The following is a 72089-nucleotide window of genomic DNA, read 5'->3' on the forward strand; positions in this document are numbered from 1 at the left end:
TTTTAACCCAATCATGGGTTAAAAATGGGAGCAGAATCATTACTCAAGCAAATACCCCCATCTGCTCACACTCGGAGTATCACAATGACTGACTCATTGGTCCTCCTGACTCCACCCCACCTGCTCCAAGCCACCTCGAGTCCTTCATAAAAAGCAATGCCCTAAGTGAGACTTAAAGGATGAATAGGAATTAGCTAGGCAAAGATGTTGGGGAGGATGGTTTCAGCAGAGAGAACAGCATGTGTAAACCATCTAACGCAGTCACGGAAGCAGTCAAAGATCAGGATGGCTGGGGCAGAGAGGAGGTGTGGAGGAGTATCGAGAACTTTATTGGAGGTAAGCAATGGCCTAGCCCTGAGCCTTGTGTTCATTTTGTCAATGAATACTTTTTAAGTATTAGATTCTCTGGGATAGCTTTCCCTGTAAGAAACAAGACCAGCAATAGAGACTTTTCATTTTCTCATACAATATGAAATCCAGAGATAGGTGATTCCAGGGTTGATTCATTCAACAGTTCAATCATGTTAGGGCTTTGAGTCATGTCTCTAAGATTCCTTTGGTTCTCCCTTCATGGTCACAAGATGACATCCAAAGCTTCAAACAGCATGGCAGAAAGATAGAGAGGGTGGAAAATTGTTAAGGTCTCTTCCACATCCCTTTTTTATATCATGTGGGAAAATCTTTCCCAGACTCCTCCCTGAAGTCTTCACACTAATATTAGTGTGGACTGGATCACAGGCATACTATTAAACCAATCACTGGCAAAGAGAAATCAGATTTCCATGATTAGTTTAAACCAAACATAATTCATCTTCTGAAACTGGAGGAAGGTCCTATCTTCCCTAAAGGCATTGTCACATAATACTTGACCGATGTTGGAGTTTTTTAGCAAGGAAGAAGAAGTGATTACTGTTGGGGAGACAACCAACAGTGTCTGCCATAGAGCATCTTCTGAATATACTGACTCAAACCCCTATACCAAAGGCCTAGCAGAGGGAAAGGTATGCTCATTTCCAGGCATAAAAAATATTTGCATCAATTTTTACTGTCACATACAAGATGTCTGGCTTTCAACAAAAAATTATAAAACATACAAAACAGCAAGGAAAAAACACACTGTCGAGAGACAAAGCCATCAGCAGAATTTAAAATAGCTATGGTTAAATAAATAAATAAATAAATAAATAAATAAATAAAATAGCTATGGTTTATATGTTGAAGGTTCTAATGGAAAAGATGTACAATGCATAATAGCAGATAGTTTGGGTAATTTCAGTAGAGAGATGGAAATGATAAGAAAGAATCAAATGGAAATGCTACACATGAAAGACACAGTAACAGATGAAGAATGCTTTCAATAGGCTCATTAGTAAACTTGTTACAGCCAAAGAAAGAATCATTGAACATGAAGATCTATCTTCATGAAATTGCCCAAACTGAAGCACATGAGTGAAAAAAGAAAGCACAACAGAACAGAGAATGCAAAATCTGTGGGAAAATATCAAATAGTCTAACATACATGTAAATTACAATTCCAGAAAGAGAAGAGAGGTAAAAGGCAGAAGAAATACTTAAAGAAATAATGGCTGAGAATTTTCCAAAGTTAATTATAAACACTACTCATGGATCTAAAAAGCTCAGAGAACACTAAACAGAATAAATACAAAACAAAACAAAATAACCTAGGCATGTCATATACAAATTGTTGAATGCCAAGGATAAAGAGAAAAGCTTGAAAGCAATGAAAAAAAAAAAAAGACATTATATGCTGAGGAACAAAGATAAACTATTACAGCAAACTTCTTGTCAGAAACTATGAGAAGATGATGGAGTGACATCTCTAAAGTGCTATGGGTGGGGGTGCTACCCTGGTGGCACAGTGGTTAAGAATCCACCTGCCAGTGCAGGGGACACGGGTTCGATCCCTGGTCTGGGAAGATCCCACATGCCATGGAGCAACTAAGCCCACGCTCCACAACTACTGAGCCTGTGCTCTAGAGCCCACAAACCACAGCTACTGAGCCTGCGTGCCCCAACTACTGAAGCCTGCGTGCCACAACTACTGAAGCCTGCGCGCCTAGAGCCCGAGCTCCGCAATAAGAGAAGCCACCACAATGAGAAGCCTGCGCACTGCACCGAAGAGTAGCCCCTGCTCACGGCAGCTAGAGAAAGCCCACGCACAGCAACAAAGACCCAATGCAGCCAAAATAAAGTGCTATGGGTGGGAAAAAGCCTCTGTCAATCAGAATTTTATACCCAGTGAAAGTATCTTGCAAAAATGAAGGAAAAATAAAGACTTTCTCTGTATACAAACAAAAAGCATTGTCAACCACAAGTAAAAAATGGAAGTGGTATCGCACTACTGTTTAATCTATTCCTGGTGAGCAGAGAAGCTGATCGTTTTACTTTTTTTTTGTTATGTTAATATTGACTTGTAGTTTGTCTTATATGAATTGCTGATTAATATCTTTCACCCATTTTCTCTTGGGCTATTTGTCTTTGTGTGAATTCCTTATAGTTTGAATACCAATCCTATGTTATATGTGTAGCTAATATCTTTTTGTAATCTGTTACTTTCCTTTTAGTATGTTTACGGTGACTTCTGTGGCCAGAACTTTAAAATTTGACAAAATTAAATTTAATCACTTTTTCCTCCATATTTTTGCATAGGCTTTCCCTATGTCACATTCTCTAAGATTTTCTTCTAAGGTTTTATAGTTTTGTATAGTGTTTAGGTCTTTAATCCTTCTGGAATTTATATTTTTGAATAGTGAAAAGTAGTGATGTAAATGAATTTCTCCCAATGGTCAGAAAGTTGCTCCAATATCATTCTTTGAATAGCCAATCTATCCTTTCCCTATTGATTTAAAATGTCACATTTATCACGTAATACATGTATCATATAAGATATATATATAAAACCATATATTCATGGCTCAGTTTTCCCTTTATGTCCTATTGAGCTATTTTAAACCAATGTCACAATGTTTTACTTCCCATAGCTTTACATTATGTTTTGATATTGTGACAGGCAATGGCCAGGCTTGACCTGCCCAGCTCCTCCTAGTAGATAAATCACATGCCTGCCTGAAATTCTGAGAAAGGAGTTCTAGAAGGGAGCCCATGCTCTTCTACATTTTTGAAGCAGTTCACCAAAAAATGGGCTTTAGGATGAGTAGTGATAATAACCAGACATCACACATGGCCTGTTGTATTGTCTTAGGTCAACCAGACGTCTGTGATGCCTAGTTATTATCATTTAATCTGTGCTTGGTGCAGCAATATGGCATTATAGCAATAAAGCAAGAAATTGAACCTGATAATAGGTCTGGATAATGTGCCTTCCCAACCTTATCCAGTGGTTTTGTAAAACCATTCTAGAGTTTTGAGATTTGTGGCTGGGAATCTATGGGCTCCAGAAAACACAGGTTGGGACTTCTCAGTACCTGGCAGTTTCCCCCTGGCAGGCTGACCATGGGCAGCACTCAAGCCTGTATCTTATGGGGGAATTAAGGTAAATCCAAGAAACTGTCCTCCCTAAGCTCTGTTGCTTGATATGATCTCTTATCCTTTAAGGTCAGTTGCAATGACATGCAAGTCGTGTACTCTCTATGCGCCTAAGTGTTCCTTCTTTTTTTTTTTTTTTTGTATTATCTTGATTACTGTAGCTTTATTATATTGAGATTTATTCACATTGTTGGATATATCAATAGTTCATTCTTTTTTTTAAAATTTATTTATTATTTATTTATTATTATTTTTATTTTTGGCTGTTTTGGGTCTTCATTTCTGTGCGAGGGCTTTCTCCAGTTGCAGCGAGCGGGGGCCACTCTTCATCGCGATGCGCGGGCCTCTCACTATCGCAGCCTCTCTCGTTGCGGAGCACAGGCTCCAGACGCGCAGGCTCAGTAGCTGTGGCTCACGGGCATAGTTGCTCCGCGGCATGTGGGATCTTCCCGGACCAGGGCTCGAACCCGTGTCCCCTGCACTGGCAGGCGGATTCTTAACCACTGTGCCACCAGGGAAGCCCTAAGTGTTCCTTCTTACTTATCTTCAAGCCCAGCCTCTGTTGGGCTACTTCAGAAATTTAGAACAGCATGCTCTCTCTTTTAGAACTTCTTTTTCAAATTTGCCTTGGATATTCTTTCACATTTTCTCTTCTAGAAGAATTTTAGAATCAGTTTGTGAGTTCTTTGAAAAATCCCACTGGGAATTTGATTGTGATTTCGCTGAATGTATAGATTAATTTGAGGGGAACGACCATCTTTACGATGCCAAGTCTTTCCAACCAGATACATGAACATTTTCTCCATTTATGTGGTTTTTCTTTTATGTCCTTTAGTAAAATTTTATCATTTAGATCTTGAATATTTTTAGTTTATTCTTAGGTATTTTGCAGTTTTGTGGTTTTGTGGCTTTTGTGAATAAGATCTTTTTTCATGACATTTTGTCATAGTTATTGTGAAACAGAGGCAATCTATTGCTTGCATATGTTAATATGGTACTTGGCCTCCTAACTGAACTCTGTGAATTGTGATAGCTTGCTTCATACTCTCTTAGACTTTCATGCTGTTTGCAAATACTGATGGTTTCTTCTTTTCAAATCCTTATGTCTTATTTCTTTTCCTTGTCAGTTAATTGGCTGGGACTTCTAAGTCAACGTGAAATACTTGTGAGCATCCTTATCTCTAATATTAATAGAAATAATTCTGTTTTATCATTAGAATGATATTTGCTCTAGGCTTCTGGTTGACATTCTTTTTCAAGAAAAGAAAATTTTCTTCTATTTCCAAGTTGCTAAGAGTTTCTTGGGAATGAGTGCTAAATCTCATGAAATAATTTTTCTGCTTCTGTTGAGATAATCATATAATTTTTCTCTTCTCGTCTATTAATTGAACCATATTTTGAAATGTTGGACCAACATTGCACTTGAGGGATTAAACACTATTTGATTTTTCCCATTTGTGGTAATAATGCCTTTAGTTTGCTTGTAAGAACTTAAATAGGACAGGCAATCTTTGGTTTGCCTGAAAACTGACTGCTTCAAAGTTCTCCTCGATTACATTGTTCCAACATTTTTGTCTCTAGTGATTGAGTTTGTCGTTATCCTCTTTTTAAAAAGTTTTACTGCAGATTATTTAGTTTTACTGCAGATTATTTACTGCAGATTATTTTAAAAGTTTTACTGCAGATTATTTAGGATATTATTTCTAATATCCTTAGAAACTAAGGATATTTGGGACATGTGCTTAACCTTTAAAAGTTGGCATCATAGAGGACAGCCAGGGCATACCAACTGATGATTGGTGTCAGTCAGAAACACAACGTTACATCTGAGGTGGGCTGAGGGGTTGGTAAAGGGGTGACCCAGGACCCATGATAGCATTGTATATACTTCATCTTCATGTAATAAAACACAGAAAGGTACAAATGATTACATAAGAGTAGAGAGAATATACCTCCTTGGAGACAGTCAATCCAAAATCCAGGACCCAGACGGGAGGCTAATGTTCTTTTGGTTTCCATGACAACCAGAGGCAGATTTATCATGATGTTAATGAAATTTAAGCTTCAGGACCTCTAACTTAAGAGGGCCCCTTCCAAGGCCCTGCTCCTAATTTTGCTTTGGTAATTTTGTATTCTTTTCCTTAAGGAGAGATCCCAACTTGTATAAGCCTTAGACCCCACAAAAAACCTGGGTCCATCCCTAATGACAATCCCAGGCATTGCTCCGCATACCAGTCACCCAGCCTGGACTTAGGGCCCTGAAATCGCTTTCTGGCAACCCTGATAATTCTCTCAGTTTACGATTAGAGTGGATGGCAGATAAAATTACCCTGTTGCTTCCCAGTTGGGCTAGGAGAACTGTGGCCTGACATAGAAGCCAGTGGGTATCCCATGCAAGGAGAGTTCAGCTATCTCACACTTTTCTCTCTGTGGAGGCATGTGATCAAATTCATTATTAACGCTGAAGTGATCTGGTTACCTTGATTGACACTAAGTGATTTCAGCCTGGGCTATATATTTTTCTTCGTGGGGAAAATGACTGCCGCAGAGCTGAAAGGTTATTTCCCTCTTCAAATACATTTGGGCCTGTCACTGTGGAGTTACGCACCCTGACATCAAAATCAGACCCACAGGCTTTGGAAGACAGCAAATGACATCATGGGCAAAAAATTGTGTCAGCTTCATTTTGTTTTTTCTTTCTCTTTCTGAACTCTGACAGAGAGGTAGATTGTCTAGAATTTGCAAGGCTTTCAGGTAAGCAGAAGGAAGAATTAATGGTGGTTGTACTTATTCCACACACACAAATAAATAGTTTCCAGGACATGTTTCTCTGTCCTCCTGGTCCCTCTCTGTTACTATTAAGCTTAATTTAAAATGTTAGGGCTTTGGCATCTCATTAATAAGACTAATAAATCATTAACCTGGTACTGAATAAAATTCTAACCTCTTAGTAAAATAAAATATTCCTTAACACAACACTTACTTGTGTTTGTAGAACCAAAAAGGAAGATATTACCTACAAGAAACTCCATCCTTAACTCTGATATCCTTTCCCAGGATGCTAAGCATATAAGACAAGTCTATGAATGACCTAGTATTATGTTTACAATGTTAAGCCACGTGAATTCTAAACGCGTGTAAGAAATACATCAAACCAAGTAACACAGGTAAAAATCAGATACTGCTAGCGCATAAACTTCAGTGAGGAAATTTAAGTTAGTTTGAAGGGGAAATTTTAACCTACAGATGATATCAAATAGAGTTACAGTGGTGTAAAACGAACTATTGCCCTATCTCATAAGATTTCGTTATCTTGGATGAAGTAAAAGTTAATAAATTTAACAAGTTGTTTTGTTGATGGATGGATCCTCTGGAATTGGGTATAAAAAAGGACTGTTTAAAAAAAAAAGAAACTCTACCTTTTGTCACTGTTCTTGTTATAATACATACAACTGACTATTGCTGGTGCAGAAAGAAGGGACCTCTTGCAGGGTCCACCACAGGTGGGTTTGGTGGCAGAGAAGTGATGAAGCTCATTGCAGCAATGACCCACCTGTAGAAATAGTTCTTATACCAGACTGAGTCGGGGAGTGGGGAGGCAGAGCTATTGTTTATCTTCAAATCACAAAGTCATCACTACTGAATGTGCTCCTCCCCTCTTGGATCTCTGCCTCATCTCCAGGGGTGATGACAACGAGATGGGCTGGCTTCCCATTAGACAGAGAAATAGGAGGGAGGGTCCACTCATCTAAGGAAAATATCTCATGAAAACATGGTTTCTTTTATATCGGGAGCCATACAAAAATGCATGTAAATAAGCATTTTTTATTTGAACATTAAATTTTATTGGTACAGAGCATGTGTTTTGTTATACTGGTGACTAATGGCTTTTTACAATGAGATTTTGAAATGTCATTCTGCTCGTGTCACGAGATAAAGAGCTTTTGGAACATTATTCTGGTGTGAACCCCTGTAATAAGAGCTGATTAACAACAAGACAACCTGAGGTGCCAAAAATATTTTCTGCAGAGCCCTCTATGAAGTGAAAAACAGTTTTGGAGTTTTTTTCTTTAATGTTATCTAAATGGTTTTTATCTGAGAAACCACGATAACTAGACCTCGAAAGTCATCAGTTTGCTAATATTACTGTGCAAAGATATTTATTTGTGTGTAGATACCCTGGTTGGTTCCTATTTCCCTGTCTAATGGGATCAGTAGGAGAATGATTTATTCAAAATCACCTAGTTAAAAAAAAATTATGAGAAATAGAAGAGGAAAAATCCAGGCACAAAAGTTAATAAACACACCAAAAGTTGCTTATTCCCAAAGAAAAAAATTATCTCAGCACTGTCTGTCTTAGGAAGTCTTGGTTATGGCCCATGATTGTGATTTGCATTTGTAGGAAAGTGCTTTTTAGACTGCAAATGAATTCCTGGATGTTGACTGTCTTGATGATAATTATCACATTTATGGGAAATACACTTGGTCACGTAAACAATAGAAAATGCCAAAGAGATAAAGTAAAACAAAGATATTTTGAACTAAAAAATAATTGGAATAATAAATGTGGTTGAAAACTGAATATTTTCCCAGGTTGCTAATTTCCTTGCACCGTGAAGTGTATGGGCAAATGAGTCCTTGGTCACAGTCATCTGGAGTCACAGGGGTCAGCCTTCTTGGGCTCTGCTGGGCCTCAGAACCTGGCATCTTGTGGAAGTGTGTGTATAGCATCTCCCCAGCCTCTGGAAGATTTGGACTTGGGCTGTCATGGAAAATCTTTCATATTTTCAGATTTTACAAGGATCTTAAGGTCTGCAAAGCATGTACATTGATAAAGAAAAGTGATTCATTCTCATGATCATGAAACAAACCCAGCACTGGTTCCATGGGAAATAGTGGGGCTTGGACTCATCCCCCAACTTTAAAGTTGATGTCTTTCAGGGCAACCCTGGTCTCCCCTGATTTTCCATTATTTCTGAGCTGAAGTGATCACAGGTCTGATCTGTGTTCTGTCCTGAAACAAAACGAATTTATTGTACAGTGGGAAGCTCATGTGCTCCGAAAACTGACAGCCTCAGTTTGAATCTGGGTTCTTTATTTTACCAGCTGTTTACTTTTGGGCACGTTTGCCTCAAGTTTCCTCACTTGTCATTGGGGAAAATCATACTTTCTTTTCCCCATATTGTGAAGATTAAATGAGATAATATATGGAAATCACCCGGCACATAGCAGATACCCAGTAAATGTTCATCCTCATCCTTCCCAACCCCTTTCCCGCTTGGATAAATGTAGACTTTCTGGAGGCTGAAGGTGCTTGGCAGTTTTCATTCACTGACTCTCAAGATTTTCCAGGATATTTCTGTGTTTCAGTGTTGTCAGATCATACAGGTGGCGTTTTGATTTTGAAACGGCCCTTAAGGTCTCTGCAGTTCCTCACAGTCTGAACATCACCACTGAGGGAGGCAGAGCCCAGGTCGGGAAGTCTGTGTGTATGATGCACTGTAGTCCATGTGCCGAGCCCACGGCTAAGAGGAAGAGAAGCTCTACACATCTGTTCTTAACCCCTGGGCTCTTCTGGAAGGACGAAAGGACTTCAGTAACCTCTTGACTCCGACCACTTGCTTCAAAGGGATGATGTGTTAATGGTTGTGTCAGTGGTGGAGTTTCAGACACGATGTGGCCAAAGGAAGATTGTTGGGGGAAGATACGTTTGAGAGGTGAGGCATTCCCTGAACCCACATGCCACCGTGCAGAGGCCGCCTGTTCTACCTGAACACCGGGTGGGCTCTGGCTAAGACTTCATGCTGGCTCTACCAGACAGTACAAGAAATAATTAGTGATCAGTGAACACAAGTGGGGATCTTGGCCTGCTTAAATTCAAGGTCATCATTAATTCAACAAACGTTTACTGAGCAAATTTTCCCCCAGGGAGTATAGGTTTTGCCCATTGTTCCACAGCAACCACGCTAAAGGACTCATTGTTTTCACCAAGATACTGATCCAGGGATTCGTGGATAGATTTCTGAGAGTAGGTGAATCCCCTGAAATTATGTGCCAAATAGTGGGTGCATGAGTCTGTGCACTTCTGGAAGGAACATCCAGAACTTTCATTAGCTTCTCAGAACATTAAAAAACCACCTGTTGGATGTGAACTGAATGTTCTCCCTGTACTCAGCTGGGGTGCATAGGAATCTTGGCTTCAGACTCCCTCCTGGGCCTCCACATAGAGAAAATATGATGACCAAGGGTATTCTCACCATTTCCCGGAAGCCCATGCCCTGAACGCTGAGCAATATTTGCTGGACCTCCTTCCAACCACTGCTCCCTGGACCCTAACCCAGTCACAGGCTGTTCTGCATTCGGCTAAAGATAAACCATCTTCCAACGACCTGGAACTAAGCCACACTCTGGGCCGAAGTTATAGAACAAGCGTTGACCCTGTCCAGGAAGGGCGGTGCCCGGGCTGTGCTTGGCCTCTGCTCTCCTATTGGGATGGGAATGCCTGGCTGCAGAACCGTATCTCCCACCCTCATTAGTGCACCCTGCTCAGTGCCTGGCACCCAGGAAGTGCTCAGCTCATGTCTGTGGATTTGAAGTGAACAGGGACTGATAATTCTAGCCCCGGGCTGGAAGGGGAAACCAGACCATTTAAATTACCATAGTGCAAGGTAGAAAGGGATCCATTTCATGAGAGAATTGCAAGATGGGGGCTCAGGGGCTGCAGTGCAGAAGATGACAGGCAATCATCAGCTAAAGGGCTGGGTGGGTTGATGGGAACACAGAGAAGCCTTTCCAGAGGAGGAGCCTTAGGAACGGCAGGAGGTTGACATGGGGATACAAGAATAAAGGACATATAAAGGAGGGAAGTGGCTTAGGCAGGAGAACACAGGGCAGGGAGGTGTGGGGCAAGAGCAAACAGCTTTGTTATCCTGGAGCCAAGAGTGCCTGGAAGAGAGTGGCCATATTGGGTTGGAAAGTTGGTAGGTACCCACTGCTCTGTGTCCTCCTCTCCCAAGACTATCCCCCTTGGCCATTCCCCTGAGCTGCAGCGGGGCACAGCTCCTATGGGTTTATTGACCAAGGCCCCAGGCCAGGGCAACCCAACAAGTCTCAGAGCTGTGCTGGGCTATGCTCTTTACAACTAAAACCTCATGGACCTCAGTGGAAGGGGATACTGCCCGTTAGTTCTTGGAGCTCTCTGCAGGCAGGGAGCAGATCTATAATTACTGAGGTAGCTGATACTCTTTCCCAGGGGATCACATTTCAACTTATAATGTCATCTGTAATCTTCGTTCATCTCTGGTAATGAAGTGAAGCAGGGCAATGTTATTGGATTTGAAATAGGATTGTTTCCTTTTGTTTTTCTCTCCTCCCACTCCACCCTCCCTCACCCCTTTCTTCCAAAATTCGCCTAATCTGTCTTTAGCTGATCTCTGGCATTTTCAATGTTATAACTCCTCACCACAGAGAGAACATTCCAGGAGGCAATTAATAATGGAATTGTTGCTTAGACTCAAATCTCCTTTAAAAACTAGTTCAAATATCTCACTTCCTCCAGGCAGCCTTCCCAGATTGCCTTTCCCAAAGAGTTTGATGCCCTTGCTATTATATAGGTAGTTATCTTCTGTTGTTGCTGGTCCTAAAGGTACATTGTGACTATTTCAGGCCCTGGACCCTTTAAATCATCAATTATATTGAATTATGAGCATAAAGAAAAAAATTAAGAGCATAAAGTCCCTCTTTTAGGCTGAGGACAAGGGGGCAGGGATTCTGATGTCCCCTCTCCACCTCTGTGTAGAGACTGTCTCCTCCATCAGCCTGGGTGCTCAGTCCTCCCTCTCTGTCTCCAGAGTGCTTACGCAGGGCTTGCTGGGAGGAGGCATAAGCTGTACAGTGGATGGTGGATGGCTGGTATGGAGCCCAGGCCCCTCAGCCCACTTCCCCATAGGAAGCCAAGCATCACTGATTAGGGCAGAGGACAATGGAGGGGTTTGTGCCCTGAAAATCCTGGGGACCCTTTATTTGTGTGAGCAGGGCCTGTTGCTATCCTCAGCTCAGAGGGCATAATCCCTAAGGTAAACTGTGTGATGTGCCTCTGCTTGGCTCTTGGAGAATGGTGGGTTCAGGACAGCCCTGGAAAGCTGCGACGCAGACAGTGCGGCCTGAGGCACCCCACCCGCACTGTGTGCGCCTGTCCTAGGCCCTCCGTACCCATGCAGTCCTGGCTAGGAAGGAAAGAATGTTCCAGATAAGGGGAAGAGCTAAGCCACGTCTGAGCGGCAGCATGAGCGCATTGACAACTAAATATTTTCATCACAAATTTAAAAAGTAATCGCAAAAGGGTGCAATTTCTGGCATACTGGAAATGTGACAGTTATAAAACTGAAACATTACTCTTTTTAGGTGTATCCAAAGAAATATAAATACCATAGCAGTTTGATATTCACCATCACTTGTTTTAAAAGTACATGAACAAGCTTTTTGTTACCATCAGAAATCTTATATTGTTTCTATTTCTTTTTGAATCTGCAGTTTTATTCCATTTCTCCCATAGAATTTTTTTCTAATATCTTTTTATGCTTATCATACTCTCTGCAATAAAAATGTGTGCATAAAAAAAATTAAAATGTGTGTATATATTAAAGTTAACATTAAAAAATCTCCTGTGACTAAAACCTCTAAATGTTAAAAAAACTTTTCTAGATTATGCATTAAAATAATTTTATTATACAATTAATCAAAATACCATAAATGTAATACAAATTTTAATAAATAACAAAAATACATTGTTATTGTAAATGTATCTCTTCATGACATGGGAAGGCTTTCTTTTTTGTTTGCTCCTCTATCCATGGATAAGTGTTATTTATTGTTAGAATAAGACAGTGTTTAGCTTCAGTTCTATTCCCATTTTCCTTTCTTGTAGATATACATGCTGAGAAAATGTGTTCACAAAAATATGGTGGGAATAGAAAGAGTTTTATTATAGCAATTCTTTGAACTCTTTCCCAGTTGTATACCAAAATCACATGGTGACCTATCATCAAAATTTATTTTTAATGATCTATCAGCTGACAGTTCAATTAGGTCCTCCATCTATTTAGCTGAATGCAAAGAATGGAGAATCAACTAACTGGGAAAACTTACTTTGAATAAATGTCATTGCACTTATTCATTTTCTCGGGTTTCTAGAAATTATATGAAAAAGGCTCTACTTAGACTTACAGAATGATTATTAATTATATCCTTCACTTTAGATAAGGGTGTGAATACCAGGAAGCAACGATCACTGGGAACCAACCATAGCATGGCACTTCGTACTTCCTCGGCCTTAGTGTTGAGTCCTGGTTGCTTTCTGGGGTAAGAGGGGAAGTCTCACTCCATATCCTTGGACAGAAATAATACAAGTTTTGAAGCTAAAACATGTATAAAGATGTTCACTACTGTGTTACTGATAATAACCAAAAATTGGAAACAGCACAACACAAAGGGCTGGGAAGTATCTTCATAGTGTGTACCTCTCCCCGCCCCCAACCCCAGCTCAGCTCAATTTAGGCCGTGATGTCGGAGAGGGCAAAGTATCCAGAGCAAGAGCCGCATCATCCACTGTCCACTTCTCTCCTCCTATACCTCCCCCCTTCCCCTTTGCCCTCGAGAATGTACAAAGCTGGATATGAAGGCACGTGAAACCAGAAATGGAGGCCTGCAGGGCTAGGGAAATGTGAAAGAACTGAGATAACTGTGGGGACAAAGGACAGATTCTTTAGAAGTGACCTCATGGGGGAAATGGGAAGATGGTGGTCACGTGGCAGTTTCAGTTATGCAACATAACTTCTGGGGATCTAATGTACAGCATGGTGACGATAGTTAATAACACTGTGCATACTCTATACTTGAAATTTGCTAAGAGGGCAGATCCTAAGTGTTCTCACCACACACACACACACACACACACACACACACACACACACACACAGAAAAAGAAAGAAAAGAAAATGGTAACTACGTGAGGTGATGGATATGTTAATTAGCTTTAACGTAGTAATTATTTCACAATGTATACATATATCAAATCATCAGTTGTACACCTTAAATATATATACTTTTTATCTGTCAGTTATACCTCAGTAAAGCTAAGGGGAAAAATGACCTCCTATCAAATTAAAGAGAAGGGAACTAGCTGCTCTCTCTTGTGTGTGCTTTCTCTCTCCCTCTCTCTCTCTCTCTCACATACACACACACACACACACCACAGATTGTTTTGTCAATTATAAAAACTATCAGTAAACGTGCTTGAATCCATATTTCTTCTAAATACCAGTGCTAAGAATAAAAAAATGCTAAATAGCCATGTGTAACACGAAGACATTTTCATTCTTTGACTTCCTTCTATCCTTTCTTATGCACATCTTCTGTATGTGTGTTGTGTGATCTGGGATATGGGGAAACAATGTAATACTATTAAATTATTAACATTTTACATTATACTCTCTTTCAAAAATTAATTGATATTTACCTTACGTGCTTTGAAATGATATTTACAATAATTATTTAAACTCGATTGTATGCTTAAATCTCTTTGTCTTTTTCCCCTCATTCTGGGAGAGCTTCTTGAGTGTCAGGAAAAATTTTGAAAGACCGAAATGGGCAAAAGGACACTGGGAGTCCTTTCAGTGGAATGTGGGGTATTGTATAAAGGACTCTTCAGGGTTAGTGGATCTAATAACGTCCTGAGTCTTTCATTATTTCTTTTTTCTAGGCTATGTTACAACCCTGTAATATGAAGAAAACTGGTAGTAATGTAAATGATTCCTGTCCTTGTAAAATGGGGAAAGGCAAGAGGGAGGTCTGAGCACCTATGGGGAGGAAGGGTTCCCAGTGTCTTCACAGAATCCTACCTTTTCCCAAACAACCACTTTTTTGAGGACTGGCCCCATGCCTAGTGGAATTCTTAATTTTTCTCCAGCATCTTGATTGTCATTCTTAAATGATTCACTGTGTCTCAGTGTAGCTTAAGCATTTGCCAAGGTGTACAAGAAGAAAAAAATGATTCCTGGAATTTTGATCTTTTAATCACTGCTCCAGACTGGTTCTGGGAACTGAGAGGTACCATCTGCAAAAGGCTTTTGGAGGAAATGGTGTGGGAAGAGGGGTGGGCAGGGTTGTCAGGGAGAAGAATATGTCCCCAGATCCATTAGAGCAATCTGGTCCGCCGTCCCTATAAGTTGAGCAGCCACTATGAGGAGAAAACCATTTCATGGTGTCTTCACCAAGCCTAGATATTTTAACTTCATTTCCAGGTCCATCCTTGTCATTCCTTTCTTGATTTATTTTTGGATTTTTGGCTCTTGGAACAGGAAAATCTATTCCCTTTTCAAATAAACAGCACTGAAAAAGATAGGATAGGAAAAAGTTCTCACTTAGAGTGTCACCTCTAAGCTTCCAGAAGAGAAGCTGCTTCTTCCACTCCTGGGCTCCAGCTTGGACCCCTTGTAGCTTGGGGCAGGGAGGAAGGAAGAGGGATCTTAAATTCTCACAGATGCATATTGGTGTCAAGTTCCACCTTTTCTGTGACGTTCTCCCTGGCCACCAGCCGACTGTCTTTCTCTATTCCCTCTGAACTCCTACCTCACTCACTTTTTCACCCATTTACATTTCACTGGGGACTTGGGTGAGTAGTATGAATCATACGATTTTCCAATATGGAATTTGTGTTTTTCCAGCTATAAACTCCTTAATAGCAAGGACCCTGCTCTGACTTCCTTTTGGTCACCATGCCCTTAGTGTGGGGCTGGACTCATGGTAATAGTTCAGCAATTACTTGAGTTGACCTGAACTCAAACCATTGCCTGGCCACAGGCAATAATACAGCATGATTTACATTTCTGAGGGTGGATGGAGAATGCTTGGAAGTGGTCAAACTCTGAGCTCCTTTGAAGCCCTGCAATAATATCACAGGGAATTATACTAGTTCCCAGAGAGTTGCTTCGAAAACTCCCATGCTTGGGCCTGGTACTGGGGCATCGTCCCACCCCCTGTTGTTCAATGTACTTTATGTCAGCCCACTCACAGAACCTTCATGGGGCTTGGCCATCCTGGGCTAGTATCTTTCTTCCCCAATTCCTCTACCCTTCTCTCTCTTCATGTGAAGTCTTCCTCACTGCTCTCTGGCCATCCTCCCCCATCTCCCTCTCCTGTGACTTCTCTGGATTTTGGAGAAAGCACATCCTAACCAAGCATCTTCTTCCCCTTCCTGACTGGGTAGAGGAGAAGTTTTTCTTTTCTTCTTGTGCAAATTATTCTTCTCTATTCAAGGCAATAAATACTGAGTTCAGTCCATTATGCACTTGTTGTTTCATAGATGAAGATACTGATCAATTAATTCCACCTGAGTCTGGGTATAGGTCTTGTGCCTTCCTCTGGGCTCTCTGTTTGAGCATCCATTTCTCTCTATCAGGCCCAATGGCAATGATCCTCTCAGAATGGACTCTCTGGGGCTAAAATGCCCGGTGTTTGTTCTCTGTGTCTCTGTGTTCTCTTTTCTTCCCGCTGGGTAGTTCATCCTCCCTCTGAGGGGGTCTCTGTGCACCCCATCTTCTTACTTCTACTTTGCAAATTAGCTCCTAAGAAAGGATCTAATAGGAGCTACACCAAGATCCAAATACACTGCTTACTTCCTCAGTGGGAAGGTAATGGAGGGACAGGCCAGGTCAAATCAACTGACTAAATCCCAGGGAGCCATACCAGAGAAAGGATGTGGGTAAAGGTAAGAGTAGGAACACTTTTTAGCATAGGGTGAAGCTGGTACCCCAGAAACTCCCATACTTAGGTGCCTTGCCGAGCCAAGTTGTCCTGGACCTGTTTAGAATAGACATAGCTCCAACCAAGTCTGGGGTATTTGAGTATTCTTATAACAGAATCAATCAGAACATTCTAGAGCCTGGGTGCTTCACTTTGCTGATGAGGAAACTGAAGCCCCAACAGAAGTGATGAATGGTCCTTCAATTTATGAGGGCAGAGCTGAACTAGAGCCCTGATTTCTGGATTCTCACTCCAAAGTTTGCTCCTTATTCTCCTGTCCCCAATTTTCATAACTATGCTTGATTGTTTACTTCTACAATCAGCTTTTCTAGTTTCACACGAGTCCTGTGGTTATCTTTATTGAGATAGTGTTAGATTTAGAAAATAACTGAGTGGAGAATTGATATTTTTACAGTGATGAATCTTCCAATCTAAGATTATGGTATACCTTTTCATTTTTTCAAGTCCCTTTTGTATGTTAAAGTTTTCTTCATACATTTCTTGCACATTTTAAAGGTTATTCCCAGCTATTTTATACTTTAATTGATATTGAAAATACACTCTTTTCTTCCACTATATCTTCTAACTGGTTGATACTTTTGTGTATAAAAGCTATTGTTTACCATACATTAATTTTGTAATTGGCTTCTCTTTTGGATTCTTGGACCCAATTCCAATGTGCGTGTTTATGTGTGTGTGTGGGGGGGGGGGGTTTCCCCACACACCACCAAGGAGTTCTCAGACACCAGCAGGGTGTCAGAGAATTCAACCCAATTCTGACACTGTCTACCTGGAGATAGCATCAGATTCCACAGGTTGAGGGTTCAGTCTTATAAGACTGTCCCCCACCCCCCAACTTCAAATGCCAGTGCAAGCCCAGTTTGTTACCTGTGCTTCTATCTTAATGGGTACATATTAGAGGTTTCCATGAACTTTTCCTTGGACTTCAGACACCAGTTTCAAGTTTAGGTTGCCACCTGTACTTCCAGCTGACTGGTTATAGATGGGAGGTTTCCACAACCTCCTTCGCAGGTTTGATTAGCTTACTAGAGCAGTTCACAGACTCAGATTTTACTTAATAACTCACAGGTTTATTATAAAAGGATATAACTCAGGAACAGCCAGAGGGAAGAGCATAGGGCAAGGTGTAGGGCAAGGGTGCAGGGCTTCCATGCTCTCTCTGAGCATGCTAGTCTCCCCAAATCTCCATGTGTTCACCAACCTGGAGGCTCTGTGCTTTTGGGTTTTTATCAAAGCTTCACTACATAATTATGATTGATTAGACTGTTGGCTATTGGCAATCCATTCAGCCTCCAGCCCCTCTCCTCTCCCTGGAGGTCAGGTATGGGACTGAAATTTTCAATGCCTTATCCACGTGGTTGGTTCTCCTAGCAACAAGCCCCCATCCTTAGGTGAGGCCCTAAGTCACCTCAGTAACATAACAAAAGACACTTTATGGCTGTAATCACTTAGAAAATTCTAAAGGTTTTAGGAGCTCTATACCAGAAATGAGATGAAGACCAAATATATATTTCTTATTATAAACAAAATATTGCTGCTTCATTACCAAATTCTCTTGTTTGCAGCAGTTTCTCAGTTGGTTCTCTTAGGTCTTCAAGATATACAATCATGTCATTTACAAATCTTGATAACTTTGCCTCTTATTTTCAAATTTTACACCTCCAACTTCTTTCTGTTGCATAATTTTATTGGCTACTATCTCCAGAGCTTTCTCTTTTTTTTCCCCATGACTTAATTTTTATTTTTATGTTTTTCAACATCTTTATTGGAGTATAATTGCTTTACAATCTTGTGTTAGTTTCTTCTGTGTAACAAAGTGAATCAGCTATACGTATACATGTATCTCCATATCCCCTCCCTCTGGTGCCTCCCTCCCACCCTCCCTATCCCACCCCTCTAGGTGGTCACAAAGCACCGAACTGATCTCCCTGTGCAGTGCAGCTGCTTCCCACTAGCTATCTATTTTGCATTTGGTAGTGTATATATATGTCAATGCTACTCTCTCACTTCGTCCCAGTTTACCCTTCCCCCTCCCCGTGTCCTCAAGTTCATTCTCTACGTCTGCATCTTTATTCCTGTCCTGACCCTAGGTTCGTGAGAACCGTATTTTTTTTTAGATTCCATATATATGTGTTAGCATACAGTATTTGTTTTTCTCTTTCTGACTTCACTCTGTATGACAGACTCTAGGCCCATCCACCTCACTACAAATAAGTCAATTCATTTCTTTTTATGGCTGAGTAATATTCCATTGTATATATGTGCCACATCTTCTTTATCCATTCATCTGTCGATGGACATTTAGCTTGGTTCCATGTCCTGGCTATTGTAAATAGTGCTGCAATGAACATTGTGGTACATGTCTCTTTTTGAATTATGGTTTTCTCAGGGTATATGCATTCCTATACAGTAATGATGAAAAATCCAAAAGAGAAGTTAAGGAAACACTCCCATTTACCATTGCAACAAAAAGAATAAAATACCTAGGAATAAGCCTCCCTAAGGAGACAAAAGACTGTATGCAGAAAACCATAAAACGCTGATGAAAGAAATTAAAGATGATACAAACAGAGGGAGAGATATACCATGTTCTTGGATTAGAATAATCAACATTGTGAAAATGACTATATTACCGAAAGCAATCTACAGATTCAGTGCAATCTCTATCAAACTACCAATGGCATTTTTCACAGAACTAAGACAAAAAATTTCACAATTTGTATGGAAACACAAAAGACCCCGAATAGCCAAACCAATCTTGAGAAAGAAAAACAGAGCTGGAGGAATCAGGCTCCCTGACCTCAGACTACACTACAAAGCTACAGTAATCAAGACAGTATGGAACTGGCACAAAAACAGAAATATAGATCAATGGAACAGGATAGAAAGCCCAGAGATACACCCACGCACATATGGTCACCTTATCTTAGACAAAGTAGGCAAGAATATGCAATGGAGAAAAGACAGCCTCTTAAATAAGTGGTGCTGGGAAAACTGGACAGCTACATGTAAAAGAATGAAATTAGAACACTTCCTAACACCATACACAAAAATAACCTCAATACAGATTAAAGACCTAAATGCAAGGGCAGACACTATAAAACTCTAGAGGAAAACATAGGCAGAACACTCTATGACATAAATCACAGCAAGATCCTTTTTGACCCACCTCCTAGAGAAATGGAAATAAAAACAAAAATAAACAAATGGGACCTAATGAAACTTCAAAGCTTTTGCACAGCAAAGGAAACCATAAACAAGACAAAAAGACAACCCTCAGAATGGGAAAAAATATTTTTAAACGAAGCAACTGACAAAGGATTAATCTCCAAAATTTACAAGCAGCTCATGCAGCTCAATATCAAAAAACAAGCAACCCAATCCAAAAATGGGCAGAAGACCTAAATAGACATTTCTCCAAAGAAGATATACAGATTGCCAACAATCACATGAAAGAACGCTCAACATCACTAATCATTAGAGAACTGCAAATCAAAACTTCAATGAGGTATCACCTCACACCGGTCAGAATGGCCATCATCAAAAAAATCTGCAAACAATAAATGCTGGAGAGGGTGTGGAGAAAAGGGAACCCTTTTGCACTGTGGGTGGGAATGTAAATTGATACAGCCACTATGAAGAACAGTATGAAGGTTCCTTAAAAAACTAAAAATAGAAAACTATCATATGACCCAGCAATCCCACTACTGGGCATATACCCTGAGAAAGCCATAATTCTCCAGAGCTTTTAAAATAATAATGATAATGGGCACCCTTGTCTTTTTACCTAACTATAATGGAACTGCTTTTATTGTTTTCCCTTTAGGCAAGATGCTAACTTTTGGGAAAGATATTTTATCACACCAAGGAAGAATCCATCTATTCCTCTGTATGATCAGGCCACCCAAGATGGCTGTTCTCTTGCTCTCTGTACATCCCCTGCTTGACCCGTGACTGCTTCACCTACACCCTACTCACATGACTGACCTTCCTACATAATTGACCCCATCCTAGCTAGTGATTGTTCTAATCTTTAAATCAGAATATCTCCACCATGATAGCTTATCAAAGGGGCGTTGAGGGGCGTGCTCCTCTGCTAGTTTCCCTGGTAAACTGTGAGCCAACCTGATGTCAGTTCCGCCTATAACTGGTAACCTTCTGCTCCCCCCAGGAGAGAAGACTGCTGCCATGTCCTACCGTCTGTCTGCCACATGGTAGGGTGTCACTCCAAGACCTTGTTTCTGACGTGTAAACTCCCCCATCCATTAAACCATTGATGTCTCTGTCGCTGACTCCAGGCTCTTTCTTTGGTCTTGAGGCTGGGCAAGCACAGGGCTTGCAGGCCTGTGGGGTGCAGCCCAACACCCTCTTGTATTAAGAATTTATGAAACGAATCTGAATTCATTGAAATGAATGTTGAATTGAAACGAATGTTGAATTTTATTCAAATGCCTTTTAAGCATCTATGGAAATGATTAATTTTTCTCCTTGGATCTTTTAATATGGTGAATCATATTAACAGATTTATGAATATTGAACCATCCTTGCATTCCCAAGATAAACCCCCACTTACATATGGGTATTCTTAAAAGGTGCCACATGAATCTGTTTGTTAATAATTTATTTATGAGAGGGAAGAGATATGGGAACATATGTATATGTATAACTGATTCACTTCATTATAAAGCAGAAACTAACACACCATTGTAAAGCAATTACACTCCAATGAAGATGTTTAAAAAATAATAATAATAATAATTTATGAATTTTGCCTCAATAATTCATTAGTGAGATTGACCTGTAGTTTTCTTTTTTGTGCCATTTATTAGATTTAGGGATCAGTGTTATGCTGCTTCAAACAAATTATTTGTAAACTCTGGCAGCCAGCCTTCAGAATGGCCCCCAATAATCCCTTCCTCCTAGTATTTACATCCTGTGTAGACTCTGGTACAGAGTTTGTCTGTGTGACTGATAGCATATGACAGAATCTCACTTCTGAGATTAGGTTATAAAAGACTATGGCTTCCATCTTGGGTGTTTCCTTGCCTTCTGGCCCACTCTTGGATCACTTGCTCTGGGAGAAGCAAGCAAGTGGCTCATGTGGCAAGAAACTGAAATCTCCAGCCAACAGCCAGCAAGAAACTGAGGACTGCCAATAGCCACATAAATGATCTCAGAAGCAGATCCTCCCCCAGTCAAGCTTTGAGATGACTGTAGCCCTGGCTGAGAGTCTGGCTGCTACCTTATGAGAGATGCTGATTCAGAGCCATCCAGCTAAGCTGCTCCTGGATTCCTGAGCCATAGAATCTGAGATAACAAATGTTTGTTGTTTAAAGCTACTAAGTTTTGGGGTAATTTGTTATTCAGCATTAATAATGAATGCATAAGTTTTTCCTTATTTTTAATTGTCCATAGCAGCTTACACAGCATTTGAAGTAAGATTTACTCTATGCTTTGAGTAAAGGATACACTTCAGTACCATGGAGATAAAGGGAAAGACACTCTAAGAATGGGAACTAATGAGAACTTAGATAAACCATGTATAGGTAACAGACATCTATAGACTACCTTGCTGAAAGGAAACAGAATAAACATTCTTCTTAAGCACACATGGAACATTCTCCAGGATAGACCATATGCTAGGCTGTAAAACAAAGCTCAATAAATTGAAAAGGATTGAAATTATACAAAGTATGTTCTCTAATCATAATAGCATGAACTTGGAAGTTAATAATAGAAAAAATTAGGAAATTCACAAATATGCAGAAATTAAACAACATACTATTGAAAAACCAATGGATCAAAGAAGAAATCATAGAGAAACTAGAAGATATTTGAGTGTAAATGAAACATAGCGTACTAAAGCAATGCTTAGAGGAAGTTTTATAGCTGTAGATGCTTCCACTAAAAAAGAAGAAAGATCTCAAATAACTGGATGCTCCACCTTAAGGCATTAGGAAAAGAAGAGAAAACTAAACACAAAGAAAACAGAAAGAAGAAAATGTAAATATTAGAGGATAAACTAATGAAATAGAGGCTAAAAAGACAATAGAGAAAATCAACAAAAGTAAAAGTTGGTTCTTTGGAAAGATAAAAAAATTGACAAGACTTTAACTAGACTGATGAAGAAAAAAAGAGAAAGGAATCAACTTACTAAAATCAGAAGTTAAAGAAGGGATATCATCACAGACTTTCCAGAAATAAAACGAATGTAAAGTAGTGCTATGAACAAATATATGACAGTATATTAATTTAGTTGAAATTGATAAATTCCTAGAGAGGCAAAAACTACCAAAACTGACTTCATTGGTGAATTCTACTACACATTTAATAACTAATACCAATTCTTCACAGACTCTTCCAAAACTAAAAGAGGAGGAAACACTTCCCAACTCATTCTGTGAAGCCAGTATTACCACGATACCAAAACCAGACAAAGGTTTCATGAGAAAACTACAGACCAATACTTATTACGAGTACAGATACAAAGACCCTCAACAAAATACTAGCAAATCAAATCTAGCAATATATAAAAAGGATTATACACCATGACCAAGTAGGCTTTACCCCAGGAACACAAGGTTGGTGTAACATCTGAAAATGAATTATTGTAATACACCACATCAATGGATTAAAGGACAAAAACTCCATGATCATCTCAATAGACAGAGAAAAAGCATTTGACAAAATTCAACACCGCTTAATGATAAAAAAATTAAGAAACTAGGAATAGAAGGGAACTTCCTCAATCTGACTAAGAGCATCTACAAATCCCCACAGCTAACATTCTACTTAGTGGTAAAAGACTTAAAGCTCTTCTCCTAAGATTCAAAACAAGACAAGGTTGTCTACTCTTGTCACTTCTATACAACATTGTACTGGAGGTTCTATGCCGGGAAATAAGGCAAGAAAAGAAGTAAAAGACATAAAAATTAGAAAGGAAGAAGTAAAACTATCTCTATTCTCAGATGACATGATTTATATAGAGAACACCCTAAACAATTCACAAAAAAAACTATTATCTCTAATAAGTGAGTTCAGCAAAGTTGCAGGATACATGATCAATATACAAAAATCAATTTATTTCTTTACAGTAAAAATGAGTAAACTGAAACTGAAATTAAAAACAATTCCACTTACAATAGTGTCAAAATAATAAAGTACTTAGAAATAAATTTGACAAAAGAAATACAAAATTTATACTCTGAAAACTACAAAACGTTGTTGGAAGAAATTAAAGAAGACCTAAATAAATGGAAATTCATCTCATGTTTGTGGACTGGAAGACATTTTAAGATGGCAATACTCCCCAAATTGATCCACAGATTCAACATAATTTCTATCAAAATTCCAGCTGATTTCATTGCAGAAATTGACAAGCTGATCCTAAAATTCATATGAAAATGCAAGGGACTCAGATTAGTCAAAATAATCTTGAAAATGAGGAACAGAGTTGGAGAATTCACACTGCCAGATTTCAAAACTTACTACAAAGCTTAGTCATCAAGACAGTGTGGTACTGGCATATGGATAAATATAATAGATCAATGGAATGGAATTGAGAGTCCAGAAATAAACCCTCAACTTTACGGTCAACTGATCTTTGACAAGGGTGCCAAGACAATTAAATTGGGGAAAGAAAAGTCTTTCAAATGGTGCTGGGACACCTGGAGAGCCACATGTATAAGAATGAAGTTGAACTCCTACCTTACTTAAAATGGCTTCAAAATTTAAAACTTTTGTGCTTCAAAAGATACCATCAAAAAAATGAAAAAACGACCCACAGAGTGGGAGAATATTTTTGCAAATCATACATCTGATAAGGGACTTGTATTTAGAATATATAAAGAACTCTTACAACTCAATAATAAAAAAGACAAATAAGCTAATTTAAAAATGGGCAAAGGGTCTGAATAGATATTTCTCCAATGAATATATACAAATGACCAATAAGCCTGAGAGAAGATGTTCAGCATCATTAGCCATCAGGAAATGCAAATCAAAACCACAATGAGTTAGCATTTTACACCCTCTAGGATAGGTTTAATCGAAAATACAGATGATAACAAGTGTTGGTGGGGAAGTGGAGAAATAAAACCCTCATACACTGCTGGTGGAAATTTAAAATGGTACAGCTTGTTTGGAAAACATTCTGGCAGTTTCTGAAATGGTTAAACATAGAGTTATCATATTACCCAACAATTCCACTCCTAGGTATCTATCCAAGAAGTGAAAACATATGTCCTCACAAAAACTTAAACGTAAATGTTCATAGCAGCATTATTCATAGTAGTGGAAACAACCCAAATGTCCACCAATGGATGAGTCAATAAATAAAATGCATGGGGCTTCCCTGGTGGTGCAGTGGTTAAGAATCCGCCTGCCAATGCAGGGGACACAGGTTCGAGCCCTGGTCTGGGAAGATCCCACATGCTGCGGAGCAGCTAAGCCCATGCACCACAGCTACTGAGCCTGCACTCTAGAGCCCTCGAGCCACAACTACTGAGCCTGCGTGCCACAACTACTGAAGCCCGTGTGCCTAGTGCCCGTGCTCCGCAAGAAGAGAAGCCACTGCAATGAGAAGCCCACGCACCTCAACTAGAGAAAGCCCGCGCGCAGCAACAAAGACCCAACGCAGCCAAAAATAAATAAATAAAATAAACAAATTTATAATAAATAAATAAAATGTATTATATTCATACAATGGAATATTTTTCAGCAATAAAAATAAAGTATTGATACATGCTACCATGTGGATGGACCTTGAAAACATTATGCTAAGTGAAAGAAGCCAGTCACAAAGGACCACATATTATATGATTCTATTTATATGAAGTGCCTACAATAAGCAAATCTATAAAGACAAAAGGTAATTAGTGGTTGCCTAGGACTGGTAGGATGGGGGAAGGAAATTTTTGGAGGTGATGGGTAAGAGGTGTAAGAGTTTTTTGGGGGGGTAATGAAAATATGCTCAAATTGACTGTGGTGATATATGTACAGCTCTGTACATACTAAAAGCCATTGAATTGTACACTTTAAATGGGTGAATCATATAGTTATGAATTATATTTCAGTAAAGCTGTTTAAAATTGTGCATGGGAAAGGGACTTCCCTGGTGGTCCAGTGATTAAGAATCCGCCTTCCAAAGCAGAGAATGTGGGCTTGATCCCTGGTCAGGGAACTAAGATCCCACATTCTGTAGGGCAACTAAGCCTGGGCACCACAACTACAGAGCCCACTCACTCTGGAGCCCACACGCCACAACTAGAGAGCCCACACCCCACAGCTAGAGAACCTGCCCACTGCAACTAAGACCTGACGCAGCATAAATAAATAAATAAATAAATAAATAAATAAATAAATAAAATTGTGCATGGGGAAATCAGGGATCAGTTTTGCATCTAAAGTGCATGTACGTGTTATGAGGAGAGTGGTCCTAGAATTGGCATAATAGGAGACAGGGTGGAGAAGTAGAGGAGTCCCAGCTCACAGAGAGGGGAAGGGCAATAAACCCAGTGGAGAAAAAATCGGGCAATGGTTGCAAATAGATCTTGTCTTAGATGCAATGCCCTGGCCAGTTGGTAGTAGCTACCTGCTATGCTGCATTGAGAAGGAGTCTTGACTCCCAGGGTTTCAGGGGCAAAGATGCCACAATTGACTACCAATATCTGTTTGCATAATAATGTTAGCTAATATTTATTGAATAGGACCTTTGTGCCAGGCACTGTCCTCAGTAGTTTATGTGCTTCATCCCATTTGGTTCTCTTCAATATTCTGAGGTAGGCATTATTATTGTTTCTAGTTTATAAAGAAGGAATATTTAGCCACAACTGTCTCAAGATCACCCATCTGGTTAGTGGCAGATCGGGAGTTAGACTCTGGAAGTTTGACACCAGAGTCCACTCTGTTATGCCACATTGACTCTCCCGAGAGCATGGGAGCCTATTCTTTAAATCTGCCCACTGGTAGGGGTCAGTCTTACTGGACATGATTAAAGGGGTATTTGGGAAGACTCGTCTGCTTAAAAATCTTTCCTCCATACTGTGCCTGAGGTCTGGAATCCCATGGATTTCACTTCTTGGGTCAGTGTTATTTGTTCAGGGTCCCCTGAGAGGGATTCCAGATCATCAGTGAACATCTTCTGGGAATTTACAGTCATTGGCTGGGCGCAGGGCCTGGAGGAGCAGGATGCCAGGGAAATGTCTAGGGGGATTCGGGCTAGAGAAACCAAGTCGTGGGGTGCACACAAAATCCCCTCCAACCCTGACAGTCACAACCTTTGGCATCTGGCACTTTTGCCTGTACCTTCCCATATGAGGAAGGATGCTTTGTACCTCCACGTGAACTTCATGGCTAGGCTAATGCCTCAGGAGGCTATAAATGGGCAGGAGTGTGGTGGCCTGGATCTAGGTGTGCTTGGCTTTCCTGGGTGACCTGAAGGCAAAGTTGCATGTGCATATTTTGTTGTTGTTGTTGTTATTTACGAGGCAGAGGAAAGCTGCAGCCCTGACTGGGATAAACTGGTGCCTACCAAGGCCTGGCACCCCATGGAGTCACCTGCACAGCCTCCCTAAGGTTCTTCTGCAGACAGTCAATCAACAGCCAGCTGCCCCTGGCCCCAGCAGGACCCCTGGCCCCAGCAGAACTCCCAGAGGGGGGGATTTGCTTGCTCAGGGGTCACCTTTAGTGGAGATCTGGGCCCCTGTCTTGCTCAGCACAGAATAAACACTGATGGGCTCTGAGCCCTCTCCCTGCCGCAAATCCTGACAGGTTGTCCTGCTGTGCTGAGGAGGTGTCCTGGGCAGACATAGGCAGAGGTGGTGATGTGGAGGGGTGAGGCAGGAAGGCGTTAGTTGGCTAAAATACAGGGGGGAAAAAAGCATAACAAATGCAGAAAGGGATGTGAGAAAGACGAACGTGGGTTTTGTGGAACCTGGCCAGCATAGGAGGGATGTGAGAAGCCCCACACCCTGGTTCGTCTCAGCTTGTTCCTAGCCTGCTCAAGTTTCTCTCTACCCACTTCTCTGAGTTTGCTGTCTGCGTTACCTGGGTTTATATATCAGCTCTACCACTTACTGCTTGTGAGTCCTTGGGGAATTTATTCTCTGAGCCTTGGTGTCCTTGCCTATAAATTAGGTGGAATGTCACCATAGCCTAGCGCACAGGGTTGTTGTAAAGGCTGAACGAGGTGATACATAAAGCACCTACTGCAGTAGGGGCATAGCAGGTGCTCAATAAGCGGTGTCTATTCTGTTACAGATTTTTTTTTTAATTTTTAACATAGAACATTCACCATCTTAACCATTTTTAAGTGTACAATTCAGTGGCATTAAATACATATATAATGTGCAGCAATCTTCACTATCCATTTCTAGAACTTTTCATCATCCCAAACAGAAATTCTGTGCCAATTAAGCAATAACTCCCTATTCTCCCCTCCCCTCAGCCCCTGGTAATCTTTAGTCTGTTCTCTGTCTCTGTGAATTTGTCTAGTCCAGATATTTCATGTAAGTGGGATCATACAATATTTGTCCTGTTGTGTCTGGCTTATTTTACTTAGCATAATGTTTCCAAGGTTCATCCATGTTGTAGCACATATCAGAATTTCATTCCTCTTTAAGGAATAATAGTATTCCATTGTGTGGATATACCACATTTTGTTTATCCATTCATCTGTTGATGGACATGTGGGTTGTTTCCACGTTTTGGCTGTTGTGCCTATGATAGATATTATAGTCACACATTATGAAGAAGTAGTTTAGGGGATCAGAGCACAGACCCTGGAGCCACACTGCCTGAAGCCGATCTTTTTACTTACCACCCTGGGATGGTCTTAACCTCTTTGTGCATGAGTTTTCTCTTTTGTGAGATGGGGAGACTAGGCCTTTCTGCTCAGGGATCTTGTGAGGAAGAAATGAGTCAACACATGTAAAGTAGCTGCAGTTGTTTCTGGCACCTGGTCAACATTCAGGAAGTTAGCTGTTGGGAGTTGATGCCTTTACACCAAGGTACCATATATGAGACCCATCTAAGTGGACTGGTGTTTTCTTACCTCGGGGAACTGGTGGTTGAAATTGGAAAATTGAAAAATTTCCAAGTGCTAGAAGTGAGTAGGTGACTTTGGAGATCACCTACTTAAACTCCCTCCTTTTACCAATGGGGAAGCTGAGGCCCAGAAAAGATGGGGACGTGGCCAGAGTGACAAAGGCAGAGGTGGAACCAGGCTCCTGCTCCCAACATCTAGACCTTGGCCTTGGCTCCAAGCCTAGTTTCACCAGCTCCCCTCCACACCCTAGGTCCCCCTCTATGGATACCTCCCTTCTCCAAAGGCCACACTGAGTGACCAAGAGACTTAGGGGCCCGCCTCCCCTTTGACCCTAGCTCAGACACAAGGCCAGCTGTTTGCTGCACTCTGAACACCTGCTGCCCTTTCTCTTACCCACTGTGCCTGGCTAGGGGGTGGAGAGAAGGGAAGGGAGGGAGAGCATCAAAAAAGCTTTACTTGAGAGTGTCTTTTCTAGTGGGGGATGGAATGGGCAGGGAGGAACCCAGGCCTGGCTGGCCCAGGGGTGGTGAGACTTTGGTCGTTTTCGGATTAGGTACTGGCACTCAGTCAGTGCATCTGTCCTGCAGCTGTTTGTGTTCTCTTTGTTCATTTTGTTGATTTTCTTTGGGATTATTTTTAGAGAATTCCAGCCCGAGTCCTGCAAAGGGGGACAGTGGAGGTGCAGCCCACACCTGGGCAGAACAAGGCGGACCAGGTGACTTGGTGGCACTGAGAACAAAAGAGCATTGCCAGTGAGGACAAAAACCTGGGAGGGAAAGGGACCAGCTGCTAAACGGCCCTTCCCCCTGACAGGCTTCTTTTGGAGCTCTTTGATGAAAGAATTCTCTGTTTGTTTGTTTATTCAAAGATGAAATGCCCCCCACCCCCGTTGTGAGGAGTTCATCTAACATAAGGAAGTTGTGCTGACCTGGATATGGTGGGGAGTGCTCACAGCCCCTGCCCCCCGTCCATTTGGGAAGGAATGGTCAGGAAGGAAGGACTGTGACAGCTGATGTCCTAGGGCAGCTTCAGGGAGGAGAGGGGAAAGGGCACAGCAGGAGGGGCCACTGCACGAGTGAAGGAGTAGCGGGGGATGGGAGCATGGCAGATTTTGTAAATCCGGTGTTCATGGTTCCAGGGTAAATCTTTGCTTCTTCCCTCTCTACCATTTTCTTCTCCTCCCCTTCTGTCTTTCCTGATGTGCTAGTCATCACTGCAGGAAAGATTTTTTCTTCAATTGTGGGTGACATGGACTGGATAGTTATTACCTAGCCCCTTCCTCACCTCCCACCCCTCACTCAAGACAGATTCATTTGGGGTTGAGACTGGGAGGCAAGAGTTGGGTTCTAACTGCGGCGATGTGGGGTGAGTCTGAGCATCAGGCTGGGAGAAGCCTTCACCAGGACAGGAGGTGGCTCACCTCTGGAATCCAGGCTGCCAGTGAAAACAAACACCCAATGATGGGGCAGAGGGAGGAAGGGAAGAATCCTACCCCTGATCCAGCAGCTGAAAGTGAGACGCTGATAATAGCGAGGAGGCCTGAAATGCACCCCATAGAAATGGAGCCATCTGGCACGAGCCTGCTGGGAAAGGAGGCCACATCCGGCCTGCCAGGCCGCATTGTGCAAACATGGGGTGTGACCTTCCAAGTCAATAGCATGGTCCCAATGGCCCCCTGGAGCTGGAGGCTGGGAGGGCCTCTAATCTGCAGGCCACAGAGTGAGAAGGAGAACATCCAGGGCCATCTCTTTCTGGCCCTCGTGTGCAAGAGGCTCAGCTTTCCCCCAAAGTCCTGGGGAGCTGCACCCTGGACTTTTTTTTAGCTCAAATGGTGGTTTTGAGAGCTCTGTGGGCTCCTGACGCATGGTAATAACAGCCAACCTTATAGTACAAGTGCCGGGCACCGTTCTGAGAGACTTTGTCTAAATTACCTCATTGAATCTTCATAACCACCCTACAAGATAGGAATTATCTCCAACTTAGAGATGGGGAGGCTGAGGCATGGAGAGCGGGACAGAGCTGGGATACAAACCCAACAGTTCGGCTCCAGAGCAGTGCCCTTCACTGCTGGGCGGCACTGCTCCATGGCTCCGTAGCACAAGCCAGAGTAGAGATTTGGCCTTGATTGTCCACTGAGAAATCGAATGTCTTAGAGATGTGGCCTGTGGGTGTATAGCTGGTGCAGGTGATAGCGTGCCATCAGAATTGACCGTCACCTAACTTAGAGCAGGGTGGTAGTTATCTGGAGTTATCTGGAGATTTCCTGTGGGACAGAGAACCATGTGGGCCTGATCACCGGTTCTTGCCCTGGGTCTGGCAACTAGGGAGCCCCCACTGTCTGGTGAAGAGGATTGAGGAGAACTGGAGAGCCGTTTCAGTTCTATGCCTCCCCAGCCCTCCTCCCCCTTGCTGAGTGCTAGTTGGTGTCCCTGGGGATCCTTTGACCTGGGAATCAGGTTAAGCAGTGCTCACCATGGGCCTTGCCCAGTGCTCAGCTTGAATTGCATTGGGATCAAGCCCCTGGCCAAGGCCCAGAGAGATATCTTGGGCCTGGGACAGAGTTACTGCCGGAGGTACAGGAGCTTACATTGCGGGTAATGGCAAAGGCTTTGGATGAAGTGTCTAAACTGGCTTAACACTCCTTTGGTATTTCTCTTATTTTATAGATTTATTTCCTTTACGTGTTAAGGATATACTCTGCCTTAATCTCTGGTCCCTGAGGAATGAAAAGCCAGATAAGTTTTTTGTTTGTTTGTTTTGTCTGTTTAAGGGCTGTACTCCTGTCTCCTGTGCTGGACTTAGCTGGTCTTCCCACTGGGCCTCCAGCCAACAGGCCCAGGTAGGCAGACTGGAGCTTCTGGTGATGTTAGGGATCAAGATGCAATTACTTCCTGATTTCAAAATATATTACAAAGCTACAGTAATCAAAACAGTATGGTACTGGCCTAAAGATAGATACATGGACCAATGGAAGAGAATAGAGAGCTCAGAAATAAATCCATGCATATACAGTCAATTGATCTTCAACAAAGGTGCCAAGAATATGCAGTGGGGAAAGGATAGTCTCTTCAACAAATGGTGTTGGGAAAACTGGATATCCACATGCAAAAGAATGAAATTGGACCCTTATCTTACACCATATACAAAAATCAACTCAAAGTGGATTAAAGACATAAATGTAAGACCTGAAACTATGAAACTCCTAGAAGAAAACATAAGGGAAAACCTTCATGACATTGGTCTTGGCAGTTGTCTCTTGGATATGACATAAAAAGCACAGGCATTAAAAACAAAAATAGACAAGTGTGCATTCATCAAGCTAAAAAGCTTATGCATAACAAGTGAAACAATCAACAGAGTGAAAGGTAACCTATGGAATGGAAGAAAATATTTGCAAACCATATATCTGTTAAGGGTTAATATCCAAAATGTGTAAGGAACCCCTACAACTTAAAAGCAAAAAACCTAATAACCCAATTTAAAAAATAGGCAAAAGACTTGAATAGATATTTCTCCAAAAAAGACATATAAATGGCCAACAGGTATATGAAAAGGTATCTAACATCACTAATCATCAGGGAAAAGAAAATAAAAACCACAGTGAGATATTACCTCACACCTGTCAGGATGGCTGTTATCAAAAAAAGTGAAAAAACACATGTTGAGGATGTGGAGAAATTGGAACTTCTGCACTCTGTTGGTGAGAATGCAAAATGGTACAACCACTATAAAAAAAGAATGAAGGTTTCTCACAAAAATGAAAATAGAACTATCATGTGATCCAGCAATCCTACTTCTGGATATTTATCCAAAAGAAATGGAATCAGGATCTCAAGTTGATATCTGCACTCCCATGTTCATTGCAGCACTATTCACAATAGCCCAGATATGGAAACAACCTAAATATGCTTTGATCAAAGTCGATGCATGGATAAAGAGAATGTGGTCTATACATACAATGGAATATTATTCAGCCTTTAAAAAGAAGGAAATTATGCAATATGTGACAACATGGATGAACCTTAAGGACATTATGCTAAGTGAAATAAGTCAGTCACAGAAGTGATAAGTCAGTAAGTGCATCATTTCACTTATATGCGGTATCTGAAATAGTGAAATTCACAGAAGAGTGGAATGGTAGTTTCCAGGGGCTAGGGGGAGAGTGAAATGGAAAATTACTAATCAATGGGCATGAAGTTTCAGTTAAGCAAGATGAATAATTCCAGAGATTTATTGTACAAAGTTGTACCTAAGGCCAACAATACTGTATTGTACACCTAACAATTTGTTAAGAGGGTAGATCTCATGTTAAGTGTTATTTCCACAATAAAATGATTTTTTTAAATGCAACTAATTTTTGTAGGTTGACTTTGTACCTTGCAACTTTACTAAATTTATCAGCTCTAAGAGTTTCTTTGTAGAATCTTCAGGAGTTTCTACATATAAGATTATGTCATCTGCAAACATAATTTTACTTCTTCTTTTCTTATTAGGATGCCTTTTATTTCTTTTCTCTTGTCTAGTTTCTCTGGCTGGAACTTCAAATACTAGGTTGAATAGAAGTGGTGAGAGTGGGCATCCTTGGCTTGCTCCTGGTCTTACATAAAAGTTCAGTGGAAAAACCATTGAATTTTCTATCAATCAGATAATCAACAAATACAAGTGCCAACTGTGGTTCAAAGGATCTTGATTTAAATTTTTTTCTAAGCTTGCTTGTATAATCACTGTGTTACCGTGGGTCCTGTTCTAACTCCATATACAATAAAATGAGGGACCTGCATTAGATTATAAGGTCCTGCCCTAATTCAACATTCCTTCTAAATCTATGATTCTAAGACTATTATTTAGCACCTGCTAGACATTTAACCAATGGAAGGTATAAGAGAAGAAATATCATTCAATCATTGATCAATCAACAACATCTATCAAGCAATTATTATATAGAAAGAAGTATCCTTATTTCCTTCCATGGGGAAGTTTACAGTCTGTAAGGAAGGTAATACATATATGGGAAGTTCAATATCAGTAATAGAAATGTAACAGTGCAGTACAAGAAGGCAGTACATGATGCATTGGCAAATGAAGGACATGGGAACAGTTTTCTCATCAAGCAGTTCATAGAGTAGCTGATATAGCAAGATTTATTCTCAACAAAGGGATCACAGCAAAATACATTGCCAACATGAGTGACATTATGAAGAATTAGGTCAGGAATTCAGAGAAGAGAATTGGCTAGAATTGTTGGAGATGGGTTTTAGAAAAGATGTGTGTGTAGTGGACATTTGCAGGGGTTTGGCTCCTGTGTCCATTCTCCCTTATTTTGGAAACTATCCTGATTTCTTTCTGAGAAGCACCCCTCCCCACCCCCATCAGCCCAGGAACTGTAGGTTAGGTTACAGGTGGGAACACCAAATTCCTCCCTCCATCTCCCAATTATAAGATTGGTCCAGGGATGGACTTATGACCCGATCACAGCCAAGGAACACATGCAACATCTGCTGGGGCTATTAGGAGAGTGGAAAGTTCTCTTTCTCACTGGGCTTGAACCTGGAGTTCACCTTGCAATGCAAACCTCTTGCCACCACAAATGTAGAGTCTGTCTGAGAGTTGTGTCAATCTGGAGCAAGCAAGACCAAGAGATGACACCAGGTACTAGTGACTTCATACAAGACCCTGAATCAAGCCATGCCTGAAGACATACCTATCCCCTGGACTTTTCAACTGTGTAGTCAATACATTTTCTTTCTTCTTATATGAACTTGGGGTTGGTTTTCTTGGAACAGAAAGTATATTGTTACAATGTGGCCCTTGAACTAGATTTGAGTGGATGGAGGTGAATGAAGAGGGCAACCCAAGCAGATGTTGCCATATGGATAAGGAAGTGGTATTCATGGAGCTGTATAGAAACGTACTGGAGAGAGGGTCTTGGTGGGCAATGTGCAAAATACCCTGCAAGAGAATATGTGTTTTCACTCTTCTGGGTACATTTATCTATGCTGACAAATCCAGTGGGATTACTGGGGGGTGGAATGTAATGCAAGGACAGAGGTAGAGAGAGAGGGAGCTCTAAAAATAATGAAATTACAACAATAAATGTTCACTGAACACTTTACTATATGCTAGGCACCATGCTAAGCATTTGTTTCCTCATTTAATTCTTTCAACAGCCATGGTATTATTATTTATCAGTTTTACAGATGGGAAAACCGAGGCACAAAGAATTTGCCCAAAATGACCCAGTTAACAAGTGTCAGAGCTGGGATTTTAACCTGAAAACCCAAGCTGACTAGATCCTGCCTACTTTACCTGCCTTCTTCTGCTTCTACAGATGTGGCCTCTGCCTTGGGGTAGCCGTGGGCCAGCAAGGTGGTGAGGGAGAAAAAGGACACAGCTGTTGCCAAAAGGGGCCACAGGAGAATACAGAATTCAAATCGTTTTTTCCCAGAGCTGGTCCTGATTTGACAATTTGTTCATATTCACTCATTTTTTTAAAAGTTTGTGGCTGGGCAAATGCTGGAACTCTGGCTCTGCCCTCAATCAGCAACGGTCCTTGGGACCAGCAGATGACTCCAGGTGACTGCTCCTAGTCAGTTCTGACAACCTCCTGGGCTGGCGGAGACACCGAGAGGGGAGCAAGTCTTCTGGACCAGCTCGCCACTGGCCCCGGCTTGCTCCCTCCTCCTCCCTGTCTTTTTCCGGCTATGTATCTCTTTCCCTTGGATTGCCTCAGGAAAAGGAAAGAAGAAATGTTTTTTAAAAAGAAGTTTAATGAAACCAAACACTTGTATTTCCATCTATTGACATTGGATTTGTGCTTCTCCAGCCCAGCCATTTGGGACAAGTCTTTAACTGCCTCTCTTCGCCTGACGGTCTAATGCAAACAGACCATAGAAAAATAAACTCTCCCCCCAAATATTATCTTAGGCCTCATTTTATCATGCTTCCTTGAGCTGTCTCTGTAAAAGGGAAGAAAAGAGAATGTGGGTTTTAGTTTGAGCAGGGCTGGAGAGGGCCCCCCACCCATTCTCCCCCATGTGGTCTGCTTCCCAGAGCACTCACTACCCATCCCATTTCCATTAGGCCTCACTCAGGCCCGTCTCCTCTCCAGTTCTTGTTCATTCACCTGTAAAATGGGCTACTAACACCTGTCTACAAGATTGCTGTAAGATAGAGGTGGCAAACACAAGTACCTTTGGGACTCAGAAAACAGGGAAAGTATAAAACAGACGGGGTGGTAGGCTCTGCTCTAACTAGAGAGAAAATGCCCGTTACCCAAATGGTCTCTTTCAGCTTAAAACAAACAAACCAAAAAGCCCAACAAGCAAAAACACTCTTGCAAGCCAAAACAAAACATAGTCCTAAACTGGGTTTGGGCTTAGGGCTACCTGTTTTCAGTTCCACAAGGATTATGACAGAATATTTGAAAGATGTGGCTTAAAATCCATATACCTCTAGGAAGGGTGATTGTCACAAATTATCTTCTAAGGTGGAGAAAATGAGGACCTTCTCTCCCCGCAGGTGGGCTCTGATGGGGTGGAGAGATGGGGAGAGAGACTATGGATGTGCAGAGCCTGGGGAGATTTCTTAGGGGATCAAAAGCTTAGTGAGAGAAGCCTGGGCCAATGGAGGCCATCTTGGCCTTTGTGACAGTTTTGTGAAATTTAGATCTTAGCAACTTATCTGGATATGACAGAGCTTTGATCTCTGGGGAAAAAAAAATCAAGCATTTACCCTGGTTTTCCCGGTTTGAACTGTACCACAAATAACCACATAGTAGGAGAAGGGAATTTCTGAATTGGAATTTTACCATTCTGAAACCACAGATAAATGAACGGATCTAGGCTGAATCTTGGAATTGAACATCAGTGGCTGTTCATAATACAAAAAAAAAATTATTTTGTAGATAATTATGTATATTTTGGTAAACAAATGCACCACCACCTATGAAATCGTCTTGCCAAAAATAATCAAACCCAAATTTGACCGATCTATAGATCCAACTAGCAATTAGAGGAACTACAAGGGTCAGAGGAACACGTAGATAACACCAAGGGGACACAAGTCAAAAAATCTGCACTGTGGGAAAATCCGCAAATGATCCCTTTTTTTCACCTTCACATTTTACTTTATTTGGAAACTATACAAATTCCTTATTTTAATATTTAAATAGTGTGGTACTATAGTAGAGACATAAATATACATTTAGAAGTTAAGTATAATAAAATCAACAAAACATTATGTAGAAACTCATGTGCACACTTCAAATGAGTCTGAGGTTTGGACATTCACACCCATCAGATTTATTTCCTCCTGGAAACAGTGAACCTTGCCAGGAGATCATCCACAGGGGACACAATGGGACTATACTTTCATTATAGGCTGTCGATTTAGAAGTCACCAGTCACTATGCCTGGCCAGCTCCACTAAATATTTTAAGAAGGATTTTTCCAAACTCTTTCCCTTCATAGCTCCTAAGATCTCCTCCAAATGGAATGAAGCTGAACCTGCATGCATCCTCTGGGTGAGGCAGCGTAAATTGGTGAGGATTAAATTCCCCCTTCTTGGTGAAGATAGCTGCTACATCATGAGTGTCACAGATACTGTAGATAACAAATAAATTCAATCAGCAGATAAATTCACAAGGGGAATGGAGTAGACAGGAAATTTGTACATTAAGAGAGAGAAGAATATTTTAAAAGTAAAACTAAACTACAGTGTTGAGGGATGCACATATGGGTGACGATGCTATGAAGAATGGAAGGAGGTCATTATCATAAAAAGCAGTTAATTGGTAATGATAGGGGACAAGGTGGGGTCTGTGGTGGGATGGGGCACCCCAGACAGGAGCTTCTGGGGTGGTTGCCAGAGTTCTGTTTCTTGATTTGAGTAAAGGTTGTAAGAATGTTCACCTTTCAGTAATTTATTAAACTAAACATCTATTTTCTGTATTTGTGCATTTTTTACCATATAAAGATTTTAAATTTGTTTTTAGTACATGCCCCTGATTCTTTCGCTATCCCCCAACCTCTCCCCAGTTTGGAGCCTTTTTAACTATTAGCTGCCAATTTCTGGGTTCTGAATTCTGCCCAGTTCCCTATCCTCCTTTTCCTAGATTCTCTCCTAATTATATACTGTATCAATCAGGATGGGCTATTATGCTGCAGAAATGAACAACCGTAAGATCTCCATGGCTTAAAACAAAGGCTTACATCTTGCTTATGCTATGTGTCTATGACATCTTAGCAGGGGCCTCAGGCTAACAGAGCAGCCACATTCTCAGATATCCTCAGAGGCTGTGCCGGTGCTGACTGGCAATCAAATGCTTTGGCATGAAAGTGATACATGTAACTTCCACTCACAATTCACTAGCCAGAAGTAAACACATGCAACGACCCAACCACAAGGTGGGTGAAATGGCATGCTAGAAATATGCTCAGAAATATTTGATAAACAACATTCATAAAACAGTCCTTCCTTTTCATGGTTCTGATATGCACAAGTTTCAGTTACCGTGATTTAGTTACATAATACCAGTCCCCAACAAAATGGTTCAAATTTTCATCACCATAGTACATGACTGTAATTGCATAGAGTACAAATTTCACTGCCCACTCTTCAGGTCACAGACCACTTTGTAAACAACAGATGTGCATCATGATGTGAGCAATAGCATCAGTTCTTTCAAAGTCTGTCTGTGATTGGTCGCCATGCATCTGCTACTCAGTTCATGCACAGACAGCAGTGCATGTAGCTATGTTGCCTCTTTATCTCCCTGTGATAAACTAACATGATATCTTACAAAAATAGATAATCTATAGAGGGTTAGATAACAAAAATACAAGTACAACAAAGAAACAAAAAGTGTTAATGCTGGAAGTGAAATTGGATGTGAATAGAAGATATGGAAATGGCAACCGCAAAACAAAGATAGGATGAGACATGGGGCCCTAGAAGTGATGTCTCAAACCATATTGGAAAGTCCAATGAGTATAAAAAAGAAGATAAAGTCACTTCATCATCTTTTAGTTTATATTGCACTAGAAACAGAAAGCCACTTATGGTTGAAACGGAGTATTTTTTTCTATTTTGGATTGAAGACTGTAATATTTTAAAATCCTAATTAGTCTGGCTAGTATTCAGGCCGAAGCATTGAAGTAAGTTGCCGCAGCAAAAGAAAAAGGTAATTACAAGAAGACTGAAGAAGAACTTTTGCTGCCAATAAAGGCTTGTTTCACTATTTCATAATTGAGCATGAGATGACTGATGTTGAGCTACTGGTGAAGATGCTAGCTCAGGTAAGGATGAAATTTGTGAAATTTGCACCCAAATTCCAAGAAAATATAGTGAATATAGTGAATTTTGCACCCAAATTCCAAGAAAATGAACATGTCCCAGAGGAAGTGACGCCAGCGAAAAAACTTCACCTTAAAGGAATGCTCATAGACATTTCATGGCATTGCAAGAAATATTGCAAGCCAATCCAAATTTAGAAAGAAGTGTGAAAAAGCACCAAGGCATAGACAAGATGCTTGCTCTATAACATCAGTTATATAATGAGAAGAAGAAGGCAAGAACTGTTCAAACTACTTTTGACAAGTTTTTTTAATAAAAAAACAAACACTGTAATTTTCAATGTTTCTAATGTTTTAAATTACAGTGTAATATGTAAATATTAGTTTTACTAATTTTGCATTTCCCAATGCATTTGGAACTTACAGTAAGAGTTTTTTCACGTTTTGACAAAATTTTCTAAAGGTCACAGAACAATTGTAATTTTCCCCATTGATTATCAAGATCACTTTGCAGGGTTTCAACTTACACAGTCATTTTTATGGTCCTGCACTATCCTGCAAAGCGAGGACTGCCTGTATATATACCTGGTTTGTGTGGAGTTAGATTACAATTCCTCCACATCTGCTTGTGCCAACTCAATTATGTGGAGTGTAAGGAAAATTCTGGAAAAAGAACTTGAGCCACTAGAGTTAGGTAGGTATAGGGGTTCCAGGTATAGTTCGGAGGCTGTTATTCAACCCCAACCTGATCCAGCCACGCTGATGGCCTCTCTGTGACTCTGAGTGGGAAAGAGCTTTGTGGGCAATATGAGATGAACTGCCCCCATTTAGGGCCCATGCCATCCTGCTGTGGGATCCAGACAAAGGGAATGTGTTTCTTTACTTATTTCTTGGAAGGGTAGATATATGAAATACAACTGAAATAGATACTCAAACCCTGGTCAGGGCTGAGCATCCACGGGCCTCCTCAGGCCATCTGGGCCTTGTGGCAATGCTGGAACACCCAGAGGCTGTCTGATGCCCAGGAGCCGCGGTGCCGGTGGGTGCCACCACTCCCGGGGAGAGTGGAGAGGGCTGCTGTCGGCACTGGGTGCAAACAACAGCCTCAGAAGAGGGTTGAGAGTAGGAGCTGAACGGCAGTTTGATCTATTGAGAGTGCGTGAGCTGCAGAGAGTTGCTCAGATGTTCTGGGCAGCGGGGGAGGATTAGTGGAAAGAGCTTCGCAAGGGTGCTGAGGTTCCAAAGTTATATTTAAGAGGAGCTCCACACCGGGGGAATTGAGGCTATGTTAATAAGAGCTCATTTTCCACACTAGCAGTGAGGCCTGGGGACACTGAGGTTGTGTACAGATAGAGTGGCGGTATACTTTATTGTTCAAACTGGGAATATTTTTAAAGTACAAGAGATTGCTATTAATAATTAAATCTTTTCATAATTAAAGGCACAAACAGATTGTCCCAGACAAACTACACCGTGTCCTCACCTGTGTTACAGATGGAATCCAGGTCTTTGTAAATTAGAGGTCTTATCAGAATTAGTGAAAATAAATGCATTTGTCCTACCTGGTGCTACATACAGGCTGGGTTCCCTGGAGGTGGACTTTGAGATGGAGATTAGTGGGCAGGACATTTATTAGGGAGAGCTCCTGGGATTAATACCTGTGGAAGGCAAGAAGGAAAGGCAGTCTTATCAAAGACCTCAGCTGACTCTGGGGCTGGGATGACCTTCACAGTTTTTGCAAGTTGGTGTGAGGGGGACTGGCCTCTATTCTCCACACCCACCAGTCATTGGATATGGCTGTCCCTGAGGGCTCTCCCCAGCTGAGGGTAGATTTCTGGAGGAGGTCTGACAGCTGGCAGCATTCCCAGCAGTCCTGAGGAGGGGTCAGGGTGGCAGAGCACAGCATCTACCCCCCCAAAGGGAGAGAAGAGTTTGAGTACAAATATTACAAAGATATATACTTTAATCATTAGTCAGATCCTGCCAAGGAAAGATCCTATTGCATCAGCTTTGAAGAAGAGTTGGGACTTAATGTAATTAGCATACCAGTGGCTCATCTGCAAACAGAGGAACTTATTCTCTCAAATTGATTTAAAAAAAAAAAAAACACTAATCTTCTTGGTACTTCTTAGAAAGCTTTTTCTCTAAGGTAAATGTCTATGCGGTAATGTTTGTATTTCAGATACTGACACAGGGCTTACTAATGTTCTAGGCACAGTGTGATGTACTGTTGAAATGTTAACCCATTTAATTCTTATAACAAATCTATGAAGTAGGCACTATAGACAAGGAAACAGAGACCCTAAGATTAAGTAATCGAACTCAAGCTGTGGTGCCATGATTTGGATCAAAGTATTATATCTCCAGAGGCTGTGCTTGTAACCATTATGATATGCTGGCTCTTGAATCCACCCTTTAATTTAGTTTAATTTAATTAACTACCCCTTAATTTAGTAGACACTATATCCCTGCAAAGTAGTTTAACAAGTATTTATTGAGCTCCTGTTGGTTGCCCATGTCTAATCTTTGAGGAAAATAAAAACCTCTTCTCTAGGGTGATACAAAGAAGTAAAATAATAATAATAACAACTATAGTAATAGCTAACAGGTAGTGAATTTTTACAATGTGCCAAGCACTGTCCTAACAGCTTTCCATGCATCACATCCTTTAACCATGCTGAAAACTTAGTGCCTGCCCAGAAGGAGATTCTGATTAGTTAGAAAGTGAGGCAGAAAATAGTTACATAACCACATGTAAGACATGAATGATTAGGGACCCTGACATGCAGGACAGGCTGTCACTGGGTGAAGTGGTCAGAGAGGGACAGGCATGGTTCAGGTCTAGGGGAAAGATGACAGGGTGTCCCCCTCCAGGTAATTAAAAAATAAGCATTACTATAAACAACAAAATAAGAGTAAAGAAATACAAGAAAATTTATATTTTTCCCATGATGATTATTTCAGTACTTTTAAAAGAAATTTTCTGGTAACAAATTCTTTGGAATCAAACAATGCTTTTAGTTGTCCGTGCTTTGCTGGTGCTAAATTTGGCGTGGTCTGCAGTTTGGGTAATCCAGTTTTAGAGAAAGAAGAGCTTATTGTGGGCCTGTAGAATCAGCAAGCTTCATGGATCTTGAAGGATGGGTAGGATTAAGAAAGGAGAGAGAGGAGGAAAGGCTGTGCCTGGCTGGAGGGGCAGTGAAGAACTGGGAACCCTGGCCTCGCTGGAGCACATGGCGTGTGCAGGGGAGCAGCTAGGTTGGGCAGATAGTTTGGGTCTGTATTTTAAAGACCTTGAATTCCTGGTCAGGGGGTATGTAATATACCCATATGCTATGGGACTCTGTGGGAGGTTGATGCAGTTTTGTTCCTGTCATTGTCTTTCCTCCCCTAAATCTGAATGGCCAGGAAGCCAAGGTACTCAAAACCCCCTTGAGCAGAAGTCCCAAGTAGTGGGTACCTAGGATCCCTGGTGACCCCAGTGGCACTTGCCTATGCTGTGTTCTGACTCCCTGCAGTCGCCGTTACCACCTGGGCCTTCCTCATTGCCCAGCTGCCCCTCCAAAGGGACCTTACCAGCTCAAGGTTCTGGGCAGCTGCACAGAGCTGGGGGCTGACAGGAAGGGGCCCTAGGCCTCCCTCTGCCCTGCTACCCAGTAGTTCCCTTCTCTTGCCAAGAGTGACCCATCAGGTGTAAGCGCTCCAGCCATCTTGGTTTCATCTCTCCCTCCTTCCGCCAAACGGTTAAAACACTTTATTCTACAAACACACCACAGACAAAGCCAATCTTGCAACTGCTCTGACCTGAAGCCTGCCGCAAGGCAGAAGAATGGCAAGAATGCATGGGGATGCTTTTACTGTGGTGCTTTTGAAGAAAAGGCCCAGGGCTTGGCTGTAGCATCAGATAATGGAGGCAGATGTGGATTTTTAAAGACCTAAAACGGCAATGTTGTGTCACCGGCTCTCTTTCTCCTAGTAACAGTGGGATCATAATTGCAGTTCAGGGAAGGTGCCTCACACAGTTTTCTACTCTGTCAAACAGTTTCAGCTGCTGTCCTAAATTGCTACTCTATTAAGAATTTCCAGATTATTGGTGGTTGCTTCCTTTTTCTGAAGAAAAATTCAAACATTGTTTTTCCACTTTCATTCTTTGCATTCAGGTCAAAACCTCTGGCTTCTCTCTTTGGTAGAATGAAATATCCCAACCTGGCTGAATTCAGGATGGAAATGTTTGCGGATCTTTTGGCCAGGTGCCAGTAAGAGGAGCGTAGGGCTGGAGAAGCTCTGAAAACCCAGAGGAGCTGGGTTCCAACTACCTGCAGGCGTGGTCCTGTGTGCATTTGTCCAAACTGCAAATTTTCCTTCCTGGCCTTGGTTTACGCTCTCTGGATTCACATTATGTTCCTGTCCCTCAGGCCCGGCCCAGCCCTTTCCATGAAGCCTTCCACAAGCCCCGCCAGGCCACAGTGACCTGTCCCTGCTTACACAGCAGTCAGATTGGGTACAGCCTGATCCAGGATTCAGCTACATGCTCTTATTGCTTAGCTGTGAGCCTGCTTTCCTTAAGAAGATGGAAAGCTTGATGAAGGCAAAGACTATGTTTTCTCAGCAGTGGGCTGAGTAGAAAGTATAAGTGAATGAAATATAATTGTACCAATTAAAAGATGGCTTAGTCAAGGCCTTTCCTGAGGATGCCAAGCTATTATAAATAACAAGATGGAAAACTTACATTAGCAGGGTTCTTCTCAGAGAGAGTGTGAGGGCAAGTAGCACACACTGTGATCTGTCTCATGGAAAGAAGGAAAGTGTGGCTGGAAGAGACACTTGGAGACATTCAGCAGATAGTTGCTACACTTCTTTTCTAAGGAGTTTGCAAGTGTGAACCAGAGTCCAACTGGTTGGAAAGACAGTAGGGAGGCTGGGTTACATTTCCCCCATCACCAGGGAAAGCTGGTATGGCCTCTAAATACATATGCCCAAATGTGTTTGAAGGGCACCATCCTATGAGCCTGCCCTGGCACTCACAGCTCTCCATCTGGTCTGGTAGCTGTAACACAAACATAGTATATTCTTAATCCATCCTTTAAAAAAAAATGAATGCACAAAACGAATTGAAATGAACTAATCGAGCCTTTCCTCCCCGGAGGAAAATGATTACTCATGTTGAACTCTCTCTTGGTTGAAAGGGAAGAGAGAAACTACTTCTGGCATTTGTGTTCTCTATCCTTGATAGTCTCAGTGTGGTCCATGGGCAGCATCAGTATCAATACTTGGAAGCTTGTTAGAAATGCAGCATCTCGGGCCCCACCCCAGACCTACTAGATTTGAGTCTGAACTTTAAAGAGATTTATATGTGCCGCTCTATAGAACACAGAGAAAATAATCTAATGGTCTAAGTCTGGAGTTTGGAACTACAAATAAATCCCTAATGTGAATAACGGCATCTCCAGACCATCTGTCAAGCAATATCTTTATTGAAATCTACCATGTGCCTAGTCCTGAGTTAGGCACTGCAGGAAAGAAAGAGGCAGGGGCAGGTCCAGTGAGTGAGGGCCCACAATGGGATTTCAGCCCCAAACCCTCCCCTCCCTTCCCTGTACAAGCCCTGACTGAGGGGCGGAATTCTCTGCAACACAGCCTCTGGGGTGACACCAGTCACATGGATGGCCCTTGTTTTAAGCAATAACAAGTCAGTAAGATTGAGCTACCAAATCTTCAGGGAGGACAGCCCAGTTCTAACCTCCGTCATAACATTTTTCTTTTGCGATGAAGCATTGCCAGGTTTGCTGAAAGCTCGTTCAGTGTTGATAAAGCTCAAGCACTCAGGCCTCCCCAGGTTCAGGGTGGGGACTGGGGATGTAGTCCTGGCCTATTAGCCCAGAGGCGCAGCTGTGCTGTTGAAGTCTATGCTCCCTGCATTGTATCTTGTGAATGGAGTTGTTTCTGAACACAAAAATGTAGATTCTGGAGTCAGACTGCCCTGAGTTCATTTCTAGGCTCTGCCATTTGCTAGCCTTTGGGACCTGGTGCAAGCCTCAATTTTCCAACTATTAATAAAATAATACTTTATTTCCTGCTTAATTTGGATAAAATCAAATTTCTCTTTTTTATGATTTTTTTTGATGTATCTAAGAAATCTTTGCCAAGGTCATAAAGTTTTTTTCCTTCTAGACATTATATAATCTAAGGTTTTATATTTAGATCTATGATCCATTTTTAGTTTTGAATATGCTACAAGGTGTGGAGGGTACAGAGAGGTTCTTTCTTTTCTTTTTCTTTCTGTTCTTACCTTTTTTTTTCTTTTTGACCTGTGGACGTGTAATCATTCCAGTACCATTTATCAAAAAGACCATCCTTTCTCCTTTGAATTGCCTTTGCACTTTTGTGAAAAATCACTGACAATATATCTGTGGGTCTATTTTTGAACTCTCTATTCTGTTCGATTGATCTCCATGTCTGTCCTTTGGCCAATACCACACTGTTTTGATTTCAGTAGCTTTATGGCAAGCCTTGAAACCAGGTAGTAGAGGACTACAGACTTTGTTCTTCTTTATAAAAAATACCTTGGCAATCCTAGGTGGGTTCTAGTTCCACATAAATTTTATAATTGACTTGTTAATTGCTACAAAAAAGGTTGCTGGAATTTTGCATTGAATCTATAGATAAATTTGGGAAGAATTAACATCTTTACAACAAGGAATGGATTCTTCTAATTCATGAACATAGTACATTTCTCCATATATTTATGTTTTAATTTCTCTCAGAAATATTCTGTAGTTTTCAGAGTATAGGTCTCACATATCTTTTGTTAAATTTATTTCTAAGTATATTTGTCACTCTTGTAAATTAACTTTTTTCAATTTCATTTGCTAATTGTTTGCTGTTAGTGTATAAAAACAAAATTAATTTGTATATTAACTTTACAACATGCAACCTTGTTAAATCCATTTATAGTTTCCATAATAGTTTTGTAGATTCTTTAGAATTTTCTACCTAAGAAATCATGCCATCTGCAAATAGAGAGTTTTTCTTCCTTTCTGATCTTTAAACCATTTATTTCTTTTTATTGCCTTGTTGCAATGGCTGGCACCACCAGTATGATGTTGAACAGAAGTTATGAAAGTAGACATCCTTGCCTGTTCTCAGACTTACTGGGAAAGTGTTCAATATTTCATCTTTATACCCTTGATCATACTGAAAAAGTTCCTCTCTATTCCTTAGATTGCTGAGAGTTTTTATCATAAATACACGCTACATTTTTTCATGTCTGCTTTCTGTGCATCTATCAAAGTGGTCATATTATTTTTCTCCTCTAACCTGTTAGTGTGGTGAATTATATTGATTAATTTTTGAATATTAAATCAACTTTGCCTTCCTGGGATGAACCCTAGTTGGTCATAACATATTATTCTTTTTTAGATATTGTTGGGTTTAATCTGCTAATACTTTGTTAAGAATTTTTACATTTATGTTCATAAGGGATATTAACCTCTTTTATATATGTATTTGACAGGTTTTAGTATTAAAGTTTTCATGGCATCATAAAACAAGTTGAGAATTGTACCCCATCCTCCTCTATTTTCTGAAAGAGTTTATGTAAGTTTGAGCTGTTTTCTTCTTTGAATGTTTGGTAGAATTTACCAGTGAAATCACCTGTGCCCAGAATTCAGCTTTTCTGTTTCATCTGTGTAAATGTTAGGGATTTAGAGTTTTAAAGAATTTTTTTATTTCCTCTATTTTGTAGAAATTATTGATATAATTTCTTTAAAACATTCTTTAAACATTCCTTTAAAACATTCTCATATTCTCTTTTTATTATTTTAATGTCTGTTAAGATCTGTTGTGATAATCCCTTTTCAATTCTGATATGGATAATTTGTGCTCTCTTTCTCGAGCAGTCTAATAAAACTTATCAAACTTTTTTTGTTCTTTACAAAGAGACAACTTTGGGGTTTGCTGATTATTTTTATTGCTTGTCTGCTTCTTATTACATTCATTTCCACTCTCATATTTATTGTTTCTTCTACAGTCATCCCTCAGTATATCTGCAGGGGATCGATTGCAGGACCCCCTCAGATACCAAAATTCATGGATGCTCAAGTCCCTTATATAAAATGGTCTAGTACAGTTGGCCCACCATCTCCTTGGGTTCCATATCCATGGATTTGGACAGTAGGCTATACTTTGGTTCACTTTAGGTTCAAGTGGAATCTTCAGTCACTGATTTTAGACCTTTTTGAATATAAGCATTTAAATCCATAAAATTCCCTCTAAGCACTCCTTTAGCTACATCTCACAAGTTTTGTTGTATTGTTACCATCATTACATTTTAGATATTTTCTTATATCTCTCTGATTTCTTCTTTCGCCCATGGGTTGTTTAGAAGTGTGTGTTTAATTTCCTAATATTTGGGTTTTTCCGAGGTATCTTATTTTTATTGATTCCTAATTTAATTACATTGTGATTAGAGGATACACACCACTATTATTTCAATCTTTTCATTTTATTAGGACTTTTTTTTTTTAGCCTAAATGTGGTCTCTCTTGGTGAACTTGTACAGCTGAAAATAATGTCCTTCATTTGTTGGGTGTAGGGTTATATAAATATCAGTAAGTTGTTCTGAACCTCTATGTCTTTACTGAATTTTTTGTCTGGTGGGTCTATCAGTTGCAGAAAGAAGTGTTGAAATATCCTGTTATAATTGTAAATTTTTCTATTTCTTTTATTCTGTCATATTTTGCTTCATGTGTCTTGAGCCTCTATTCTTACACAGTGCACATTTATGATTATTATTGACCATTATACTTTAAGTTTATCCCTTTTTAAAATTTATTTTTAAACTAGTTTGAGGAAAATTTGACAATTTTAATTGTATATATTTAAAGTATACAATGATGATTTGATATACATATACATTATAGAATGATTATCAAGAGCAAGACAATTAACATACCTATCATCTCACATAGTTAACACAGTTGACTCTTTTTTTGTGGTGAGAATGCTTAAGACCTACTCTCAGCAACTTTCAAGTATTTAATATCATGTTATTAACTATAGTCACCATGCTGTACATTAGCTCCTGAGAACTTATTCTTCTTATAACTGAAGATGTGTACCCTTTGACCTGTATTATCGCATTTCTCCCTCCTCCCCCGGCTCCTGGAAATCATGATTCTATTCTCTGTTTCTGTGAAATCAGTTTGTTTTTTTTGTTTTTGTTTTTTAGATTCCACATATAAGTGATACCATACAGTATTTGTCTTTCTCTTTCACTTAGCATAAAACCCTCCAGATTCATCCATGTGTAGCAAATGGCAGAACTTCCTTCCTTTTTATGGCTGAATAATATTCCATTGTGTATATATACACCGTATTTTCTTTATCCATTCACACTGCCCAGAAGGCTACTGTGGATGGAAGCTCATTTCACTTTCCCCAGTTCTTGCTTCTAAGCCACAGGATGGTTTTGAAGAGCTTGCTTGCTCCATCTGCTTTGCCAGCTCAACTCCTAGGAGAGGAAACCTCTTCTGTTTCCTAGGAGTTTGCTTATTATTCCCAAAGACAGCAGGAATAAGAGAAAAGAAATCATTCTTGAAGAATCCATTGAGTTGCTTCATTTTAAAAACCATTGCTGTTTCTAAAACTAGGATACATTTTTGGAACTCTCCTGCCTACAACCCAGGCCAGGAAACATCACTTAATTAGACATTGCACACTTAACAAGAGTTGGGAGCCAACGGAAGCAACTTCATCCATCCTAAGCACTGGACAGGGAGAGACATAAGCAGGAGCACGTGGTGTTGGCATGTGCTTTTATTGAGTGTGATGTGATGTTCAGAAAGTCTGCAGCACATATTCCCAGTGGAAATTCTTTCAGTAACAGTGCATTAGCCAATCAGCCCTCCCTCCCCATCATCTCCCTTTTCCTCCTTGTTCTTTCTCACACACAGCCATGGAATATGAGCATCTCTCCTTGGCTGGGTCAGAATGGGGCATCACCTTCTTGACCCCGTCAGCGAATGTTTGTAGTGTTTTGCTATTTTCTCTGCTGGGTGCACATGTGATAACAGGATGGAGGTCCACTCTACTCTGGGGCTTCCTTGATTTACAGGCCTCAATTTAGATTCCAATTCTCTCAGAATATTAAAGTAGGACACAAACACCTGCCCCCGCCCACCTCCAACTTCCTCATCCTGTTTTCTTCTGCCCCCTTTCCTCCTTCCCAAACAAGTGATTATCTAAATCTACTGGTAAGAGGTTTGCTACCTGGAGTGGTGAGTTTCTCTATTTCTGAATGTTTTTCTTGCCTGAGGCTCCCTGGGTGTTTGGCATGGAGAGCACGTATTAAGAACAGAGCAGAGCATTTGGGTCTGAGGAGAGGTGCCCATCCGGGTGAGGGAGCGGGTATAATTTCCAAGACGCCAGGACAGCATGCCTGCTCAGGCTTTGCTCCTGGCAGGTTTCAGCGCAGTTTGGACAAAGATGCCCATCCCCCCCCAAAGAGCATCAATAGTGGTCCTGCAAGAGGCAAGGGAGGTCTGGAGGCCCTTCTGAAACAGGCCAGGACGTCCTCCTTAGGTCTCACCCTGGGAAACAATGACACATGTAAACCCATCGCTGTCTCAGTGTCACAGGTCCGCTACCGTGCAAAAGTTTAGTTCCAAGAGCTAAAACTGAACTTTCAGTCCCAGAGCCCCCTCTGTGGGATCTACATCCTGCTCCCCACTTCCTGCCAGACAAATGATGCCTCCTTGAAATTTTAGAGATTCGTATTCTCACTAGGGAAAGAAAAAAAAAAAATCTTCCCTTTCCAGATTCCTCCTCTGAGTGGACTGCGGGAGATGTCTGTAAGAAATTGTGGGTAGATATCTCAGACAGGAAAGAAAAAAAAAAAAAAAAACACTTTAAATTGACAAATCAGTCCAAACCGCTAAGGTTATAACTCTTTTTTCCCCTTTCCAGCAGAATAGTAAAACAGACGCGTTATTGGCAGCTCATTAGTGCTAAGAGAGGCCGTCTCCAGCATGACATCAGCCCACGGCTTGACCCAAATCTATTATTTCACCAGAGAGCCGTACGCTGCCGGCTTTCCAACAGTACAGAAGACACACATGGGGGAGAGGGGAAGAAGACATAAATAAGACACAGATTGGAGACTTTTTGATGTGTTTAGCACATTTTTGTGACTTCCTTTAATACCACAGACCTTGCGTTCTTCCACGATTAGGAGAACAAAAGACAAGCCTGAGATGGGGGTGGGGAGGAGGGAGACCCATTCAATAAAAAGTTCCATTCGCCTAATTAACATTTTTAATTCAAACGCCCAAAAGGGGAGGCAAAAATGGGACGAGAAGAATGCATACCACAGCTGAGTAACTTCAGATATAAAAAGTCCCTTCATTAAATCAGTGTTTTTTAATTCATAATTGAACTTAAATAAAGAGCGACCTATAGGCAGCTGTTTCTAATATCGAGTCCCCACCGCACATGAAAGACGCATTTATTCCTGCAGCAGCCTCCCTACCCTTGGGTGTTATCAGCTGAACATGTTTTGAACCTACCTAATGCATTTGAGGTAGCTTGGGTTTATTTTTCTTTCAATAAAATAAATGGTTTTGTAATTAAATTTCTGCACTGCCTGTGCTTAATGGTTACATTGACAAGTGCTAATGTATGGCAAGAGAATGAGTTTGAAATGAAACATGCTGTTTTCAAATCTGCAAGCAATTTTGCAGTGGGGCAACCTAACCCCTCGTGCCAGCGAAACATTTTCATTAATCGGCTCCCGCGCCCCTGTCCACTCGGCCGGCCGCGGGAGGACACTTTTTAGCTCCCTCTCTGCCCACCCCACCCCCGCTCCCACCCTCGCCTTTTTCTCAAACACACGCGGACTCGCACACACACGCACGCACACACACACACACAAATAGCATGAAGCGAGCCGTTGTTTGAAACCATTTTGTGGTCTCTGGCAGGCGGGCCGGTGGAAATTCGCTGACTTTACACCGTGAAATGTTACAGCTGTCTCCTCGCTGCCTCAACGTTTCAATCCCTGGCAGCCGGTCAACTAGAAAATCTGTCCCTCTGTTTTCCTTTTTTTTTTTAATTTTTTTTTTAAACTTTTTCCCCTTAGCTAAATTTATTTTTGAATAAATCTTCTCATAGAAAATAGAGACCGGTTATTACATCTCTGGACTCCGTCGGTGCAAACCATTTCAAGCCATGGCAGAGGAGGCGGCCCTCCAGCCTTGCGCTTGTAGGAGGGTTCGTGCAGGGAAACCTGGATGGCGGCGGTGGCCTGGGCCGGCTCCGTTTACACCCACCGCCTGGGGACGGGAGCCTTCAGCGCGCTCAGGCCCGTGCAGGTACAGGCGATGGACTCACGACCCGAGGCCCTGTCCCTTCCCTGGAAGGTCGGTGTTTCATCTGACCACTAGAGGGACGGCTTCCCGGGGCGGCGGCTGCTGCTCTGGAGCCTCCTAGGCCCCCTCGTCAAACGCCGGGAAGGAGGTACCAGGCCCACTGCAGTGTGGGGCATGCGCAGATGGAGAGCCACGGGGGCTTTGGCTCAGGGGCTGCCCACAAGGTGTGCTGCTGGCATCTTCCCTCCAGATGGGGGGGAGAGGAGCCAGGGCCCGCCTGTAGGAACGCTGACTCACCCTCGGGGCAGGCCAAAATTACAAGCTGTCCCACCCCAGCATGGCTTCCTCTTGCCGCGTGCTAGGACACTGTTCAGGGGAAGGGCTTCTGTGTGGTCCTGGCCTCCCTGAATTTACTGCAGTGGAAGATAGAGGAGATGGCTGCTTGCAGATTTCAGGAGCATGAGGAAGGATCTCAGCATCTCAGAGCTCCCCTGCCCCTTTCCAAAGGTGCGAATTGCCTCCAATAGGGGACAAAACTTGCACTTCCTAAGAGGCTTCACTGCAGAAGCCTCTGGCAGGGAAACATAGAGACTCAGATCTTCACTACGATGTCAATGATGGGCATCATTGAGATGAGAGGGTGAAAGAAAAAGCATCCAAGTTTACCAGCATCTGAACAGCAGGAGGGGAACTCTTGGAAGGAGTGAGGGCAAAGCAGTGGGGTGACTGGTGTCATAGCCAGCAGACACCTTCACGGTGGCCCTGTGAAGAAGTAGAAAGTCCCTTGATGGAACGACTGCCAGCAGACTTATGGAAGAGGTAGAGACTTAATATAATCCAGGGTAAAGGTGCAGAGGAGAGGCCCATGGCCCAGAAGGAAGAATGGAAAGGTAGTGAGGAAGTGAAGCTGGAGGGCTGTTCCCGTGGGCCTTGGCTGAGTCTGAGCTGGGATCCTGATGAAACTAAGGTGTAGATACTGTGAGAGCATTGTCCTCTACCACTCGAGTGATTGTACTTCCTACCCCATACAGCACTGGAACACTTTACTCATTCGTTCCCTCGTGCATTCGGCAGAGAGTAAATTCTCACTGTGTGCAAGCCATGTTGCTAGGTCTGTCAAGTGCTGTAATGGAGATACAAACAAAATGCTACGTGACTTCAGGGGAGGAAGCAGTGAGCTGTGCCCGGAGGAAGAAGAGAAAGCTTCATGGAGGAGATGAGACTGAAAAGATGGGGAGGATTTCAAAAGGAATGATGTTCCAGGGTAAGGAACCAGCATAAGCATGAAAGACACGGCATAACATGGAGGTATGAAAGTAAAAGTTGTATCTAGAGAATGGTAAGTGGTCTCAAATGAAAGGAGAATAAGACAAGTGTCTGTGGGCTGTGGGGGGGTGTCGGTAGGGGGTGGAAAGGGTGGTGGGAAATGGAATTGAAGTTGATCTGGGGCCATATTGAGAGCTGTGGTCAGCAGGCTACAGAAGCCATGCTTTTATTTTGCAAACCACAGTCACCTCTTAAAGATGTTGGAGCCTTGAGAAGGGGGTGAGTGGGTGAAGGAGTGGTGATGTGACCCCATCTGTGTGTTCATTATAGACCCTGTGAGCCATAAAAAAGAGCAGGCTGAGGAGGGAAGACAGTGGAGGCAGGGGGACCGAAGGCTATTTCAGTAGCCCAGGTCAGAGAGGAGGAGGGCTGCAAGACACTGGCGGTGTTCCTGGAGAGGGGGAACGGGTGCTGGGGACCCTGCAGAGGTCAACCACGAGATGTGGTGGGAGCAAGAGAAGCACCAGCGAGTCGTTTGCTATTTTCGGGGTGCCTGGGAGGATGCCCACGGCCATGACAGAGACAGAACTCTGAGAGAAGTGGTTTGGGGGGAGGGAGAGGAAAAAACATCCGTTCCAGTTGGATATGCGGAGCTGGAATTCTTGGCAGTGACTTTCATGAGGCAATATCCAAGGGACAGTAGAGGGAGAAATGGACCAAAATAGGATAGGAACATCCACATTGAGAGGTGCCAATGCAACGGACAAGAGGGGACAGAAGGGGAGTAGGAGAAGAGCCAAGAGGAAAAGGGAGGAGAGTTTTGAGAAGAGCTGGAACACATTTCTGATGCTTCAAGGAGGCCCCAGCAGGGGAGATTCTGGGCTGTTTGGGTTCAATAAAGCAATAAAGAGGACAGTGGTTACCTCTGGGACGACAGTCTAAGTAAAAAGGGGGTGGGAAGTAGAGGCAGCAAGAGTGAATTTAAAGAAATTTCACAGTGATAATGTGAAAGGAAAGATTTGGGGGGGGGGGCGGTGATGGGCCCTTGAACAATATTTAATGAGGAATTAGTAAGAAGGGAGAGATTGAAAAGATATCAGAGAGGGGTCTCTCTGATGGAGCACGATCGGGGCAGGCGGGAGCAGAAAGGGGTGGAGGGATTGACTTTAGAAAGCAGCAAGAAGGAGGGGTGATGAGCCAGAGATAAAGGCAAGGGTGGGGGTGAGAGTACTGGCAGCCTCTTGAGGAAGGAACCGATGAGATCATGTGCTGAGAGTGGGGCTGGAGATGGAGGTGATGTAAGAGTGGGAAGGCTTGGAAATTGGAGGCAGGCAGGAAATGGGGTAGAAAGTCAAACAGTAATGAATAATAGGGCATGAGCAGCATTAAGAAGCAAACTGAAGATGGAAACCTGGCTCCGTCCAACACGTGTGGCCGTAACATGTGCTCCCGCCATCCTGGCCATCTGGGAACAGGAGCAGAAGCAGAGAACATGTGGCTGGGGACACTCCGGCTGATGGTGGCACCACAGCTGCAGTGGGAAGCCAGAAGCAAGGGCCTTAGGGGCCAGCCAGGGAGAACCTGACAGCGGGAAGCCTTTCAATTGACATGGCTGAGCTTCACCTCCAAGACCAGTACAGCCTTGTCTTGGGCTGCAATTTGGAGAGCAAATTTGGAAAAGTTTTAAACAAAAAATACAGACCACTGCCAGAGAGAATTGTAAACTAGAGGTTTAGAAAACTAAAAGTCCCAGAGCAGCCTCTCCTTCCCCTTGGTGTGCCCGTGCCGTGTGATCGGGCAGATCACTTTGACTTTTTACATCATTATTCCTCCGTGCCTACCTCTGGGACGCATTCTGTTTATTTACCAGCTTCCTGGAAAAAAGGTGTGATTTAAATAAAGGTAACCTCGCACAGAAAGAGGTTTGAAAGAGGTTTGAGGTTTAGTTCTTGCCCTCTCATTGCAGCAGTAAAACAAAACAAAAACAAACAAGCAAAACACATTTTGCAAAAACTTCATTGGTCTTTTGACTTGTTCTTGAAGTTCAGTGGGGTTGTCTAAGCTAAACAGTTACTGAACAAATGCTATCCAGTTTAGCCTGGGAAAGTACACCATGTCGGAGCTGTGGTCAGGTCATCACACCCATGTGGTTGGAGGCTCCTGACTCTGTCAGGGCAGCATCTAGCCTTGACCAGCGTGGAGAAAGGATCGGAAGAGCTGAGACTTGCTGTCCGGGGTCAGAAGGCCTCAAGCAGGGGACAAGCCCAGAGGAGGGGACACAAGGCACCTTGGTGCCATCCACCATGACTCACCTAACTGACAAAAGGCAGTGATTCCATGGGGTCTGCTCTGCTGTACCTCTTTCAAGCATCTCCAAGTCCCTTCCCAAAGCCCTAAGGAGACTTTTGAAGCCACTCTTGGCCACCTGTTGACTTTAAGCTCAGGCACTGTGCCAGAGCTTAGCAGGCCAGAGTGAGACAAAGAAAGTCAGAGCCCAAGAAAGGCCTCCGTGGTATCAGCACTCAGGTTCTGTCCAGCCTGGAATCTCATGACTGCTGAGACACCCGGGCATGGGTTGGTACGGGGACCACGAGGAGCCTCTTCCACAGCCTCAAGAGGCAGAGCATCCAGTGTTCACGATACGTCCCGATTCTCCAGTGAACTCTTTGTATTTGCCATCAGAGCCACATCTAGAAAGAATGGATTTCAGAAGTTGACTTCCACTGTCTAAAATGTACACGTCTTTCTCTTCCAAAGGATCCACCGTACCAGCTTGAATGTGATGACCAAAGAGAGGAAGAAGTAAATGATCACGGTTGGGATTTACGATGTATTAAACCCTTTACCGAGTGTCCGTTCTGGCTAAATTGTTTCACAGTGTACCAGTTATTTAGGCTGCATCATCCCCTTTTTACAACTGAGGAGCTGGGTTCGAATTTGGATTAAAAAGCCTAAGCTTGTTTTCGAGATTTCCTCCTCCTGCCAAGGCCATCATGCCATCGTGTGCTGCCCTGTAACATCTTCTGTCTCTCCAAGTTAAAGAGGCCTCCTATGCTGATGTTCCCCATGTTGGTTTCTGTGTGGAAAAGGACTAAACATCTAAAAACATGTTGGCTGGAAACCAATAAATCTTTCATTCAAGTAGTCACTGATACCTATGATATGCTCAACAAGTGAAGAGACAGAACCCATCTGCAGGGACACAGCTGCCTGATTTGGATACAGAAAAAGAAGTCCACTTGCCTCATCTTCCTCGCAGCCAGGCCCCAGAGGCACGGATTGTCATTTCAAGATGCCGAATAAACCTCATGAAATAACTCTTAGGACCCGGTGAGCTCCAAGGGGCACCATCCTGTACCAGGGAGTCCCAAGGCAGCTTTCTTTGGACTGTCTTCCTTGGTGGCGAATGTGCCAGTGGGAGGGGGCCACTGTTCAATCCCCCAATTGAATGTACCTTGCTCTGCTTCTGTGATGTCTCCCCTTGAAGCTGGAGGAAGCTGGCTAACACTGGAGAGAAAAATGGGAGTGTTCTGGTGATAAAAAGCAAGTTAGCTCCGCGTGCTGAGGCAGCTCATGCTTTGTGCAGCAGAACTGACTGAGCACCATGATTCACACCCCACTGGCCTTCAGCCCTTGTTAACACTTCCAGGAAGGAAGCTGCACAGAGAAAGAAGGGGAGAGGGAGGGAATCCAGGACCATTCCCACCATGAGAAGGTGCCAGGCCTGGGACAGGGGAGGGCGGAACCTGAAGGCTGGCTGTGAGAGGGGCAGGGAAGGCTGGTGCTTTGAGGCCAAAGTGCTCATTATGAGAACTTTCTTAATGAAAGTGCTCATTATGAGAACTTTCTTAATGACTGTAAGTCCTGAGGGAGGCATGTGAGCAAGGCCTGGCGCCAGCCATGCTTGCATGGGGCCTCCTGTCCAGATGGCAAATGTGTAGGGAGTGAGGGAGGAGAGTGAGAAGAGACCTCGTGGCTGCTGAAGGTGACTGATGGCCTTGGGACGGCAGATCTGGCTCCTGTGGGGTCAGGTTTTACTGGAACGAGACACAAAGATGAGTGACTTTCATTTAAGAAAGAACCCTGGTTCCTGGTTTCTGGAACAAAGTTTCTTTGTGGTTCTTTGAGAGTTTCATTTGTATTCTCCACCTCCAGATCTCTGCTCGTTACCTTCTTCCCTCTTTCCTCATGTCCAAGCCCTGTTCGGCCAGCTCAGGCCTCTGTGAAGGCCTCTTCGTGAAGTCATCCGTGATGGTCTAACCTGGGCCTCCACCCCGCCCCCGATCTGCTGATGTGCCCAGAGGCAGAAATCATGTTGGTTTGAGAGTCTTCATATGTTCAGGGTGAACGCTTGTCTTCTCGAAGCCTCGGTGTTACTTGTAGATGATGGGGGAACAAATGTATAAGACAATCTATTAACACATTTCATGGAGTAAAATACAAAATTGGCCAAAATGTTTAAATTAAAGCTGAGATGTGAAAGAAATTTCACAAAGGTGAAGGGCCACTTTGAGCCACACCCAACTGGACACCTGCCTGCCCTCCTTTCCACTGGGGGACTAGGGCAGGCAAGTTGGAGAAGTGGGTGGTGTGATGACAGGAGACATGGAGGGGGGTCCCCTTCTCTTCGTAGAACCTGAACAATGGGGAGGGGAAGCCTTGCTGATTAACAGCAAGTGGAAATGGTCTCATCAAATGGCAATTCAAAAATAACAACAGCAAATACTGTTTATCACACGCTGCCTACATGTCAGGCACTGTACTAGTTGCATTACACATATCATTTCACTCAAGCCTCACACCAGCCAGTGAGGTAAATATCGCTCACTTTACAGCTGATAAAACCAAGCCACCATGAGGTAAAATAACTTACCCCAAGTCAGAAACCTAGTGACATCAAGGTTGAGGATACAGTCCAGGTCTATGGAACTCTTACTTCCTACGCCATGCTGCCCTGGGTGCGTTAAGGAAGAGACTGCAGCCTATGTCTCCACACCTCATCACGGGCCTTCCCTGACATTTCATGATTCTTGTGTTGGCCCCAAATATTGACCTTCCCTGTTGCAGGTACAGACTCCAGCTCCAGTGGGGATCTGAGTTTGTCCTACTGGTGCCTCCCCATCCTGGGGCACCTGGGCCAGGTGTGTGGGAACCTCACCCCCTGTACCAATATCTGGAAGGTCTCACAGGGCCCCAGCTTGACTTACCTAACCAGAGATGAAGTGGATGGTTTGGTCCATCCCTTACCAAGTTTGGAAATCACCGAGTCAGATCTAAGAGCCCATAGGCAAGAGATAAGGATGAGTTTAGAGGGCAGCCAGGGGATGGCTGGTTGTTGATCTCTGCACATGGAGAGATTTTTCAGGGTGAGAAATCAAGCCCCTCTGCTGGGGCAGCTCATCTCCAAGAACTTCTCCATCCAGTTAAATGTCCAGCTTGATATTTTTCATTGTGGTCACAGTGAGGAACCCTGGTTATTTTTAGTAACGCTTACCATAGGCATCGCATTCATTTATTCCTACAGCATTTTATGATATGTCTGACCCAGGAAAATGTGGCTGCTGAGGGAGGGTCTTCATCGTCTCCCCTCTTTCAGCCTTCCCTTTCCTTGGCTCTTCCCTGCAGCAGGAGTAGGTTTTGGCATCCCGTCTGTTCAGATGTGCCCCATCTCCCAAAGACCCCTCTAACTTTAATGCTACGGGGAATTTCCAAGTCTGCCGAGTCCTAACGTTGTCCTTGGCAGGGACCACACCACTCCACTGAAATGGCTTGGGTGAGCCGTCGGGCCTTGGTGCCGCTTCTCCGGGCAGTGCCGAGAGCAGCCACTGGAGCTTTCCTGACACACTTCCCAGGCTCCGTGGGCTCTGGCGGGCCCTGCGTCCCACCTCTTCCAAGCCCACTGGCTTCCTGGAGCATCGGCCGACTTGAGCGTCTCCCAGGCCCAGTGCCCACAGGAACACCATTAACTTTTAAGCTTTATCTTCATCCGCTGCCCAGCTCACCTGGTATCTCTTGCCCTCACTGTTCTCTCCCAACTGCCCCTTCTAGTGGCTTCGGTCTTTCAGATCAGAGGGGAAAGTTCTTTCATCCACTCAACCAGAATTTGTTCAGAGTATCTATACAGCTCTGTTCATTCTCCCAGGCACATAATGAACAGATCAGTGAACAAAACAGACGAAAAATCCTGCCCTCATGGCACTTACATCCTAACTCATCTAATCAACTTTTAAAATGAAGTTGTTAGGAATCTAATATGCTCCTCCTCTCAGGACGCCTGCTTCTTAAAAGAAGAATCTGGAGAAGTATAGTTTAACCCCAAGAGAAACGAAGTACCAATGGTGGAATTCCCAGTTCATATAGGGGCGATATTTAGGACTGAGAGTTCTCTTTGGTCCTCTGGAACAGGGCTTGGCAAGGTACAGCCCGTGGGTGGCCCATCGCCTGTTTTATATGGTTCACGAGCTAAGAATGGTGTTTACATTTTTAAATGGTTAAAAAGAATCAATAGAAGAGTCATATTTTGTGACATGGGAACATTATGTGACATTCACATTTCAGAGTCCAAAAGTTCTCCTGAAGCACAGCCACGCCCACTCATTTACGCATTGTTCACGGCTGCTTTTGTGCTGCAAAGGCAGTCACATAATTTGCAAGTGGTCCCTAAAGCCTAAAACATATACTACCTGGCCCTTTACAGGAAGCGTGCTGAGCGCTGCTCTAGAACGGCCATTTCTTTCCCATGTGCATAGAGCTGGCCCAGTCAGGCAAACAAGAATCTCTTTCTCAATCTGCCTGTGGAAGAGAATCATAAAGTGGGACTTAATGTTGGAGGTTGAGAACCTGTTGCTGACATCTGTTTTCCCTTCAGCACACAGGGAGACAAGCCCTCCTGGGAAGTGTCCAACAAATGCAAGATTCCTTCCCGGCAGAATCATCAATGCTGTTTGCCAAGTTCAGGAGTAAACCTTCACCTTGGAGGTTCTGGGCTCCTCGGTTGTGTGGGGAGGGAGGGAGAGAGGGGGGGTTCATCCATGTTCTGAGGTTTGCAAGGTCAAATAATAATATTTATGCCTGTGGAAAGAATACAGGACTAACAGAGGGAATGGGTTCAAATCCCCGCTCTGCCACGAGTTGGTCGCGTGGTACGCGGCAGAGTATTTAACCTGTAGAAAGCAGCCTCCCTTCTCTCATCTGTGACAGGGCCTGCCTTGCCTACTTCAAAAGGCTGTTAACAAATGCAACCATACATGTGAAGGAGCCTTATAAACCAGACAGCAGCGTGCAGATCTATCATCTTTCCTCTTTCCTGGGTGCGCAGCAGTATTAGCTGAACCCTCATCATTCTTGTTTGTCGGTGGAGACCCAGAGTCAAGGTGAGATAGACCTAGAACGGTGTTCCCTTTGACCTCAGTCAAGGTCTGCCTGTCCTGAGGCCTCACCTCCCACCCCTCCCCCCCGACTCCACCTACTCTCTTGTGGTCAGTTTTGGGGACTCTTAACCATGTGGGGAGTGTAGGCCTCACACAACCAAATAAGAACAACAACATACGTGTGGTTCTTCCTGCAGGATTGTGTCTCTGAGTTTGGAGGATGCCACAGCTGCCCTCCATCCAACCAACCCCCTGCATCATACGATGACCAGTCCCCTGGGCTGATTTGCTTATTTCTCCCCTAGTCTGTAGCCCTCTCAAGTGCAGTGAATTTATTTCCCACTATGTACTCCTGATTATCCTAAGATGGACAACTATCTATTTCAGGTAGTTTAGGCTTGGGTCAAGGGTGAAATGTGCAGAGAGACATGATTTTTTAAAATTAAAATCTCCCTCCTTCCCTGGACTATAAACATCTTAGGGGCAGAGACTACATGGTGCCTGGCACATGGTAGGGGCTCAATAAACCTTCTTTGAGTGAATGAATGAATGAATGAATTGTATCTTAGGATTTAAGAACAAGACCTCAGGCCATTCTTTTTTTTTTTTTTTTTTAACTCATTTTTTTCCCTTAATTTAATTAATTAATTAATTTATTTATTTATTTATTTTTGGCTGTGTTGGGTCTTCGTTTCTGTGCGAGGGCTTTCTCCAGTTGCGGCAAGCGGGGGCCACTCTTCATCGTGGTGCGCGGGCCTCTCACTATCGCGGCCTCTCTTGTTGCGGAGCACAGGCTCCAGACGCGCAGGCTCAGTAGTTGGGGCTCACGGGCCTAGTTGCTCCGTGGCATGTGGGATCCTCCCAGACCAGGGCTCGAACCCGTGTCCCCTGCATTGGCAGGCAGATTCTCAACCACTGCGCCACCAGGGAAGCCCCCAGGCCATTCTATTGATAAATTTTATGAAAAAAATATATCCCTTCTATGAGAAATGCAGCATTCTACACACAGTAGGTGCCTAATACATGTCAGTAGATGGTGACAACGACGAACATGAGGTTGAAAAGTCAGCCTCCCAAATCTCAAAGCCAAATGAACAGAACGAATGTGAATAAGGTTGAAGGTTAATGGTATCATTAAAAAAATCTTTCATTTGCAAGACAGCTAGATCTTCTACTTCATATTTTCTTCAAGGATTTAGCTGCCCTAGGATAATGATAACTTGGAACTTGGACATATGATCCTGGAAGTTTGGGGTGGCTGTTTCATTGGTTGCATCTCCTGAGAAAATTCTCAAACTAGGAAAAAATACTCTGACAGTGACACACAAAGGCTGGTACTTATAACTACCATCCTCGGTGTTTAGAAGAAAGGAGTTTTACTGACGGGCCAAAGAACAGATGTCAAATCCCCAGCCATCCTTCTGCCCTTTGCTGCTTGTTATGAGTCACCCTGGAGCCTGTCCATCCTGGCACCAGTTTTCATGGGAAGCATCGATGTGTGACCAGAAGTGCGTGCAGAGGGATGGGCTCACGTGAGGATAGCTGGAAGCCTGGGCCTCGGGCTTCCGTTGGCTCTGGGCTTGCTCGCTTCTTTGGTCACTTTGCTCCCCTTCCGCCACATCCCTCCTCCACCCTCTTTGTCCTCCCCTCCTGAGCTGGATTTTCACAATGAATGTGGACTCCCACTTCAGTTCCTACGGCCCTGGCTCATCAAATACAGAAGTAAGGGCTGCAGAAACACCTCTGCTCAGGACATTTGTGTGATCCATGCCACCCATGGGTAGCAGGAGTTCTAAGAAGGGAGAGGGCCATCTCCTGGACAGCAGTGGGAAGAGGTGAGTGGCTTTCTTGGTCTTTTCACTTGGTGCCCCAGGAGAGAACCCTGCAGCCATCCTGACTTGCCCACTCACTCCAAAGCTTTCTGGGGCTCCTGATCTGTCACCTCCCTTACTATTCTGAACTAAGCACGGACAATTCCTCTTTCCTTTTGTTTAAACCAATACAAGGCTGGGATTTTGCATAAGGAGCTTTTCTATAAATCGAAGGAAAACCCAAACACTTGGAATATGGTTCTCTAAGCTTGGTGGACTTCATTAGCCAAAATCCCTGGTCCTTCTCCTGTTCTTACTTAACTTGCTTCCTAGACCAGCCACAGGGAGCCCTAACCTGCTAGGCACATTAAGCTTTAGTAGAGACAGCCAGTTTCCAAAGTGGCTATCCCATTTTGCACTCCCATCAGCAGTTTAGGAGAGTTCTCTTGCTCAAGATACCATCCGTCTGTGTTGTTGCCAGTCTTTTTAATTTCAGTCATTTTGGTGGATGTGTATTAGTATCAAATTGTGGTTTTAATTTGCATTTCCCTGAAGAATAATAATGTTGAGCCTTTTTCCTTATATTTCTTGGCCATTCAGTTATTCTCTTTTGTAAAAGGCACTTCAAGTCTTCCACACATTTTTAACTGGATACAAGCCCTTTGTCAGATATATCTACTGTAAAAATCTTCTGCCAGTCTGTCGCTTGCCTCTGCACTCTCTTCATGCTCATATGGCCCAGTGAAATCTTCTTGTAACATAAAACCACAGAGTCAGGAGGACTGAATCCACAGTATGGCCAGCTGCTTTTACTTGATTGCATTTCCAAATCACTTTTCAGAAAGTCAATAATATTTATAATTCAGCACCACAGAAGGTGCCCTTGTGCCCCTTCTCAATCAATACTCCCTACAAAACTAAATTCTATCCTGACTTCTAGTGCTAGGGCTGTGTTTTGCCTGTCCTTCATGTAAATGGAATCACAGGGTGTGTACTCTTTTGTGTCTGGCTTCTTTTGCTCTACGTTATATCTGTGAGATTCATCCACTTTGTGTACTGCAAGAGTTTGTTCTTTTTCATTGCTATATGATACTCCACTGTATAAACAGACTGCAATTTGGGTTGTTTCCATGTTGGTGCTATAATGAATGAAGTTGATATATATTTATATAACTTTATATAATATTTATATTTATAAACATGTAAAATATATAAAGCTATATTCTTGTACATCAATTGACGGGCAAATGCAATCTTGGGCCTCTACCTAGGAATGGAGTTGCTGGGCCTTAGGTTATGAATAGATGCTTTGTTTCAGTAGCTATTGCCAGTTTTCCAAAGTGGTTGTACCACTTTATACCAATTCCTACCCACAGTGTAAGAATTTCAGTTGCTCCACATCCTCTCCAATGCTTAATATTGTCAATGTTTTGTTTTTATTTTTAAATTTTGGCCCATCTGTTATGTGTGTATCCCAAGGAAGTTTTAATTTGCGTTTTCCTGATGACTAATAACATCGAGCACCTTATCATATGCTTGTTGGCCATTTGGATATCCTCTTTTGTGAAGTAGCTGTTGAGTCTTTTGTTCATTCATAAACTTTGGTTTGTATTTTTCTTATTGATTTGTAAGAATTCTTTATATATTCTCAGATACGAATCCTTTGTCAGATATACATGTTGTGAATATTTTTCTCACAGTCTGTGGTCTGCCTTTTCATTCTCTTAATGATGTCTTTTTATGAATGGAAGTTCTTAATTTGAGTGAAGTTCATAATATCAACCTGTTTCTTCACCTTCAGGAAGACCCTCTGCTTTGGGTTCTCTCTCTCTGCCCTCAGTTCCCAGGCTACAGGCTGTTCTGTCCTAACCTGCAGATCCCTTCTGCTCCACTGGCTTGCTAGAGATTCCCTGGGTGGAGGCTATAGCATTTCTGACTTGTGCCTGGACTTATTTCCTCTGTGGCCACAGGTTTTGGAGGCTGGAACTGTCATCCTCCTGGGAGACTCTCTGCCTGCCATCAGCAGTCAGTAATCCTTCCCTAGGTCCCTCTGCATTTCACATTCCAGTCTGAGCCCCACCTCAGGCTCATGCACCAAGCAGAGGTGACCCACTCACCTTATCAAGTCCTTCCTGGCTCTGGTTATGCCTCCCCCTCCCCACCCCACTTTGACAGGTGATCTTTGACAATCCCTTCAGTGTCCTCTCGGCAAGGGAACACTTCTCAAGATCTCCACTCTACTGGATTACAATATAAAGTTACTTTTCACCTCAGACCAAGTCTAATAACACAGGCTCAATGTTTAAATTCCAAATTTGGAATTTGGATAATCCAATCAAAATAGATTCAAATGGCTCTGACCAGTGCATATGTCTAAAGTGCTACTGCAACTGCTCCTCTTCCTCCTAAGGGGTCCTTCACTTGGAAGTGAAGTGATTTGGAAATGTAATCAAATAAAAGCAGAAGTTCATAAACTTGGATGTGAAGAAATTACATCTTCATTTCTACAAACCTCTATTTGAAAATTAGCATTTCTTTTCATTATGAACATAGACAGCATTGGCTGTCCCTGTGACTTTGTCACCAACAGAAATCACAGATACCTTTGTATCACATTATAGTTGTTGACGATAGTTTGAATTATCACTCACACTTATCCCTATTTCAATATTACGTAAGTTATTAGACCCACCAGTAGATTTTACATGTAATGGGTTAATAAGGAAGCAAATATAATACTGTCTCACAAATTTGTTTCTTAAAAATATTCTGATAACTTTATTTCAATATCATTTGTGCATTTGAGAGCATTTTTCTGAGAAGGAGTCTATAGGTTTTACAAAACTGCCCAAAAGGTCCCAGGCACAAAAAAGATTTAAATACTCCAGTTGATAAGAGACACTCTTAAATCCACAGCAACTGTTAAAGTCATGCAGTGACCTACACTGATGAATCAGCAGCTGTGCTTCTGGGTCAGGTAGTGCTGAAAGTCTGCTGCTTCTTTGTTAACATGTTTCTTTGGCATGGGGGTAGGAATGGGAGGATCACAAGGGGCCCAGGCATGTGGCTCCAGTTTTCTCTGGATTCTGGCATTCCAGGGATTCTTAGAGAACAGGGCATCTCTTCTGCAGGTCAGAGGAAATGGGTAGCTCTCCAGCTAAATAGATTTCATGCTTGACTTCAGGGGAATAGCCCAAATGATGATCTGTTTGGGAGAGTAAATTAGAGGTAAGCGGGCATGCTGGTTTTATTTGGTTTAACTTTGGCTGGTTTAGTTGCTCCCCTAAGCATTTCAAAAGAAGAATATAGGTTGTCAGACCTCTTTTTCCCAGCATTGCTACCTCTCCCATCCCTCAATTCAAATTCTGGCCAGATTCTGCTTCTCAGGAGGCACTGACCTTGCATTAGCTTGGAGAGAAGGCCTTAACAGGATCTCTTCTCTCTCCAGGCCAGTGGAAACATGACTGTCTCTTCCCTCACAACTCCAAATACTGAGTCTTGATTTCACTCACTCCTCCCACCCCCATTTCTCCTAATCGCTATCCTTACTTGCATTTCTTGGACCAAAACAGTCATGATGAAGAGTTGTCTTCCTTTCTTAGAAGCAATGCTTCTGTGTTCTCATTTGATGTCGAATAAAACATAAAATGGAAGAGGTTCGGTAACATCACGTATGAGACCAATTCCTTGGCTCATGCCGTGAAGAACCAGTGAGGTCCTAGATCCTAAAAATTGGGGATGTATGTATGCTTCATGTTGCTATCTAAATATCCTTAAGCAGCGTATTTCTCTTTGATCCTCCGACCCCCATCCTTCACCCTCCACCTACCCAATGCATCCTAACCTTCCATTTCATCATACAGGCCACTGGAACAGGGAGTTAAGATGGTTGTGAGTCAGGTGGGACGCTTTGTCTGATTCTGTAAAGAATCGTGCTGACATGGCTACAGCCACCTCCTCCTCCCCATTAAAGTCACTTACTTTGAATGTTTGAATGTGTTATTTTCAAAGAAAAGAGACTGTAGCAGTTTGTGTGCGTGGCATTCCTCCAAGGTGCTGCAAGTTCTCTATAAAAAGCTAAGCTTGTCGTTTGTTGTCATCAGGACCACTAGCCAAATTGTTGAAGTTGCCGGAGTTTTATTACTTCTGTTTTGCAATAGTCCCTCTTACTATGGAGACAAATGGGGGAACTCTGCCTTCGTGCTGGCTTTGTATTATAGTTCTTAGATGTGTAACACAAATGAATGGTTTTGAGCTGTCTCCAGCCTGTAGTGACGGGTGTCAGTTTCTTGGACACTACTCGGAAATCTGTGACTATGAGCGGAGTGGTAATGATCCAAAGGCAAGCTGCCGTGGTACGAGCTTTGGACTCTGTCACAACCGGAACTCAGCAGTTCTAGTTCTGACTTTTCCACTTTTTCAGTGTGTGACCTTGGGTAGGTCCTTTTAATGTTTTTGGTGCCCAATTTACTCATCTATAAAAGGAGAGAGGAGGCCTGGATAAGTCCCTTCCAGCCCCCTCATTTTATTATCCTAATAAGTGCATCACCAAAAAGTCACGAAAACATCCCCATTATAGCAATCAAGAAAAATAACTGTGATTCTGTTTTATATGGTGTTAAAGATTCCTTTTTGACTTTCAAGACTCTTGATGACTCAATATGTGTACCTCTGAAACTCTACTAGATCCCTGTAAACTATTTTTAAAAATTGATTTGGGGCCAGTATTGAAATCCTGGGTCTTATTATCTGAGTCTCAGATACTGAGTTATAAGAAGGTCTATTCAAAATGGTATGTTTTTCTTGCAGCAATTGTTAACGTGGTCAAATTTTATGATGTTTTAACATTCACTGCCATCCATTGTCTAAACACTCTTCTATAACCCAGTGAGTGTGTGAGGTAATAAGTAGAATGGAATTCATTCTGGGTTTGATTTCATCTGCTGATTCTAGTGGAAGGCCTCTCTTGTATTTGTTCCTTCTTTCTCAACATGGCTAAGGCAAAGTGACTTGGAAAAGCTCAGACTCTGCTCATGACCTTAATCTCTGTGATTCTGGGGAAGGAAGAAATGTTGCTCTCTCTTCATCCCCCAGTTTAACAACTGTAAAAGTGTGGTGACATTTCACATGAAGAGAAATCTATTCACTGGCACTGTATTTTTTGACTGATTAAATATTCACCATGTTGTTTCCTTACTTTTCAAATATGGAATTTTCCCACCTGTGTAATGCTCATAAGTAATCATGTTTTAATGTTATATTACATTTACTTGTTTTATTTTACAATGTTTCAAGAAGGAATAAAGGGGAAAGAGGGCCTCAGAGGACACAACCATATTTCACAGCCCAGTTGCATCTCAGGCAAAAGGCAGCCCTGTCCAAGCTGCTGCTGAATGCTACCTTTAGCCTATTTAAGATTATGGGATGCCACAAATGGATTCTTAGAAGGCTGTCCTTTTAGTCAAGTCATTCCCCCATTGAACAAGGCTCTCTCTTACCTTCCCATTTCTGGCTCCTCCACCACCACTCCCTCCTAAGTACACACAAACACTTGTACTTGCACTACATTTTCCAAAACATACTGAGAGTTTCATTTACGGATTGCTTTGCTACACTCCAAATGGCCCAGCATTTTTGTCGATGAAAGAGCGTAAATCATGCCTTACGTGGGATACAGTAGGATGTGATGTTTAGAGAAAGGAAAATATGCTTCCTTATAGAAGCACCAGGCACTAAACCATCTGGCTTGGAGAGAAAAATTTCAGTCACTCATCCTGATGTTTTGTCTACATAGCACCAAACATCTGGAACCTCAGTGACAGACTAAATTTTTCATTTTACATCCAGATGTTTTTGCATTATGCTGAAACAACCTAAAAAAGTCAGCTATATCTTTAAGAATTCAAAGGGTAAAAGCATAAAAGTTGTACTAATTTCATTTAAGTTTTAAGTAATTTCATTTAAGTTTTAAGATAGAAAAGATGAATGAAATAGAAGCAAACTTTTGGCTGGTTTTTTACGCAATATGCTAGTGGAAGAAAAAAGCCACACATTTTCCAACTAAGAGATTAAAAGAATTATGAAGAAGTATTCCCAGAAATACTGTCACTAAAAATGCAATGATCTGGGCTGTAGTTCCAAAGTTGAAATGCTCCAGTTCTGCAAATTGGGATAAGACTTGTACAGTTAAAAGATGAGAAATCATTCTCTAAAATAGTTGCTTAACAGCTTTAAGAAGTGACTTGCCTTCCAAGTGGCTCTCTGTGAATACATTTATTCCTTGCACATAAAGGAGAAGGCGGGACCACCGATGGGTTATTAAGGTTCTAACAGGATTTGCAAGGAGACTCTTCAGACCTTTTAAAGATGCATTTTCGAGAAATGCTTTTAATGATTCAAAATGAAAAATCAGATTGCATCCACTGGAGCCACCTTGAACATCTGTCACAAGAACACAAGCAGAAAGGAATGTTTAAACATTCTGCAGCACAACCATTTGAAAAAAATATATTTTGGGTTGTTTGGAGAATTGCATTTGTCTTGTCCTCTCTCATATTAAATGGAGTTGGGTCTAATGCTTGTTAGAAGACATGTTCAGAACAGATTTCTTGTATTAGAAGACACAGAATTTAATAGGGCTCTCAACTGCCAACGGGCTTTGTGGGCATTTCTATGCCATGAAAATTCCAACATATTTTTCATTATCTCCGCAAGGCCTAGAGAGCGTGTGCATAACACACAGCTGTGTTACTGAACTGACCTGGCCTGGTGCATGATTTTTGCTGACTCAGCACATGGTTTCTCTTTTCCAGATTACTAAAACAACTTTCCTCTGGGGTACAGGCTTCACAGACAGCAAAGGGGAATAGAAATACAGAGGGGCCTTATTTTCACCCTTAATTATACCAAGTCCAGAGGCAAATGCAAAATCAGACTGAGCTCTCCTAGGTTTATAGAATGAAAACTGCCTCTCTCTGGACCCTACGCCTGTGGGACTCGCCTTAGGGTGGAACACATCTTGTTTTTCACCAAGGAACTTGCCCCACGCCTCTTCCCCTTAGGGTGTGGACTCTGAGGCAGGCATCCTGTGCCTTTTTAAAGCTTGTGTACAGTATTTTAAATGCAGCAGGTCAATCTCTTTTTGTGGACTTGCACCAGCAGATATTTAAGAGTCGCGTGTTGAGGAAGCTGCAAATCTCAGACACTGCCTGCCCACCTGTAGGGCCTGGAGTGACCTGGGGCCGCAGCACTTGTCCACCCACTCTGCCTGATTCAGCGCTGGAGCCTTCAGATTTCGGGTTGTGCGTGCACGCGGACCACAACATACATGCTAAAGTGCGATGGCCACTTCCTATACACATCGAACGATCTCGAAGTTCAGGCCTGTTTCCTGACACACTCAGCTATCTGGTGCGGTGGGAATCGCTGAGCTCCAAGCTGGCTCTCGGAACGGGGTCAAGAAGAATACTGTGAACCTCGAGTCTCCCCAAAGCTCCCCCTCCCCACCCCCGCCCCGCCTTTGGCCTCCCCCATGACCGGCTCGCTAATCAGTGCAAATGTCGTAGGCAGCCAGGCCCACAATCGGCATTCCAGAGAGCGAGGACCACCAGCCGAGCTTTAAATAAGTGCAGATGTGACAGGCAGGAGACCCAAGGAGGGCCGCCTCTCCACCCCGCACAGGCCGGTGCACACCGCCGAGGGCTTTGGCTGTGAGCGCTGCGGGCAGTGTGTCGGGGAGGAATGGGGTGCGCCGCAAGTAACCGCAGAGGGAAGGGAGCCCCCGAGTTTGAGGGCAGCGCTGGAATAGTGGGTGCCCCGTCGTCCATAACTTCCTTGGCCTCGTCGCTTTTTCCCTAAAGTGGCTGGAGGATAACCCACCCTCGCGAAAGCCTCGGCCGCCAAGAGCCCAAATGCCCGGCCTTGCTCGGGAAACCCCGACCCTGGCTAGCCGGGTCTGCTGGGGAGGCCTCGCTCTTCCGCGGCAGGGTCGGAGCGAGCACGATGCGCTCTGGGCCTGACCCGCTAGCGACACCGGAGAGCCGGGATCTTCTCCCTTGCTTACCCCCAAACCCCGCAGAATACACCGTTCCTGTGGTCCCTACCCCAGCCTGGAAGCTCGGCGCCAGAGCCCGGAGCTGGGCGCCGAGACTAAAGAGCGATGTTGGCGACGTCCTGGCCGGCAGCCCGCAGTGTTAGGTCCCGAGAGTGCGGGCGGAGCGGAGGGAGAGGTCAAGCCCGGGTCAAGTCCCCAAGCCGGGGTCAGGTTTGAGCGGCGCTTCTCTGCGGCGGGATGCGGCGTGGGAGCCCGAGGCGCGGGGCAGCCACGTTTCCGCAAACCGCCCGCTTCTAAAGGGCTTCGGGGGAAGCGGAGAGAGGAGAGAAAAAACCCGGAGCCTTGATCACTCCGTCCTTATTCACAACCATCCCCCCAACTCCCCCATGTCGGGGCGGCTCCACTAATGCCGTCCGGTCTCGGGACTCCCAGGCCGCGCGGCCACCCTCGCCTAGGGTCTTGCCCTCCAACCCAGGCCCTGCGGGTTCGAGCAAACCCTCGTTCGCCTCTCCCTGCCTGTCTCCGCGGGCCCACTCCCGTGGCCCAGGAGGTGGCGGAATCGGGGCTGCAAACCACTTGGCGGCAGCCCACCTCCGCCGCCGGACGAGGCTCCCAGACCGGGCCCCACACCGCCCCCCCCCCCCGAGTCCCCTGGCCCTGTGCCTCCCCGTCTCTCGGGCCCCAAGCTCGGCAGCCCCCGCACCCCGCCGCTGAGGCAGCGACTCCCCTCGGAAACCTGCAGGTCCGGAGGGGCGGCCGCTGCGCCGGGTGCAGGGCCTTCTCCAACGAGCTGCCCCGCTGCCTAGCCAGCCGCCCCGGGCCCTCCCGTCGGCCTCCAGCGAATCGGAGATATGTTTCGGCGCCTACACTCCGCCCAGTGCCTCTGGACATCCCTCGGCCGCGGGGCGTGCTCGGCGGGACTCCGCGCAGACGCCGCCAGCCGGAGCCCCGGGTCAGCGAGCGTTACCCCCGCCGCCGGCCAGCCCCGGGCGTCCCTCTCTCCCGGCTGGGCGCAGCGCGAAGGGCTCTAGGCGGAAACCGCAGGCACCCGCCGACACCCAACTCTCCGCGCTCCGGCTGCGCTGCGCCGAGAGCCACGTGCGCCAAACGGGCGCCGCACCCGGCCTGGGGCGCCGCCCCCGGCGCCGGAAAGAGCCTCCGCGCCGCCGCCGCAACCGACCCGCCGCGCCCTTGCCGCCGCCCGCCCGCCCGCACCTGCACCCTCCTTTCCCGCTTGCCTTCCATCCGTGCGTAGAAATACCACGAATTTAAAAAAAATTTTTTTTTCAGAGATATGCACGAAAAAGACGAGGGGGATCCGACAATCCGAGGGTGAAGGCACAGAAATTCGAACAGAGCGACCTTGCTTGGCGCAGAGATTCATTTACCGAGCGAGGGAGGCGGCAGCAATGGGTGTGCGGAAAGGGGAGCTATTCTTAAAAGACAGAGTGATGAATAGCTGCAAATGATGTCGAAAACGATCCAAACTTTAATTCCTTTCTGTGGACCTGCCCTAATTGAAATGCCGATTGTAAGCAAAAACAAAAACTTGAATTTATTGATGGAAGTCCTGTTAAAAGAGGCCAACAGGAGTACGAGACACATGGCGATTAAATCGCTAGGTGATGCGACTACTATACTATATTTTTCGGAGACTTTCTAAGGAATTTTTCTATTACTTTTTTAAGGTGCAGAATTTAGCTAAACAACTTTCCTTACAGCTAACAATCCCGGATAATACGGTTACTTTCCTAATGTAAAAATTCTTAGTAATGTATCACCCAAAACAGCATTTACAGGTTCCGATTGTGTAACATAAACAGCAGAACATAACCAGGCTGAGGAACTGTTAAGTCCCCTTATGTAAATGCCTAATTCCATCATTCAAAAATAGTTGGTTTGTATAGTAAATCTAAATCACAGGGCCAAGCTTAGCTGCCCTTTCATGAATAATATTTACACTTTACTGCAACCTCGAACACGACATACTGCAATGTCAGTATTTTGTTCTTTAGAGGGAATAAATAGTCCTTCTCAGCCGCCTCAGTTGCTCAGGAATGAGACGTGCTAAGCATTCATATGAGGATATTTTGGAAGATGGTGCAGGTGTGGGCTGACTTAAATTACTTGCTTTCGTGTTTTTCTAAAAGGTCAAATGTAGGATCTGGTTTTAGGGAAGGCAGAGAGAATAAGATTTCCTGACATGAGTTAAAATGCCCATGTGCCCAGCCTCGGATGGAGGAGATAATACAAACCTGATAAAGCATTTAGCTGATGCATCCTGGAAAACGATGTGCCTATCAGCATGCATGTCATCAATCAAAAATTATTTAATATTTGCATTCAATTAACCAAATGACTCCACCAGTTTGAGAATTTTCACAAATGAGCAATTAGTAAAATGATCAGTAAAATCTTCCACACCCTGTCACTCATTTAGTGGTAAATTATTGAGCAGTATTTTAACTTGTAGGAATATTTAGTAGTTTGGGAATTTGTGGTTAAAAATGGAGTGCAAGAATTTCACAGTTAAATTTTCTAAACTAGTAGAAAATAC

This window comes from Balaenoptera ricei, chromosome 13 (genome assembly GCF_028023285.1).
Source record: "Balaenoptera ricei isolate mBalRic1 chromosome 13, mBalRic1.hap2, whole genome shotgun sequence".
NCBI lineage: Eukaryota > Metazoa > Chordata > Mammalia > Artiodactyla > Balaenopteridae > Balaenoptera > Balaenoptera ricei.